Source organism: Lathyrus oleraceus, chromosome 5, assembly GCF_024323335.1.
Source record: "Lathyrus oleraceus cultivar Zhongwan6 chromosome 5, CAAS_Psat_ZW6_1.0, whole genome shotgun sequence".
NCBI classification, from domain to species: Eukaryota; Viridiplantae; Streptophyta; class Magnoliopsida; order Fabales; family Fabaceae; genus Lathyrus; species Lathyrus oleraceus.
Window position 1 is genome coordinate 74172523 of NC_066583.1, and position 72089 is coordinate 74244611.

The following is a 72089-nucleotide window of genomic DNA, read 5'->3' on the forward strand; positions in this document are numbered from 1 at the left end:
GACCCTACGATGACCCTTTTACATCCAAAGGATAAGACTACTTATTTCTCAATAATAAGGACAGTTTTACCCTCATAAGGATAGGAAATGCCCGTAAAGACCTTGGGTCGGTATAACTCTTAATTGCTGGCTCACAACTTAAAACATTTTTTTTGCACCTCACACCTTTCAAAATGCCTTTAGAAAATCACCACTTGGTATACATTCATACTAGAATCATTACCGAGTTATATTTTTCTAAACAATTTTCAAAACTAAAACGGGATAACCACTTTGTATACATTCATACAATAATCATTACAAAGTTAAATTCTCTTTTCAAAACAATTTTCCAAACAATTCACAAACACTTTTTTTCAGACAAAAATAATATAAGTGATCGAGCAATTAAGAGCCCATGGATAACCATGGATACAAAGGGTGCTAACACCTTCCCTTTGTATAATGTACCTCCCGAACCCAAAATCTAAATTAAGGTCTTTCCTGTTCTTTTCCACCTTTCCTTATTGGATAAAAGAAAAGTCGGTGGCGACTCTTGCTAACCGCGACATTGCGATTAAAACCACAAAAAAGTCCAGTTCACCGTATGACAGGAGTATAGTCATTATGAGCATGACCACGATAGATGCCGAGTCTGTTCTGTCAATCAAAGAGGTTGTCGCCAGGTGCGCAAAGATGTTCAAGAAATGCTTGATGAAGGAGTTATTGAGATCCTTCAAAATATGAATGTTGACGAAGATGCTGATGAGGTCAACGTAATTTCTCCAGTGTTTCAGATCCCCGAGCCCGTTATTATCAAGTATGATAGTAGCAAGCAAAAGGTTTCCCTTGCATTGACCAACAAGCCAGCCGGACCAGTACCATACTCTTTTGAGAAAGCAATTCCCTATCGCTACAATGTTGTTGCAGTAGAAAATGGGAAAGAAGTGTCCTTACCATCTTCCTCTTTTGTTAACATTGCAGATGTTAGTGGTTTGACCCGCATCGGTCGTGTGTTTTCAGCACCTCAAAGCCCTAAACTACTGCTGATTCTATTGAACGCCCAATCGGGAATACTGTGAGCACTCCGAATCTGGCACCTGTTGATAAGCCCTCCTCTATATTAATAACTCCTGCTTCTGTTGGCCCAAGCGGCAATATGAAAGAAGACTGTGATGAGATGTTGAGGCTCATCAAAGGGAGCGAGTACAATGTTGTAGACCGGCCTCTACAAACGCCATCCAAAATATCGGTATTATCATTGCTTTTGAGTTCAGAACCACACCGAGAGGCTCTGCAGAAGGTTTTGGATGTGGCATATGTAGATCATGATGTCACGATAGAACAATTCGACAGCATTGTTGCAAACATCACTGCTTGTAACAACCTAAGTTTCTGTGACTCTGATCTCCCTAGGGAGGGAAGAGACCATAACTTGGCATTACACATATCTATGGGTTGCAAAGACGACGCCATGTCCAATGTGCTGGTGGACACTGGGTCATCATTGAACGTATTGCCAAAAACCACTATTTCGAAACTGTCATATCAAGGGCCTCCCATGAGGCAAAGTGGAGTAGTTGTGAAGGCTTTCGATGGGTCTCGCAAAATTGTGATTGGGGAAGTTGATCTCCCAATCAAAATTGGACCAAGTGATTTCCAGATTACCTTCCAGGTTATGGATATTCACCCATCGTATAGTTGTCTCTTAGGCAGACCATGGATTCACGAGGCAGGTGCCGTGACATCCACCCTACACCAAAAACTGAAATTTGTGAAGAACAAGAAGCTGGTGGTGGTAGGGGGAGAAAAGGCTCTCCTGGTTAGCCATCTGTCTTCCTTCTCATATATAGATGCTAAGGATGAAATTGGAACTCCTTTCCAAGCTTTATCTACTGCTGAGCCTATTGAGAAGAGAACTCCTTCGTTTGCTTCCTATAAAGATGCAAAGTTGGTCATTGAGTGTGGAGCAACTGCTGGTTTAGGGAAGGTGATTGAGCTAGAAGACAACAAGTCTCGGGCTGGTATATGTTATTCTTTTGGGGTTTCCAATGCGCAAGGGTTGTTCAAGAGTGGAGGGTTCATCCACACCGGTCAAGGCGAGGAGGCTGCTGCCATTTTGGAAGAAGATACAGAGGATTCTGGCAACTTCGTCATCTCTGGGGGAATCTGCAATAATTGGGTCGCTGTGGATATTCCAACAGTCATCCATAAGTCGAAGTAATGTTCATTATGTTTAAAAACCCTCCTCCCATGCCAAAAGGAAAAGTGATGACATTGTTGGCGCATAAATACAATGATATTTTCATTCAATAGATTCATGTTAAATGTTTGTTTTTCCAATTATTTTCCCTTTTCGCTTTTTGCATGAAATTGGTGATCACATAAAACCTTAAAAATAAAATAAAATCAATCTTTTCATCTGCATAATGATTTGCCTTGTTTGAATTCTAAAGCTTTTCATATCCAAAATCATTATGCAGGTTAATCAAACCCATTGAACATAATGATCCAACACCATCTCCCAACTTTGAGTTCCCTGTATTTGAGGCAGAAGAAGATGATGTTGAAGAGATTCCTGACAATATTACCCGTCTACTTGAGCATGAAGAGAAAATCGTTCAGCCGCATCTTGAGAATCTGGAACCAGTCAACTTGGGGTCTGAGGATTATGTGCGAGAAGTAAAGATTGGGGCACTCCTTGAAGAGTCTGTTAAGAAGGGGTTGATTGAATTGCTACGAGAATATGTTGATGTCTTTGCCTGGTCATATGAAGACATGCCTGGTCTAGATACTGATATTGTGCAACATTTCTTGCCCTTGAAGCCTGAGTGCGTGCCTGTGAAGTAGAAGCTCAGAAGAACTCATCCTGATATGGCAGTGAAGATAAAAGAGGAGGTTCAGAAGAAAATTGATGCAGGGTGTCTGGTGACTTCTACATATCCTCAATGGGTGGCCAATATTGTGCCTGTGCCTAAGAAAGATGGAAAATTCCGGATATGTGTGGACTATAGAGACTTGAATAAAGCTAGTCCAAAAGATGATTTTCCTCTACCACACATTGATATGTTGGTAGACAATACAGCTAAATTCAATGTCTTTTCATTTATGGATGGATTTTCCGGATATAATCAGATCAAGATGGCACCCGAGGATATGGAGAAGACAACATTCATCACACCTTGGGGAACATTCTGTTATCGAGTGATGCCCTTCGATTTGAAGAACGCCGAAGCTACGTATCAACGAGCTATGACCACCTTGTTTCATGATATGATGCACAAGGAGATCGAGGTATATGTTGATGATATGATTGCCAAGTCAAGAACGGAAGTTGAACATGTAGAGCATTTGTTAAAGCTTTTTCAGCGTTTAAGAAAGTACAAGCTTCGTCTGAATCCCAACAAGTGTACATTTGGAGTCCGTTCCGGCAAGTTATTGGGCTTTATCGTCAGTGAAAGAGGTATTGAGGTTGATCCTGCAAAGGTCAAAGCAATACAAGAGATGTCTGCGCCCAAAACTGAGAAGCAAGTCCGAGGTTTTCTTGGCCGCTTGAATTATATTTCAAGATTCATATCCCACATGACTGCCACATGTGCGCCGATATTCAAGCTCCTCCGAAAAGATCAGTCCCATGATTGGACTGAGGATTGCCAAAAAGCTTTCGACAGTATTAAAGAATATCTGTCTGAACCTCCGATTCTATCTCCGCCCGTGGAAGGAAGACCTTTGATTATGTATCTGACTGTTCTTGAAGATTCAATGGGTTGTGTCCTTGGTCAGCAAGACGAATTAGGAAAGAAGGAATATGATATTTACTACCTGAGTAAGAAGTTCACCGATTGTGAGTCTCGATACTCAATGCTTGAGAAGACATGTTGTGCTTTGGCTTGGGCTGCTAAGCGCTTGTGCCAGTATATGATAAATCATACGACTTGGTTGATATCCAGAATGGATCCAATCAAGTATATCTTCGAGAAGCCTGCTTTAACAGGGAGGATTTCCCGTTGGCAGATGTTGTTATCTGAGTATGATATTGAGTATCGAGCTCAAAAGGCTATTAAAGGTAGTATCTTGGCTGACCACTTGGCACATCAGCCGATCGAGGATTATCAATCAGTTCAGTATGATTTTCCGGATGAGGAGATTCTGTATTTGAAAATGAAAGATTATGATGAGCCCACACTCGATGAAGGGCCAGAGCCTGGTTCCAGATGGAGTATGGTATTTGATGGCGTTGTAAATCAGTATGGAAATGGTATTGGGGGAATGATTATTACTCCTCAGGGCACACATATTCCTTTTACAGCAAGGCTAACTTTCAAATGCACGAATAACATGGCTGAGTATGAGGCCTGTATCATGGGATTGGAGGAATGCATTGATCTAAGGATCAAGCACCTTGACGTATATGGTGATTCGACCCTCGTTGTCAATCAGATTAAGGGTGAATGGGAAACGAATCAGCCTGGTCTCATTCCATATAGGGATTATACGAGGAGGATTTCAACATTCTTTACTGAGGTTGACTTCCATCATATTCCTCGAGATGAGAATCGGATGACAGACGCTCTTGCTACACTTGCTTCGATGATTGTGGTTAAACTTTGGAATGAAGTTCCCAATATCACTGTAATGCGCTTGGACAGACCAGCTCATGTATTTGCAGTAGAAGAGGTGAAAGATGATAAGCCGTGGTATTATGATATCAAGTGTTTCCTTCAGAACCAGGTTTACCCGCCAGGGGCATCCGTGAAAGACAGAAAGACTCTGAAGAGATTATCGGGAAGTTTCTACCTCAATGGCGATGTGCTGTATAAGAGAAATTTTGACATGGTGCTGCTCAGATGCATGGATAGACACGAAGTAGACCTGTTAATGACTGAGGTCCATGAGGGTTCGTTTGGTACTCATTCCAACAGACATGCCATGGCTAGAAAGATGTTGAGAGCAGGCTACTATTAGCTGACAATGGAGTCTGACTGCTGCAAATATGTGAAGAAATGCCATAAGTGTCAGATCTACACGGATAAGATTCATATTCCTCCGACACTTCTGAATGTGATTTCATCACCACGACCTTTCTCTATGTGGGGAATTGACATGATTGGTATGATAGAGCCAAAAGCGTCCAACGGACACAGATTCATTCTTGTGACAATTGATTACTTCACCAAGTGGGTTGAAGCGGCATCATATGCAAATGTGACCAGGCAGGTGGTCGTGAAGTTTATCAAGAATCAACTCATATGCCGTTATGGTGTGCCAGATAAGATCATTACTGATAATGGATCTAACTTGAACAACAAAATGATGAAAGAGTTGTGTAGTGAGTTCAAGATTGCACATCATAATTCTTCTCCTTACAGACCCAAGATGAATGGGGTTGTTGAAGCTGCTAATAAGAATATCAAGAAGATTATCCAAAAGATGGTTGTCACGTACAAAGATTGGCATGAGATGTTGCCATTTGCTTTGCATGGATATCGTACGTCTGTCCGCACTTCAACAGGGGCAACCCCTTTCTCTCTTGTTTATGGCATGGAGGTTGTACTCCCAATAGAGGTGGGGATCCCATCAATGAGAGTCTTGATGGAAGCCAAGTTGACTGATGCTGAATGGGTTCAAAGTCGTTATGACCAGCTGAATTTGATAGAAGAGAAGAGATTGACTGCCATGTGCCATGGTCAGTTATATCAACAAAGGATGAAGAAAGCTTTTGATAAGAAGGTTAAGCCTCGTGTGTTCCGAGAAGGTGACCTTGTGCTCAAGAAAGTCTTGTCTTTCGCACCCGATTCCAGGGGAAAGTGGACTCCAAACTATGAAGGTCCATATGTTGTTAAGAGAGCCTTTTTAGGCGGTGCTTTGATACTTACAACTATGGATGGGGAGGATTTCACTCGTCCTGTGAATTCAGATGCAGTCAAGAAATACTTCGCCTAAAAATAAAAACAGAATAGCTCGCTAAGTTGAAAACCCGAAAGGGCGGCTTAGGCAAAAAATGAGCGTCTCGGTGGATTGAAAACCCAAAAGGGCGATCCAGGCAAAAGTTAGAGACATGAAAAAACGAATATATGTATCCCGCTAGATTGAGTACCTCACCCCGGGGCAATCTAGGCAAAAATTAGGGATTTGGCAAGGAACTGCATCCTGATAAGACTTTGTTCTACAACTGTCATCCGTCAGAAATTCTCGCCCATTCGTCGTCAACCGAAGCTTCGAATACATCAAATTCAGAATTGGTGGAGAAATGGTCATTATGTTCAATGTAGCCCTTTTCCAATATATATCACCAATTTCAAATTTGTAAAGATCTATGGAGTCTTGCCATTTGCAGACTACCATTCCATCAAATAAATTTGAGCCTTTTATCCAATTATTTGCACTCTTATTTGTTCCCATTCAACAAATGTTTTGCATGTTTTAAATTGAGAAAATATCATTGTTTTGAAGAAACGAATTTTTCATAATTTGTTTTTAAACAAAGTGAACATTCACAATGACAAAAAGATACTTATGAGATCCTCAGTGCTCTCCCAAGGATGGTATGATCTCCAACAGGGTAAGACATTTGTTCATATTCCTGGTGTGACTATATCTTATTCCTCTGGAGCCTTTTGTGGTTTATCCTACTGAGTGGAATGCTTGTTGAGATATTCACCACTCTCCCCTTCAGCAGAGTAGTGACCTTTCCTCCTCAGCAGATGTGATCTCCTTGGTGGGTACAATACTTGGTGGTTGATCCCCAGAATCCCTTCACCTCCTCGGATAGATTCCCCAGTAGAGTTGCTTATGCGGCAGATTTTATCTGTGCAATAAACTCCTGTCCCCAGCTGGATTGACTGATGATCATTCCCCTGCAGAGATTTCGTTGCTTCCTGGTATCTCTGATCCCCGGCAGATTGGATACTCTCCGGTGAACCTGGCTTTCTTTCTTGAGATGTAGTACCGGATGTTTGTGTGCTTATTCTTTGAAACTGTTTGTGTTAGAAATGTCTGTTTGTCAGCATTCATCATACATAGACCACGCATGTGTGCATATAATTTTCAAACATGCAGATATTCATGATTGTATTCTTTGCCATATATCTATGTTTGTTATCCTCTGCTAGCTGGTAATGCATTTCCCAAGCAGATGTCGGCGTCTGATCCCTCAATGTAGAGTCAGCCCCTTAAGCAAAAAGTGTGTATCTTTCCTTCCGTATTCCCCACCGTGTTATATCCTCGTGGACGATGTTTGTTTTCTTTTCCTCCCAACACATATATTGGGATGGGTTCCCCTATTGAGTTATATCCTCACTAGGACGAGTCTTGATTCAGTTTGCCTCTTTGGTTTGATCCTAAATTGGCCCCTTGTGACTGTTTCCTTCGGTTCCCTGTGGTATAAATGAATAATTGCTCAGTAATCAGTAATCATTCATCTTAACCCCGACGGAGTTTGTGGTCTTCTACCCTTATATCGGTAGTTGTAAACCCTATTTCATCCCCTTGCAAAGATAACCTGATTGACGACGGTTACTCCTCTGTGGTTTTCTACCCAGTAATTGGTAGATGTAATCCCCTCCTTGACGGTTATCATTATCCAATATTCGGTATTGATATCCCTAATTCTGTTGGATAATTGCTATGATTAAGCAGTTTATCCCCAGCAGATCATCTCTCGTATACCGGTTGCCGGTAATGTCTGTTGCTCCCCTTGAATGGTCATCATTATATACCTAGTTTCGGTATCCCGATGCCTTTTTCTCTCAGTCGATCTATCCTTTATTAACCCAGTAACCGGTTGTGGATAATCTTCCATGCGAGTATATTATCTATGTTCTGACGGTAATAGATAATATATCTCATGCACTCTTTGGTCGAAGCCTTTTGTTCTTCCTCAGTTGAGTAAGATTCGTATCCCTGTTTTGGAATCGAATGTCCATCCCATAATCGAGTTTGCTTTTTACCCTCTTTTCGGATGATGAGTATTTTGGGAATATTCTCCAATTCACACTTTGGTTGGTCACCTATTATATGCCCAGTAACGGGCATCCCTGGTGTTCCTTCCTTCTGCTCCCTATTATGACTTTTTGTCCCTTGTGGAGTCAGATTTTCCTGAGTTGAGATATCCTTTTTAAGTCTTCCTCAGATGATTTGTTTGGTTGATATCTCTCACCCTTATATCGGTCTTAGATATTCATTCTTCCCGAGAAGGTTGTTCTCTCACCCTTATATCGATGTTCAGATCACACGTCTCTTTGAGATTATTACCCAGTAACCGGTAATACCTCATCCCGTTGCTTCCCCAGGAGAGTTCTGTTGGGATCTTCCTCAGCTGAGTCCTTGGCGGACATCCCCACCTGAGTCCAGATTTTTATCCGAGGTATCCGTTGTGGATAATTTTGTTGTGTTGGCATATTCCCTAACACATGCACTTTCGAGTCAGCTCGAGTCCTTCCATTGAGTTATCTTATGGATTCTCTCCGTGTCTCTCAGCAAGTCTCAAGTCGTGACTTGCTCACGCATTTTCAACCCTTTATTCCCCGGTAGAGTCTCTGTCCCATAGAATGACTTACTCATATGGATTGTCGGTTTCTCCAGATTTCTTTTCTTCGTTGTTATTATTTAAGCCCATTCTACCCCGTCAAGACGAAGATTTTAAACTTCACTTCTCCGGCTAGAATGACCTTAAATAGGGGCATTTGTAAGACCCCAATTTTGGCCCTAAGATCCCTCATGGAATCATAACATTGCATTCGCATTGCCTCAAGGATCATAAGCATCTTGGTTCCCCTTGCCTTTGGGTGGGATTCCTTGTGAGTGGTTTGAGATCACCAAGCATGTTTGAATTTTATATCATTTGATTTCTTTCTTAATTTTTGTTTACTAATCAAAAGCACAAAAATATGTCACTAACATCTTTTGTTTGTAGCTTGAGCAATCACAAGGTTCAAAGCTTCTAGGAGATCATCTGTGCAATGACATGGTCAAGAGAAGATGAAAGCAAGCATGGTAATGGTTCCCAAAGCTCTCATCCATCAAATATGCCTCCCTAGTATCTCAATTCATCATTTTGATCAAAGCAAGTCAAAGGGTTTGAGGTCTTGTTCTTCAAGAAATCCCAATTCATCTGTGTACAACAATGCCTTGCTCATGAAGCAACCTCAACCCATGATCAAATACAATCAAGGGAAGTTATTTAATTTACCATTTCATGCATATTTGAACTTATTTGAGTGTCCTCAATCATCAATTCATCAAGATATGGGTTGTGGACTTGAGAAGTTGATCAGTTAATTCATCTGACTATTTTGAAATGCATTGAGACCTAACTTCTTATGTGTTGGTCAAATGGAGATGGTTCCAAATGAAAAAATGTTCTTAAGGACAATATTAACAACTTTCATGTTCATCAAAATTATATTTGAACCTTGTAAGGCCATCTATCATTCCAATACATTATAGGTCATTTTGACTGAAACCCTAATTTTAGGTCAACTTCCCAAGGACATAACTCATTCATTTTTTATGATTTTGAGGTGGGATAAGATGCATCGGAAAGCTTAAGATGTTTACTTCAAATGTTATGTTTAGAAAAATTTCAAAATCTCAAAGGAAATACATGTGATAATGCAAAACATTATAGGTCCTTTTGGGACAAATGCATTAAAAGGCAAAAAAGCCCAACTTCAAGTGCCCATAACTCTTTCATAAAAAATCCAAATGATGCAAAATCTAAGTCAATTTTGATTGTCTTTAAAAGATATACAACTTTTATGTTGGAGGTGTTTTCATTTGAGGTATGAATCATCAAAGCAGAAGGGCTTGAACATTGGCCAAATTTAGAAACTTTGCCTTTACATGTTTTGCACCTTGCACTTTAAACTCCAATTTCACTAATTTCCACACTTCAAATGGATTTTTGCTCAACATAACAATTGTTCCTTACATCAAGACCTTTCTAACCATTACTCACATGATCATGTTTGGATTTAGCAAATGGCATTTTCGAAGAAGGGAATATTTTGGTGTATTTATGGAAACTTGATTCAAACTTCATGCATAATCCAATTGCATCATGTCTGCACGTCCAAAACCAATATGCTGATGTTAAGCTTGCCAAATCAACTAGATTTGGGCCCTCCATGCGCCTGTACAGGCCCATGCATGGAGGCCCTCTTCATCCATGCACATGAAATTTTCATGCATTGCCTTTGCCAATTGCTATATATAGAACTGTTCAGCCTCACTCTTCCTCAACCTGATGGCGCCAGAAATGCTGCACAACTGAAACCATAACCAATACCAAAGAAGCTATCTCACTTTCTTTCAAATTTTTCAGATCCAAAATTCAACTACATCTGGTTGAATCCTTGGATCTAAAGCTTCTAAGCCTTCATCCTTCAACTCATTGATCTTCTGTTTTGGCAAAGAAAGCAAGGAATCGAGCTTAAGTTTCCAGAAATCAAGTTTACTCTTCAACTGGTATTTTCTTCGAATCTCATCATCCATTGACCTATTTTCTTGGATCTTGTGTTGGCTGAAGTCCTCTCAATAGAGGCATCATGATTATGCATTTAATTTTTGAAATCCATTGAGTTCATGATGAACACCACAGAACTTCCATCTCTGATTTCTCTCAATATAGAGATCTAGAGTGGAATTGAGTGGCACAGAGATGCTGTACATCATCCCAGCTTTCTAAAGAGGTATGGATCGTGCATTTTGGTTGCCTTTTGGATCTCTGCAATTTTGGCCGGAAAATCGAAGCTCACCGGAGAAGAAGGTGGCTCCGGTGGCCGTCCCATTGCCAGATGCATTGTGGACCCTTGGATTCATTTTCCAGATTTGATCTTAGCCTTTGATTGTTATGACTTATTTTAATGTTGTGTGTTACGCATTGACCTGGACTCATGGGGAGCGCGCGCCTCTGTACCATTTGATGTGCCACGTCAATTAATGAAACACATCCAACGATCCCTGATTTTTCATATTATTTCAATTTCTGATTTTATTTTGTTTATTCCCTTTTATTTCAAAAATCAATATCTCTCTCATTTTTAATCCAAAAATTATGGGACCAGTTGCATTAGTCTCCAAATAATTTCTAGTTTCTATTTCTGATTTTTAATATTTTTTATTTTGTCATTTGATATTTTTTGTGAATTTTCTCTTTTCTGGTTATTTTTAATTCATTTTAATTAGTTTTTGATATTCAAAAAATACAAAAATATTTTCCTAACCTATTTGAATGATGATGAATCTATGAAAAATATTCTCATCAATTTTATAATTGATTTGAGATTTTAGTTCAATTAGGTTATTTTTATTCATTTTTAATTGATTAAAACTAGTTTCTGACTTTTAAAAATGCTGAAATTTTTTGTCAAACTTTGTTTGACCTTGTTGAACTTAGGATAAATTACTTGGACCTTTCAAGGTTGATTTGAAGTGATTTTGAAGTTTGACCTTTCCATTATTTTAATTCAAGTTTATTTTAATATTAAAAAATGCCAAAAATATTTTGTTAATTTCTTGACTTTTAATCTTCACCTCACTTCTATTTTTGATTGTTTGACTTTGACTTTCAATGTTATTGGTCAACATATGATGATTGGTACATTTTATTTCATCCAATGCATTTGTATTTTTGTCATTCTTATTTCCATTATCCATCTCCTTTTTCTTCCCCTTCTTATTTTCTTTTTGATCAATGAGTTGAAGGTTGATAAGTTAGCATTGATTAGGGAGACTTAATCTTCCTTGATCCAAACCTAATTCATCTTGATCAATTGATTAAGTGAATGGCTTTGCATTAAGAATAGGTTGTTTCTTAAATCATGCAAAAGGCTTAAACCAATACAAGATCAATTCTCTTTTTTCTTTTTGGCATGGCAAGTTGTTGGAACTTGGTTCACTAATCAAGACTTCTAACTTGTGTTGTTGCCTACATTATTATTTACCAGCCTCAGATAGTTATGACTTCTACATAAGTCCAATTACGATTGCTTAACATGGCGCTAAATTTGCCTTATGGCACACTAACTACTAACACTAACCACTAACCACTAACAATTAACATTTACTTTTTGCTCTTTACTTTTATGCAATTTACTATTCTTGCACATATTATCCATTTGATATTTCTCTTTGCTCACTTGAGCACATGTTTATGTTAATGCCATTTGCCTTTTGCTCACTTAAACACATAATTGTATATATATTATTATGCTTGTGTTTTGTTTTGATTGTTGTGAACCAAATGCAAAGAAATGGACTTAGTTTCTAGGACTTTCCCTATGCAAAAGAATGGAGAATTGGACTTAGATTCTAGGACCTTCCTTATGCAAAATTGGAGTAAATGGACCTTAATGATGAAGATGGATTAGAAGGACCAAATCTCTAAACTCACTCTTGTCCATTCTTGATTTACTTCATGGAGCTTTTGATGTGTTTGCTTTTGTGCTAGGGAATTCTATGAGAGCTCAAATTGGAATACCATTGCCATGCTCATCCAAAATGGAAGATACAAGACACATTTAGGATCTCTTAAGAGACTTGTTTGATTGCTTATGCTTTGTGATTGCTTATTCCAAAGGGTAGGAGCTACTTGGATCATCAATATGATCTTAAGAGAGGAACTCCATTGTGGTTTTGTTTCTTCTCCCCTTTCCTTTTTGTTTTACTTAGGACTTAGCCCTTTTTCTTCTTCTCTCCACTCTAACCCAAGCCAAAACTCTTTGTGCAAACATTTAACCTTTGTTTTCAAGCATTAGAAACCTAAGCCTTATGCTTTTGATTTTCAAGCTTTCTTTTCATAACAATTATTTTGAATTGAATCTTTAAGACAACTTTGACCATTTTTGTATGTACTTCTAATTGGTAAATATAATCCATTCAAATGTCTTTTGTGGTTCCATTGGCCACCTCCTTAATCAAGTTTTTCATAACCTTTAGCTATTAGGTTTGAGTTATCCTTGTGGTAGATGTAATACTCACCTATATCCTTAGTGATGGACAATGAGTCTTCCATGCTTATTATAGGGTTAACCCCTCACTAGCATGTTGAAGCTATCCTCACATGGTGGATTTGTGGTTTGGTTGAGTTTTCTCCCTTTGATAACAAAAGACCTTAAGGCTTTTGGACCAACCAATTCACCAACTTGTTTTTGAGATTTTTACCCCGAACTACGAGGTTTTGATCCTAATCTTTTATAAGATGGTACGTAGGCAATGGGTTTATCCATCCAAACACAAATTGTAAATAACTTCTACATTCTCTTCTCATCTCTTCAATCATGTTTGCACAAACAAATTTTTTCGCAAGACAACAACCTTTACAACAAGTATGAAAAGGGCTCCCTAGGAGTACCTATGATGTTTTGGGTGCCTAACACCTTCCCATTGCATAACCAACCCCCTTACCTAGATCTCTGTTTCTTTTACTAGTTTTTGTTAAAACTATTAGGTTTTTGTTCGCTTTCTAACCATTCCTTTGGATAAATAGAAGTGCGGTGGCGACTCGACTTGTATGATTTACCTTGGATTTAGTTAATATCTCTAATGGTAACGAATACCCCGCTACAGCTACGCTTTGGATCCACTCGCGTTCGCATCGACACCATCATGGTTGAGTTTTAAAGTCAAGCTTCAAAGGCACTGCACTCGTGGAATCGCCGTTGTTTTCGTCATCACTCTCTTCTAGATGGTTTGATGAGGACTACTGATGTTATAATTGCTGGGAAAGTGGGTGTTGTCTGTGGATGCGGAAATGTTAGAAAGGGTTGTGTTGTTGCCTTGAAGCAAGCTGGAGCTCGTGTGATTGTGACTGAAATTGATCCAATCTGTGCCCTTCAGGCTCTCATGGAAGGATTCCAGGTTCTGACTCTTGACGATGTTGTCTCTTATGCTGATATCTTTGTTACCACCACGGGTAACGAGGACATCATCATGGTTGGTGACATGAAGAAAATGAAGAACAATGCCATTGTTTGTAACAGTGGTCACTTTTCCAACTCAAAGGGGGGGGGGAGATGATTTTTTTTATTATTCTTTGAACCTCTCTCCTCTTCTCCTTCTCTGGTTTCGCTTTCTCTCTCGTTGATCCGAAATCCATCAAGAAAAGTTGGAAAAGATGGACCATGACCAGACGGGATGCGAAGCAGCCCCTGAAGGTCCTATGTTGTGCGTCAACAACTATGGATTTTTCGGAAGCGCGTCTACCATGAACATGTGCTCTAAGTGCCACAAAGACATGATGCTGAAACAGGAGCAGGGAACACTTGCAACATCTTCCATTGGGAACATTATGAATGGTTCATCAAGCAGCAGTGGAATTGAACCCGCTATTACCGCCAATGTGGAAATCTCTGTTGATTCAGTGGAGCCCGAAACCATCTTTGCACAACCGTTAGTTGCTTCTGACTCAGAGGAGAGTCTGGAGAAGAAGCCCAAGGATGGTCCTAAACTGTGCACCAACTGCAATAAGCGGGTTGGTTTGACACAATTTAATTGTCGATGTGGTAACCTTTTCTGTGCTGTACATCGCTACTCAGACAAGCATGACTGTCCATTTGACTACCGCACTGCCGGACGGGATGCGATAGCCAAAGCAAACCCGGTTGTCAAAGTTGAGAAGCTTGACAAGATATAGATTTGGTGTCTTAAAAGTTTCATGTCTCGAGCTGCTGTTATGCTTTTTGTCATCATGGGATGATCCGAGTTTCCTGCATATTTTGTTGATGTTGTTATTATATTTTTATATGTGATGGGGGACTTGGAGTATTATCTTTGCAGTTTGAGAGACTGCATATTTCATGTGATTGGCGAAAATATATGCCCTGGTGTTTTTTAAGTCTTTAAATCTCTGCTAGTTTGGTGGAAGTTGGTGGTGTAAGCATTATAAAGCTTTTACTTTGTTCCCTATCTATATCTCTGTAATAGTACATGTCAAAATGGTATGTGAAATTGACAGTTGATTTATGAAGGATCCATAAACATGAGTAGATTAAAAAAAACTTCATACCACCCCTATTTCCCAAAATCCTCCGCCCGCACATCTCTTTCTGATATCTGGTGATAGGGACTTTGCTGGCATATTGCACCGGTTAAGAATGAATACCTATAATATCTTGCTTGCAAGTCCTGGAAAGGCTCCTGATGTTCTCCGCAGTGCAGCAACTATAATGTGGCAGTGGGCATCTTTGCTCAAGGGAGAAGATCTAACTGGAAAACATTTCAACCGCCCTCCCGATGGTCAGTTTGGTTCTTGGTATGGAAACTCTAAAGTGCCTCTTGAACAGATATGGAGGAAAAGGCATTGAGAGGGTTAATTACTGTTGCGATAAACTCCAAGCATAACAGTAAACTTTTTTTCTTCTCCATAATACTTTATTTCATTATCTTATTTATTTATTATTTTGGGGTTAATTAATTAAATTTTGACTAGTTAAGTTATTTTGGGATTAATTAATTTTAATTAACTTAGTTATTTTATTCAATTCAATAATTTTGATAATTAATTTTAATTATTTTAATTAATCGATTTAACCAAATTTTAATTAATTAATTTTGTTAATTAAACATTGATCGATTTCTTCCACTATCATTTCACAATTATTTCTAAACTAGTTTCAATCCTTTTCAAATAAATAATTCCAACTTTCCACAACTTCAAAGTCCATTTCAAAATAAATTTTAAATAATTTCCAAACCCGATTAAATCATTCTCGGTGCGATTCAAGTACTTTCCCAATCAAACATAACTCAAAAATCTTTTCTTAAACAAACTCGAAAGAAAAGGACCCTTGGAATCTAGCATTACAGTGTAACCCTTGAACAATTGAGTCCAAAAGCACATGTCTTGTTCTTATTAAGTTTCATTAAACCATTTCAATTTCGACTTCAAATAATTTTTGTAACCAAGTCAAACTGTCTCAAATCATTTATGTGAATTCATCCTCGATCACATATTGAGAGATATTTCTTAAAATCAAATACAATATCCAAACTTTTTTCTAAATAAACTCGAAAGAAAAGGACCGTTGGGATCAAGCATTCTGGCGTAACCCTTTTAACATTTGATTCTCATCAAGTGTTCATTGTCTATTAAATAATTTTCTTAAATAATTCAAATGAAAAAGGACCATTGGAATCTAGCATTTCAGTGGAACCCCGAGCGATTGATCCCGAGGCTCATGTCTCGTTCTCATCAAATATTCGTCTTTCAAAACTCAAAAAAAATATACTTAACTCCTACCTTAACACTTTTTCAATAAAGATGGAAATGGAACATGGTGTATACCGTACACTCCTGAGATTAAGATTCAAAGTGGATGCCTTGCCTATCTTAGCTCTCGCCATCGTTTAAAATTGTCAATGCGGTTTCTTCAAACCCTTTCTCAATCAAACCTAAAAACGCTTAATCTTTATTAAACACTTTTGCCAATAAAGGTGGAAATGGAACATGGTGTATACCGTGCACTCCTGAGACTAGGATTCGAGATGGATATCTCGCTCATCCAAGTTCTCGCCATCACTCAAAATACATCCAACCAATCAAACTCTTTCTCGCCACCGTGCGATTAATCAAGAAAACCTTTTTCATAAATGAAAGATATATTGTCTTAAGGTGATGCAAAACAATGTTTCGGCCACGATTGTTGAGTTAAGATAAGTGACGCTTTTCCGAATGTAGATTTATAAATCCGTTCGATGTGTGGTGTACGTCCGCTCCTCATCTGTTTTGGGTAAAACAATGTTTTCGTCGATTAATACAATATAGCTTTCGCTAAAATCGACCAACAAACGAATATTTTTCTACCCAGAACTACGTAAGCCTTGATTTCTCTTTTGAGATACATAGGAGCAGGATTTGTAAATCTTGTCAGGCCCACTAATAAAAAACTTAGGTTTAGTCCTTCGTCAAAAAATCCAAAAATATTCTCCTCTCTTATATTCTTTCTCTCCCTCATTATAACTTGAGAAGACTAACATAAGCTAACATTCAAAACGAAACTAACTAAACGGTTCCCGTTGAATACAACGGACGTGAGGGATGCTAATACCTTCCCCTTGCGTAACCGACTCCCGAACCCTGATATTGGTTGCGACGACCATAATCATTGTCGTTTTGTCTTGGGTTTTATCGATATTTCCCCTTTCCTTTTTAGGAATAAATAAAGTTCGGTGGCGACTCTGTTCGGTCCATCATTGCGAGCGTGTGATCGCGCTTCGCTTTAAAGTCGTATCCCCATTTTTTCGAGGTGCGACAGAATTGAGTCGGTAGATTGAATTATTTCATAATCACTTATTTCATAACAACTTATTTCAAGAATTGCTTTTAATAATCATTTTTTCTTAATCGAACACCAAATCAAATAACCCCCCCCCCCCCTTAATTTGATTTACCTTTGGATAATAATAATCAAGAATCCATGTGAGAACGATATTCGAGTTAAAATTGTCGCCGTACTAATTATTTAAATTGAATTAATAGTATATTATTAATTTAATCAAATAATTGGGTTATTTTATTATTGGAATAAAATAAATTGGAAAATATATATATGTTGGAATTAAGGAAAAAGTCCCATTGGGAGTAAAAACATTTCACGTGAAAACAGAGAAAATCGTGAAAAGGGAAAAGGGCAGAGAAGAGGAGAAAGGAGCTGAAGAGCAAAGGTTGAAGAACGGAAAGGCTTGAAGCTCAAAGATTTGCCGGATTAACTCAGGTAAGGGGGGTTTATCGTCGATTAATGGGTATTTTGGGATAATATGTCATGGGTAGTGATAAGCCGTCAATTTGACCCTAATTGGGATTTGTAAATGTTGAAATGTTGTTGGATGAACTGTGCTGAAACTTGAAATTAAATTGGTATTTGTGTGAGTAATGTTTTCCCGATCGTATAGTTTTTTACGGGATCGGAATCGGAGGTCCGGAAGTCCTCCAACGGCGGAATTCTGCATTCTGCCGTGTGTTAGCGCAGGAATTGTTGTTTGGTCTGCGTTAACCGGTTAACCCAGGGTGTTAACCGGTTAACACTGTATTGAAATGTGAAAATATTGAGTTTTTGCCTGCGTTAACCGGTTAACCCAGGGCGTTAACCGGTTAACACTGTTGCAGAGTGAAAAATTATTGTTTTTAAATGTGGTGTACCTAATTGAGGGTTGGCCTATGTTGCCTGTGGTGTATTAGGGATAAATTCCCGCTGTTTTGAGCAGTATATGCAATATTGAAATGTACTAATATTGTGGTTGTTGTTTGGCATAATCTGACATGCTTATGTGATGAAAGATTGATGATGTATAATGATGTACATGATGCTGTGAATGTATGTATTGTGCATGTATGTGTGAATGGACTGTTGTATGGCTCAGAGTGTGAGCATATGTTTATTCTTGAATTATTGTTGATGTTTCATTGCTAGATGATTAGCATGCATGGCATAGCCTTCGGGGCTGTAGCTAATTCCCATGGTGAGGAATTAGTGAGTGAACCATTTTGGGTTGTTGTTGATGTTTGCATACTAGATGATTAGTGTGCATAGTCTAGCCTTCGGGGCTGTAGCTAATTCCCATGGTGAGGAATTAGTGAGTGAGTCACTAGGTCTCAAATGAGTGGGACTAGTGAGCTTAGTAGCCGTATCTGGAGGGATCGGTGAGCTTGAACTATATGTTCAAGAATAGTCGGTACCGCATGTGTAGAGTCTCATTGCATAAAAATATGTATGGCGTATAATATGAATGGATGTGTTCCAATATTATACGTGTGTTGTGTTGTGGTTAAGTATGATTTGAGATTATACTGGTATTGTATATTGATGTTGAGTATGATGTTTAAGCCAATGAGCTATTACTGAATGTGTATTGCAATTAGGGTGATTGATGTGTTAATTACTTGGCATTACATGTTGTTTTATAATGCTTATTATATTGATTGAGGAACTCACCCTTACAACTATCTTTCAGGTAACGAGAAATGAGTTGAGTAGAAGCAAATGCTTGGAGTTTAGTGTAGTCTCCCTAGTGGGTCATGCTCTGATAGATGTAACATCGGGCGGGAACACTTTGATTATTACTGTGGTTGTTGTTGAACTAAATTACATGTGATGTTACATGTTTTGCATGATTGAGTTGATCTCTATCCGCTGCGTAATTGTGCAAATACTTTATATTTAAATTAAATAAAAGAGCATGACTGTTATATTGTTTAAATGGTGTGGAATGTTGTGTGACACCCTTGGTGCACTATTACTCTGATATATGTTTAGTATTTTAATTGAATATTTGGGGTATTTTAGAAGGGTGTTACACTGTTGCCGGGGATTCTTGATTATATTAATCGTTTTTAGAGTCATAGGTTTAGTGTCTACGCGTCTAGGTTCTAGTTTCCTCGCGGTTCTGCCCAACTCGCGTTTTAGAGTCCAAAAAGTGAAAAAATTCGGTATTTGGGAAAATTGCATCCGATTGAAAATTTGTTCCGACAGTCTTGTGTAAAAAAATTATGTGATCATTTGTCCCTTACTACAAAGTAGTTACGGATCTTTGCTTTCAATTTCCCAAATTCCTCTTTTTTCTATTTTTTATGAATTTTTTACTATTTTCATAGAGTCGAAAAAAATCGAAAAAATTCTCAAAATTATATTTTTAAGTCATTAGATTAAATTCGGTGTCACTTTATTTTTCTGAATTTATTTTGATCAATTCCCTTCTTTGTGTTTGTTTTTGACTTTTAGGGACATTGTCGGCATTTTGAATATTGTTGTTGCATTGCTGTGCGTTAGTCCTGGCTACTAGGTCTCGTTGTTCTGAACTTGTTGCTTTTGATCCTGAAGTAGAGAGAACTTTGCACACACAACATAGAGCAGTCCAGGCTAGTTCATCACCCACGATTGAGTCTGATTCTGAGTCTGACTATTTACATAACTTGTTTGCTTCTGATTCTGAACTTGTTTTTGAAATGGCTGACAATAGAACCTTAAGGAAATTGGTTGCACCTGATGTGAATTATAATGGCTTGTGTATTGAAGATGATGTTGTTGCTATTCCTTTTGAATTAAAATCGGGTTTAATACACTTGTTGCCCAAGTTTAGTGGTCTTGCAGGTGAGGATCCGCACAAACATTTGAAAGAATTCCAGGTGGTGTGTTCTACACCATTGAAGCCTGAAGGGATCACTGAAGATCACATCAAACTTCGAGCTTTTTCTTTTTCATTGCAGGGTGCAACAAAGGATTGGATATATTATCTCGAGCCAAATTCAATTGCAAGCTGGAATGCCCTAAAAAAAGTGTTCTTAGAGAGATATTTTAGTGCCTCCATAGCTGCCTCGATAAGAAAGGAGATTTGTGGTATTAGACAGAGTAATAAGTCATTGATCGAGTATTGGGAGAGATTCAAACACTTGGTATCCAGCTGCCCTCAGCACCAAATCATCGAGCAATTACTCATCTAGTACTTTTATGAGGGTTTGATACCAATGGATAGGAACATTCTTGATGTTGCTAGTGGTGGAGCACTTGTTGATAAGACTCCAAATGTTGCCAAAGCCCTTATCGAAAATATGTCCCTTAATTTCCAACAGTTCACTACTAAAGACAATTCTGTGCAAAACAAAGGCGTGAATCAAATTTAGGTTTCTTCCAACAAAGATTTAGAGACCAGAATTGACGAGCTCACTGCCTTAATCAAACAGCTGGCAATAGCAAAACCTCAAACATCAATAATGTGTGGTATTTGTACTTCTCATGAGCACCCGACCGATACTTGTCCTATTCTGAGAGACGAGTCCATTACTGAGTTGCCTCAAGCTTATGCAGCCAACCTTTACAATCAAAATAGATACAATAATACTCCTGACATGTCCACCAACAAATACCATCCCAATTGGAGGAACCATCCCAACCTTCGATATGGAAACCCACAATAAAACCCACCTCAAGTGGCTGCCCCTGCACCTTCTGGACCATCCTTAGAAGATCTTGTCAAACAAATGGCCGCCAACAATCTCCAATTTCAATAAAGGACCGATTCTAGCATTCAGACCTTGAACATGCAAATGGGACAACTTGCTACTCAAATAAATAACATGCAAGGCCAAGGGTCGAACCAGCTTCCAACCCAAATAGTTGTCAATCCAAGGGATTCTAATGCTAATGTGAGTGCAATTTCGTTGAGATCTGGAAAGGTTACAGAAACAGCCCCTGAAAAAAATAAAAAAATTATTGAGGTAACATCCGAACCTGAACCTACTCCATCTGAACGTGTTTCATCTGAAAAAATTAATGAAAAGGAGTATGTGCCACCAGTCCCCTTCCAACACAGAGTTCTGAAAAATAAAAGAATTGAGGAGGGAGACAAGGAAAGAGAGATATTTGATGTTTTTAGAAAAGTTGTGGTAAATATTCTGCTTTTTGATGTAATTAAACAGGTTCCTAAGTATGCAAAGTTTTTGAAGGATTTGTGTACAAATAAGAGGAGAATTAAAGGAAGTGAGAAAGTTAACTTGGGAAGAAATATTTCTTATTTTATTCAGCCCAAGCCTTCATCTGAAAAAGTTACAGGCGAGAAAAATGTTTCAGCCATCACTCAGCCTTGCCACAAAAGCAGAAGGATCCAGGAACTTTTACTGTCCCCTGTACCATCGGGGATGGTAAATTCGAGAATTGCATGCTTGATTTGAGAGTGGGCATTAATGTTATGCCCACTTCTATTTATAATAACCTTAATCTTGGTCCTTTGCAGCATACAAGTTTGATCGTCCAACCTGCAGATTTTTACATTCTGGACATGGAAGGCAAGACTAAGACAAGCAAAGCTCCCATCATTTTAGGCAGACTGTTCATGAAAACGGAGAAGACAAAAATTGATGTTGACGATGGAACCATGTCCATGGAATTTGGTGACATTGTCGCAAAATTTAACATTTTCGATGCCATGAAACACCCCTTGGAAGAGCATTCCGTTTTTCATATGGAATTGATATCTGAGCTAGTTAAGGACACTTGTTCTGATTTATTTTCACTTGATTTTCCATCTTTATCTGGTTTTGATGATATTTACTCATGTGTTGATTGTACTAACACTAACCTTTGTGTTGTGTGTGCTAAGATTGATGCTGCCTTGCAGCCTGGTACATTTCCTACAGGTGAAGTTGTTGTCGATGAAGCTGTTTTTGCAGTTGATGCTCTTGACATCCCGGCTGCCCCAAGCATTCCCTCCATCGAGCAACCCCTGTCTTTAGAGCTGAAACAGCTCCCTGAAAACCTGAAATACGCTTATTTGGAGACTAATGAAAAACTCCCTGTTATTATTTCTTCTAACCTTGATTCCGATCAGGAAGACAAGCTTTTATAGGTTTTAAAGAAGCACAAGAAGGCAATCGGGTGGATATTAGCCGACCTCCCAGGTATTAGTCCGTCGATGTGCATGCACAGGATATTACTTGAGGATGGAGCGAAAACAATAAGACAACCCTACAGGAGGCTTAATCCTTTGATTCTTGATGTTGTGAAGAAGGAGGTAACCAAACTCTTGCAAGCATGTGTCATTTATCCTATCTCTGACAGTAAATGGGTGTCGCACCTCGAAAAAATGGGGATACGACTTCAAAGCAAAGCGCGATCGCACGCTCGCAATGATGGACTGAACAGAGTCGCCACCGAATTTTATTTATTCCTAAAAAGGAAAGGGGAAATATCGATAAAACCCAAGACAAAAGAAAGGATAAGATATGGTCATCGCAACCAATATCAGGGTTCGGGAGTCGATTACGCAAGGGGAAGGTATTAGCACCCCTCACGTCCGTTGTACTCAACGGGAACCATTAGGTCAGTTGTGTGCATTAATGTTAGTTTGAAGTGTTAGGCTTTTCAGTTATTAGGTGGGAAAGAAAGAGTAAAAGAGAGGAAAATGTTTTTTGATTTTTGACGAAGGACTAAACCTAAGTTTTTTTTATTAGTGGGCCTGACAAGATTTAAAAATCCTGCTCCTACGTATCTCAAAAGAGAAATCAAGGCTTACGTAGTTCTGGGTAGAAAAATGTTTGTTTGTTGGTTAATTTTTAGCGAAAGCTATATTGTCATACCCCGATTTTGATCCTAAAATTTTTCCATTTTTTCTTCTATTTTTGCATTTGCATACATTCATCAGTATAAAATGGATTTTAATATCTTGACTCTTTTTTATTTTTAATTTGATTTTAATTTCAAATTAAGTTTAATTCCAATTGTCAATTTAATCTTAATTGTTTATTTTTACTAATGATTAAAACTCTAATCGATTTTTATTTCCAAATGAATGTTAGAGTTGATGTCCAAGTAATTTTAAATGAATTATAGATTATTTTGTTTTTAATTTGGTTTTTTGCTGATTTGTTATTAGTAATTAAATTGATATTCAAACTAATATTGGATTATTCCTAAAAATCCACATCCATTTTTATAATCAAAATTCAAAATCCAAAATCCAAAATCCATTTTGTATCCATAATGCATTTCAAATCAAAACAATACATACATACATTTGATAATTTTTTTTTTAACATTCACAAACCCAATACTCCTGGAACCTTCTTGTTTCAACGTTTTCCAAATCTGGTGGCCTTCAACTGGCTCACTCTCTCTTCAACGCCATGCCTATGAAGAACCCCCTTGTCTGGAATTCCATCATTCATGTTTACTCTCGACACAGGCATCCAAGAAAAGCTCTTTTACTCTTTAAGGAGATGAATTTAGACCCTTCAGAAACGTTCAATTGTTAATTTTTATGGGAAATGTGGTGATTTGGATAGTGCTGCTCAGGTTGTGGGTTTTGTGAAGGAAGTAGATGACTTTTCTTTATCTGCTTTGGTATCAGATTATGCAAATGCCGGTAGAATGAGAGATGCGAGAAGGGTTTTTGATAGCATGGTTGATCCTTGTTCTGCGCTGTGGAATTCAATTATTTCGGGGTATGTGTCTAGTGGTGAGGAAATGGAGGCATTGGTTCTCTTCAACTCAATGCGTAGGAATGGTATTTGGGGAGACTTTTCTGCTATTGCAAACGTTTTGAATGCTGCTAGTAGCTTGCTAAATGTTGAACTTGTTAAGCAAATGCATGACCATGCTTTTAAAATTGGGGCAACTCGTGATATCGTGGTTTCTAGTGCTTTGCTAGATGCATACTCCAAATGTCAACACCCTCATGAAGCTTGCAAGTTGTTCGGTGAGTTCAAAGCTTATGATGCAATCTCACTTAATACCATGATTACTGTTTATTGTAATTGTGGAAGAATAGAAGATGCAAAATGGATTTTTAACACGATGCCTAATAAAACCCTGATTTCATGGAATTCAATCTTGGTTGGCCTCACTCAGAATGCGTGTCCAAGTGATGCGTTGGATACTTTCTGTAAGATGAATAAGCTGGATGTGAAAATGGACATGTTGTAGCTTTGCCTCGGGCCGGTTTGGTTCTGCTAGCAAAAGCCAAGAAAAACACGATATATGCTGTGCATACAGAATATTATTGTGTCCAAACACAAGTTGTCCAACAGTACGGACTCAAGTTGTCACAATGTTTGCCACCACCGTATGACAACACATTATCTGCTAGCCGGCACACCAAGAAACCAATCAGCCTACAACATTCCACTGCCAAACCTACCAAATCAACCAAAGAAATAAAATGTCAAAATGAAATGTTCAAACAAAAAGTTTGTCAAGGACACATTCCATAAAAGTGGAATAACAGATACATTTAATTTAAAGAAATCTGTAGTAGGAACATGCCAACTTTTGCAAGACAACCACAAATTCATCACTCTTCAAAAACAGAATGGACTTCAATATTAATGATAGTAACAGTTATCAATTGGTCTATGAGGAACAAAAACAAACTGCACTAGGAAACCTTGTGATGCTAAATATAAATACATATTCTACCTCAAAGACCGAAATCGTGCCTGACTAGAATAACTTGACCAACCAGCTCTTTTACACGAAATTGATGAAGGCTTTCATACATTTTCTTCCATTGAGTAACCATCTGCACAGACTTTGGGTAATCGCTTTTTAGTTTCTCTATCTCCATTTCGGAAGAGGCAGCTGAACCTTGATTCTGAAGTTCTTTACCGTAACTAGAAATCACGTGAGAACTAAGCACGTTTAAAGACACGGATGATGTTATGAGTCCTTGCGTTCCAAACTCAAACTCATGATGAGACTCCACCTAAGAGAAGGAGAAACCTTCCTGGCGATCCAGACCCGGAAGCTGAAGTTGTAGCTTTATCACCGAAGACACTGATGGCAATGAATAGATTCATATGTGAGGTCTGCAACAAAGGATTTCAAAGAGATCAGAATTTTCAACTTCATAAAAGAGGACACAATTTACCATGGAAGTTGAAGCAGAGAGACAGGCTTCAAGAATGAGAATGGAATACCTAAATTCAATCTTAAGGCAAGAAGTTGGTTTCTTTGACACGCAAACTGCCGGTTCTTCGCAACATACCAAATTGTCTCACTCATCTCCTCAGATGCAAACATAGCCCAATCTGCCTTGTGCGAGAAGATATCAGACTGCGTGACTTACCTGTCAACATTCTTTCATATCTTTGCGTTTGTACTTTCATGGAGACTAGCATTGGCAGCCATACCACTATCTGTCATGTTCATTGTTCCGGCGCTTGCGTTCGGGAGGATGATGAAAACAAAACACCTGAAATTGTTGTGGTATGCTTTTGAGTAAAACCTTGTCGATGATGTAAGGCATTGTTTTAAATCCCCAAACACTGAAGAGATAAGGAGTTAATCCCTAGTCAACCACTTTGAGCCTAGAAATTGGTGTTTATTTCGGATCTAAAACCCTTAATCTTAACCTGGGGCAGGGTAGTTGTGTTCAGATAGTTTGATCATGCATCCGATCTTTCAAAAAATTGTCCATATGAACACCCTCCAATTAGGTTCAACCACATGTCATCCTTCGTGCACATGTTGAAGTGTCGAAGAAGTTGAGAAAAGATAAAATTAGTGTTGGTTGATCCTCATCCACCAATAATGTGGCAGTCACACGCATAAAAAAAAAGAGGATAGAAAAAAGCCCACTAGGTCAAATACCACAAGATGACTTAGGCAAAAGTTAGGGCATCCCGATGGACCAAAAGCTTCAAAGAAGCGGTCCAGGCAAAATTAAGGCTAAAATAAAATCATAACCATTCAAGTGTTTCCAAATTATAACCTTTCACCAATTAGCCTCCATTTTCTCATGACCAAACTGCCAAGGGGAGTTAACCAACGGACCTGCACTGAGTTACAAAAGAAAATCACAAAATAGGTCAGCAACCACATCAAATAGCCTTCAGACTTGTAGTCCCAAATAAGCAAGCACTCTTTACCTTGCTGTAAATTTCATGGATTGGTTTCCCTCAGAAAAATTTCATCGAAAGATATAAATTTCAGTTGCTCGGCATCACTTGCATGCTAATAGCCTCAAGGTACGAAGAAATCAACGCTCCCCATGTTGAAGACTTCTGTTTCATCACAGACAACGCATACACAAAAGAGCAGGAGGTTTCTTCGAGTGGCACAAGCTTTTTACAAGAGACAAAAGGCTAACGAGATTGAAGGGATGGATGTCTACAAATTCCTTCACATGGTCAAAGGCGGTTAAAAATCAGTGCTCCATTTAAGTCACTGCAGTAAAGCACGGTTAATTATCTCAAACAGTAAGAATCCAAAATTTCCCAAATTGAGCATAAGGACAAATTCAAAGAGAAAGAAGGAGTTCATGGTACCAGTTCCGGATTATAGCGTAAAACAGGCTAAATTTGTTTCTGAGCACGCAAAAGCGCTTTTGGAGTTTTTCTCCATTGGAACCTTTGGAAGACTTTTGTAACCCTAACCTGTGAGGATAAATAGACGAAAAAATTGAGAGAGAGGAGGGGGGGGGGGAAACCTAAAATTGGAGGCGGCCGCGATTTCAAAGGGGATAAGCTTAGTTCCAAAATCAAAGTCGAACCAAGCTAGAAGAGACGAGAGAAGGGGATCCGAGGTTTACCTGAGTCACTGCCGTCGCCGGAAGTAAGTCTTCGGTTGGGATTTTTCCTTTTTACCTTTGATTTTAGCTTGCCGTTGAACGTGAGTTTGTGATTTGAGGGAGCATTGTGAGGTTGAGGGAGTTTGAGTTCGTGAGCAGTGAGAGAATGAGAGAGGAAGACGATTGAGTGGTTTTGCGTCCTCACTTCTTTTTCTTTTTCTTTAATATTCAATGCTTTATTCCTTTTTTTTTTTAAAAAGACTACTCCTTGCAATTAGCTTTTGTTTTGAAATTTAGATTTTTTTTTTAAGTATATAATAGGTTAATTAGGAATATTAGGTAATTTAGTTTAGAATATTAGATTTTTTAGGATATGATTAGAAATTAAAAATTAGATTTATGTCTAGAATAAAATAATTTTAGTTTAGAATATTAGATTTTTTTGGATATGATTAGAAATTTAAAATTAGATTTATGTTTAGAATAAAATAATTTTAGTTTAGAATATTAGATTTTTTAGGATATGATTAGAAATTTAAAATTAGATTTATGTTTAGAATAAAATAATATTAGTTTAGAATATTGGAATTTTTTAGGATCATAATTAGGAGTTAATCTGATTAATTAGGATTTTTAATTTTGATTAGTTTAATTAGGTTTAATTAGGGTAGTCCAACAGTTTCCTATTTATTAGTTTTTTTATTTTTATTTCTTTTTTTTATTATTTATTTTGATTTATATATTTAAATTAGTATTAAAATAACAATTAGTTTGTAAGTGATCTGGTGGAGATGAGTGATGTCTAGGTCTTTTGTGTAGTGGGTTCAATTCCCCTATGTGTAGTTTTTTTTTCTTTTAACATTTTCTTTTGTGTTTATGCTTTATTACTCATAGTTTTTATTATTTAATAACATAGATTTGTTTTTTCTTTTAATTGCATCATGCATTCGAAACCATTTTTTTTTAACTTATAAAAATCATATTTTCTCGATTTAATATCGAGCCCCTTTTTCACACCCTTGTAAGTCGATTGCTTTTTAAGCATCGCCATCAACCTCACATAGCTTACTCTTGGGCTTTCTTACAATGAGCCAGTTCTCTTGCACTTACACTCATACTTTACATTATTTGTTGTTTGGGCCCGATTTAATCATTCCAATATTTTGAATCCCCATTTGACAAAATGTACCCCACTCCCCCGATGTGTAATAATCTTGTACTATTTTATTTCTCTATTGCTTGGTTGTTTAGTTAGATACTAATATAAGAATAAAATCAACAATTTCAAAAAATACAAAAAATATGACTCGATCCAACGTCGAGTACTTTCTCAATAAACGAACCAACTCATTTCTCCCTCCTATTCCATCCCATTTCAAAACTTCATCAAATGCTTGATCCAACGTCAAGCCATTTTTCATAATAAAAACTCAAAAAATATTAATTCATATCCAAGACTTTTTTTCAATAAAGATGGAAATGGAACGTGGTGTATACCGCGCACTCCTGAGACTAGGATTCGAGATGTATATCTCGCCAATCCTAGCTCTCGCCATCATCCAGGTTTATCCACTTTGTTTTTCTCTCAAACACTTATCCAAATTTCTCTTAAACGTCCATCAACGCTTGATCTAGGGTCAAGTCATTTTCACAACAAAAACCAAAATACTTAATTCTTACTTAACACTTTTCAAATAAAGGTGGAAATGGAACATGGTGTATACCATGCACTCCTGAGGTTAAGATTCGAGACGTATGCCTCGCCAATCTTAACTCTCGCCATCTTCTAAAATTGTCAATGCGGTTTCGTCAAACCCTTTCTCAATCAAATCTAAGATACCTAAATCTTATTTAACACTTTTTCAATAAAGGTGGAAATGGAACATGGTGTATACCATGCACTCCTGAGGTTAAGATTCGAGACGTATGCCTCGCCAATCTTAACTCTCGCCATCTTCTAAAATTGTCAATGCGGTTTCGTCAAACCCTTTCTCAATCAAATCTAAGATACCTAAATCTTATTTAACACTTTTTCAATAAAGGTGGAAATGGAACATGGTGTATACCATGCACTCCTGAGGTTAAGATTCGAGACGTATGCCTCGCCAATCTTAACTCTCGCCATCTTCTAAAACTGTCAATGCGGTTTCTTCAAACCCTTTCTCGATCAAATTCCAAAAATACTTAATTCCTATCTTAACTTCTTTCAATAAAGATGGAAATGGAACATGGTGTATACCATGCACTCCTGAGGCTAGGATTCGAGATGTATATCTCGCTCATCCAAGTTCTCGTCATCACTTAAAATACATCCAACCGATCAAACTCTTTTCTCGCCGCCGTGCGACTAATCAAAAACCTTTTCATAAATGAAAGATATATTGTCTTAAGTGATACAAAACAATGTTTCAGCCACGATTGTTGAGTAGAGATAAATGACGCTTTTCCGAATGTAGATTTATAAATCCGTTCGATGTGTGGTATGCGTCCACTCCTCATCTGTTTTGGGTAAAACGGTGTTTTCGTCGATTAATACAATATAGCTTTCGCTAAAATCGACCAACAAACAAACATTTTTCTACCCAGAACTACGTAAGCCTTGACTTCTCTATTGAGATACGTAGGAGCAGGATTTATAAATCTTGTCAGGCCCACTAATAAAAAACTTAGGTTTAGTCCTCCGTCAAAAATCCAAAAACATTTTCCTTTCTTTTATTCTTTCTTTCCCACCTAATAATTCGAAAAGCCTAACATTTCAAACTAACATTAACGCACACAACTGACCTAATGGTTCCCGTTGAGTACAACGGACGTGAGGGGTGCTAATACCTTCCCCTTGCGTAATCGACTCCCGAACCCTGATATTGGTTGCGATGACCATATCTTATCCTTTCTTTTGTCCTGGGTTTTATCGATATTTCCCCTTTCCTTTTTAGGAATAAATAAAGTTCGGTGGCGACTCTGTTCAGTCCATCATTGCGAGCGTACGATCGCGCTTCGCTTTGAAGTCGTATCCCCATATTTTTTTCGAGGTGCGACAGATGGCGACTCTGCTGGGGACAGTTAAATCCTAAGTGAGTCAAACCTAGTATACGTCTGCTCACCTTTTTTCGAACTTAACAATGAACAGGACAACACACTTCTGAGCATCAAAAAGGCTTCTGGAAATTTTCTTCTTTGAGCTCTAGAGACCAAATTTGAAACCCTATCTGCGGAAGATAAATAGGCAGCAGAAATCAGTAAGAGGGGATTCGAAAACGAAGTGGAGGCGGAAAGGAATTGAAAAAACCCTAATTGAAGACGGAAAGAGCTACCGAACACACAAAAAACCTAAATCCCCTAATCAGACCTGGTTTTGAAGAGGCGGAGGAGTGAGTTCTTTAGGCTTCATCGTCTCCTTTTTGCTTTCGCCAAAGGTGAGCTTCGTTCTCCTCGTTTCTCCTTAAAAATCTTGAACCCTTGCATTTTAGAGTGAGAGGGATGGTGTGGTACGCGAGAGTTGGAGAGCGGCGGTGAAAGTGAGACGGAGAGGAGAATGATTAGGCATTGTGAGATTGAGAGAGAGAGCGGCGGATAAGAGATAGAGAGAACATTTGAGGTTGTGTTTTTGTTAGAACGAGTCTGTTACTTTTGCTTAATGTTTTTTTTAATTTATTCCATACAGAATAAGTTATTTTTAAAACTATTAAATTTATGATTAGGTTTCCTAGGTTGAGTCAATAAATATTTTCCATTCCCCATTTTATTCTCTTTTTGAAGAAACCAACGGCCAGGGGTTAGGATTAATTAGGGAACTCTACAGTTTTTTATTATTTAGTTTTTTCATTTTAATTCTTTTTTTAGTTTATCTTAGTTTATATATTTAAGTTAGTATTAAAATATCAGTTAGTTAGTAAGTGGTCTGGTGGAGGGGAGTGGCTTCTAGATCTTTAGTTTAGTGGGTTCGATACTCCTAGGTGTAGTTTTTCTTTCTTTTATTATTTTCTTTCATATTTATGCTTTATTATTTATATTTCTTTTTTTATTATTGTTTAATAATATAGATTTGTTTTTTCTTTTAATTGCATCATGCATTCGAAACCATTTTTTTAACTTATAAAAATCATATTTTCTCGATTAAATATCGAGTCCATTTTTCACACCCTTGTAAGTCGATTGCTTTTTTAAGCATCGCCGTCAAACTCACATAGCTTACTCTTGGGCTTTCTTACAATGAGCCGGTTCTCTTGCACTTACACTCATGCATTGCGTTATTTGTTGTTTGGGTCCGATTTAATTATTTCATGATTTTTTTAATCCCCATTTGACAAAATGTACCCCACTCCCCCGATGTGTAATAATTTTGTACTATTTTATTTCTTTATTGCTTGGTTGTTTAGTTAATACTAACACAAGAATAAAATCAACAATTTCAAAAAAAATACAAAAATATGACTCGATCCAACGTCGAGTATTTTCTCAATAAACAAATTAATTCCTTTCTCTCTCCTATTCTATTCCGTTTCTTTCAAACTCTCATCAAACGCTTGATCCAACGTCAAGCCATTTTTTATAATAAAAACTCAAAAAATATTAATTCATAATATTAAGACCTTTTCAATAAAGATGGAAGTGGAACGTGGTGTATGCCACGCCCTCCTGAGACTAGGATTCGAGATGTATATCTCGCCAATCCTAGCCCTCGCCATCATCCAAACTTATCCATTTTGTTTTTCCTCCAACACTCATCCAAATTTCTCTTAAACGTCCATCAATACTTGATCTATGGTCAAGTCATTTTCACAACAAAACTCAAAATACCTAATTCTTATTTAACACTTTTGCAAATAAAGGTGGAAATGGAACATGGTGTATACCATGCACTCCTGAGGCTAGGATTCGAGATGTATATCTCGCTCATCCAAGTTCTCGCCATCGTCTAAAATTGTCAATGCGGTTTCTTCAAACCCTTTCCCAATCAAATTCAAAAACACTTAATGCTTATTAAACATTTTTGCAAATAAAGGTGGAAATGGAACATGGTATATACCATGCACTCCTGAGGCTAGGATTCGAGATGTATATCTCGCTCATCCAAGTTCTCGCCATCGTCTAAAATTGTCAATGCGGTTTCTTCAAACCCTTTCTCAATCAAATTCCAAAATGCTTAATTCCTATCTTAACCTCTTTCAATAAAGATGGAAATGGAACATGGTGTACACCGTGCACTCCTGAGGCTGGGATTCGAGATGTATATCTCGCTCATCCAAGTTCTCGCCATCACTCAAAATACATCCAACCAATCAAACTCTTTTCTCGCCGTCGTGCGACTAATCAAAAACCTTTTTCATAAACGAAAGGTATCTTGTCTTAAGTGATACAAAACAATGTTTCGGCCACGATTGTTGAGTAGAGATAAATGACGCTTTTCCGAATGTAGATTTATAAATCCGTTCGATGTGTGGTATGCGTCCACTCCTCATCTGTTTTGGGTAAAACAATGTTTTCGTCGATTAATACAATATAGCTTTCGCTAAAAATTGACCAACAAACAAACATTTTTCTACCCAGAACTACGTAAGCCTTGATTTCTCTTTTGAGATACGTAGGAGCAGGATTTTTAAATCTTGTCAGGCCCACTAATAAAAAAAACTTAGGTTTAGTCCTTCGTCAAAAATCAAAAAACGTTTTCCTCTCTTTTACTCTTTCTTTCCCACCTAATAACTGAAAAGCCTAACACTTCAAACTAACATTAATGCACACAACTGACCTAATGGTTCCCGTTGAGTACAACGGACGTGAGGGGTGCTAATACCTTCCCCTTGCGTAATCGACTCCCGAACCCTGATATTGGTTGCGATGACCATATCTTATCCTTTCTTTTGTCTTGGGTTTTATCGATATTTCCCCTTTCCTTTTTAGAAATAAATAAAATTCGGTGGCGACTCTGTTCAGTCCATCATTGCGAGCGTGCGATCGCGCTTCGCTTTGAAGTCGTATCCCCATTTTTTCGAGGTGCGACAATGGGTAAGCCCAGTGCAAGTTGTACCTAAGAAATCAGGACTCACAGTGGTTAAAAATGAAAAGAATGAACTTATTCCTACTAGAGTTCAGAACAACTGGAGAGTTTGTATTGATTATAGGAGATTGAACCAGGCTACGAGAAAGGGTCACTTTCCTTTACCGTTCATTGACCAAATGCTTGAACAACTTACTGGTAAATCACATTACTGTTTTCTTGATGGGTTTTTCAGGTTACTTTCAGATTCATATTGCACCAGAAGATCAAGAGAAGACCACTTTTACTTGTCCCTTCGGTACTCTTGCTTATAGGAGGATGCCTTTTGGTCTTTGCAATGCTCCTGGAACTTTCCAGCGATGCATTATTAGCATTTTTTCTGATTTCATTGGAAATTGCATGGAAGTCTTTATGGACGATTTCACTGTCTATGGTTCCTCTTTTGATGCATGCTTGAGCAGTTTAAGCTTGATTTTAGAAAGATGCATCGAAACTGATCTCATTTTAAATTATGAAAAATGCCACTTTATGGTTGATCAGGGAATTGTATTGGGTCACATAATTTCAGAAAAAGGAATTTCTATTGACCCTGCTAAAATAGATGTGATTTTACACTGCCTTACCCTTCTTGGTTTCGCGAGATTCGTTCTTTTCTTAGTCATGCAGGTTTTTACAGGCGTTTCATCAAGGATTTTAGCAAGATAGCTTTTCCGCTGTCAAACTTGTTGAAAAATGATGTCACTTTCAACTTTGATGACAAATGCAAACAAGCGTTTGACTTCTTGAAGAAAGCATTGACCTTCGCTCCTATAATCCAACCACCAGACTAGACCCCCCCCCCCCCCCCCTTTTGAGATTATGTGTGATGCATTTAATTATGTTGTTAGGGTTGTCCTTGCACAAAGGGTTGACAGGGCTGCCCATGTTGTTTACTATGCTTCTAGAACTTTATATTCTGCACAATTAAATTACACTACCACTGAAAAAGAATTGCTAGCTATTGTTTTTGCTCTTGATAAGTTCAGATCATATTTGCTAGGTTCCAAGGTTGTTGTTTTTACTGACCATGCAACATTAAAGTACTTTTTGAAGAAGCCGGATGCAAAACCGAGATTGATTCGGTGGATGTTGTTGCTCCAAGAATTTAATGTGGAGATTAAAGACAAAAGTGGAGCTGAGAACTTAGTGGTTGACCACTTGAGCAGGATAGAGAGAGATGCAAATCCTTTTCCTATTCAGGATGACTTTCCTGATGAGCAACTTTTTCTTTTGCATGGGATTACACCTTGGGTTGCTGACATTGTTAATTTTCTTGTTGCTGGTGTTTTTCCTACAGGTGCATCTAGATCACAGATTCACAAACTCAAGAGTGATGCCAAATATTATGTTTGGGATGATCCATATCATTGGAAGTTTGGTAGTGATCAGGTAATTAGGAGATGTGTCCCCAACTATGAGATTGAATCCATTTTGAAAATTTCTCATGCATCTCAAGTCAGCTGACACTTTGGTCCATAAAGGACTGCAAGAAAAGTCCTTGATTCAGGTTTATATTGGCCAACTGTTTTTAATGATGCTTATGAGACTTACCGCACTTGTAAAGAGTGCCAGATAGCAGGTACAAACATCACTCGCAAGAGTGAAATGCCTTAACAACCTATGTTTTTATGTGAGGTATTTGATGTATGGGGAATCGACTTCATAGGTCCCTTTCCTGTATCATTTGGTTTCCTTTACATTTTGCATGCTGTTGGTTATGTTTCAAAGTGGGTGGAAGTTATCCCCACTAGGACTAATGATTCTAGAGTTGTTGCAGATTTTGTCAGGTCTAATATCTTTTGCAGGTTTGGAATACCACGAGCTATCATAAGTGACCAAGGCACTAATTTCTGTAACAACACCATGGAAGATTTGCTCCAGAAGTATGGAGTTGTGCACAGAGTCTCTACTGCATATCACCCACAAACTAATGGGCAAGATGAGATCTCAAACAGGGAGATCAAATAGTTTTTAGAGAAAATGGTGCAGCCGAACAGGAAGGAATGGAGTCGTCATCTAGAAGACGCACTTTTGGCCCAGAAAACAGCTTTTAAGACACCCATTGGGATGTCTCCTTATTGACTTATTTTTGGCAAGGCATGTCATCTTCCTGTTGAGATAGAACACCATGCTTATTGGGCGGTAAAAAGTTGTAATTTGGAGATGCAACAAGCAGGTATTGAAAGAAAACTCCAATTACAACAGTTGGAAGAGCTTAGACTAGAGACTTATGAAAGCTCTAGGATTTATAAAGATAAAACTAAGCACTTCCATGATAAAATGATTTATAGGAAGTAATTTTTTGTGGCCCAACAGGTTTTACTGTTTAACTCCCGCCTTAAGCTTATGGCTGGGAAACTTCATCCAAATGGATTGACCCTTTTGTTATTACTAATGTTTTCCCTTATGGTGCAGTAGAAATAAAAAGTGCAGGTACTAACAAGACTTTCAAAGTCAATGGGCAGCGCTTGAAGCTATTCCATGAAAGTTCAATGACTGAAGATGTCAGCATAGAGGAGCTTTCTTTGGAAGCACCTAACTACCCTGCAACTTGATCAGGGAGTCTTTCTTTCCTTCTCTCTACTTTATTAGTAATGTCTTTTCATTGAGGGCAATGCTTATTTTAAGTGTGGGGGAGGGAAATCGTTTGTTTCATTTGTTTTCCTTGTTTTTGTTAGTGTTTTGTTTGTTTTCAGTCATAAAAAATAAAAAAATACATCTTCTTGAAAGTTTTAGGCTATAGACTGACTAATTTGAGATTAGTTTGCGGAGACTTGGGAAAAATTCACAAGATCAGTATCGTCTTAACACCGTAAGTCTCCTGCATATGGAAATTGATTCGAATTCTTATTATATTTTAGCCTTAAATTCTCATTCTATGACAACTCTTAAGTAGTTTATTTCAGCAGTCAACACCATCTCACACACACTCTACGTAGGGAAGCCGATGAATATAAGTGAGTGTTCCGAAAAAAGAAAAAAAAAGAGAAAGAAAAGGGAATGCACATTCTAAGTTTGGTGACTCTCACCCGGCCACTTAACCCAACGGATGTAGAACCTTAAAAAAAATAGAAAATAAGACTCGTTGTCAGTTGGTTCAGCGGTTTCTGGTGCTGAACTTGGTAGAGCGGATTACGGTTCGATCCCCCACAACTACAACTGAGCAAGCAAAGGATTATGCCACGTAAGTACTAGAATCCCATGCAAAAAGGATCAGAGTCACTACCGGTCGCCTTGCTATGGGTGTGTGGAGATAACAGACTTAATGTGATTGCGCCTGAATGAAAAAGAGCAAAAAGAAGGATGAGTAAGTTAGGCTTTAACATAATAACATGATTCGAGTTGATTTCTGTATTCAGGAGGTTTATGACTGCACAATTATGGATTAGTGTTTGTACGATATCCTTAGTGTGCAAGATTAGTACCTATCGATGCAAACTTAACCGAAGAAGACTTGTAGCCTATGATGAGTAACTAATGATGTGTTTGTGTTTTCTTTGTTTTATTTTAAATTTTACTCGGAGTGCAAAAGTTCAAGTGTGGGAGAATCTGATCAGTGCATTTTGATGCACATTCTTCTATATTTATACTTATGCATTTCCATGTTTTAGTTTGATTATTTTTCCCTTTTAATGTGTTTTTATAATTTATCTTATTTTTACACTTATTTGTTTTTCGCAGTTTATTTTCAGCATTAGCAGTCTGCATGAATAAACTCATAACTAGAGCTAGGAGCATCGGATTGAGGCGTGCTACCAGTCGTTGGAAAGCTAAGAGAAAGAGCTACGACTTTCTTGAAGAAGTTAGAAGCTAATTTAGACTGTATCATGGTTGAAAATTCCGTTGAAGCCTTCATCACTAGATTTATATTTTGTGTTGGGTTATTTAGTTTGGGCTTGGGTTATGTTTTGACCAAATTAGGTTTATTCCACTTTTCCTATAACCTAAGCAGCCGAAAACAGTACACGTGATCACTATTCACGAAAATTTGAAAGCTTGTACGAATTCCATGGAGAACTAATCCCTCTGATTCGATTTGCCGTAATTCAGGTTCCAAAACTTGAGATTATTATAATGTTAATTTTAGTTTAATTCCTTTCAATGATATTTTGTGTTCTTGTATGCTTAATTCGATTGCATGAAATATATTGATTCAATTTGGTTGATTGTATGATCCTAACATAGGCACGTCACGTTTGCTTAATTCGTTTTTGTGTCTAATCAATCATGTTTGCTTAATCCATGAAAACTTATCCCGTTTGATTAATTTGGACAATAGGATCATACATCTCACAAACTTCACCGCACTTGTCATTGAGTTTGTATCCAAATAGGAATAGACAATCCGTTTAGGGTATTAAAATTATATTAATCGATGATAGTAGGAACTGAATCAGTAGATTTAATTATTTTATAACAGCTTATTTCAAGAATTGCTTTTAATAATCACTTTTTCTTAATCGAACACCAAACCAAACAACCCCCCCTTAATTCGATTTACCTTTGGATAATAATAATCAAGAATCCTTGTGAGAACGATATCCGAATTAAAGTTGTCGTCGTACTACGTTTTTGAAAAACACTCATTTTGACCCGCGCGCGACAGCGGATCAATATCCCAAACTGGTATTCTAGAAAGGTGAAAGTAGAAAATAAGAGGAGAAATTGGGGTTTCTTCGAGACAACATATCGGTTTCCTACGGAAACCCAATTGCACAATCCTTATATTTACCCAATAGTATAACTGCCACAAGAAATGAAAAAGTCTTAACACTTAAAAGACACATGTAAGTAAAATATGCTAAATTAGTTTTCCCAAGAAGGCTATCATGAGTTGCATTAAATACCATCCACATTTTTTTCCCACTAAACACTAAAGCTCCCACAATTGATTAATATTTTGATGTCTATGAGTTTAATCAAGATGAAATTTGATATATCCCACTACTACCTAGCTACCTAGGACACACTTGGCTAGAGAGGGACTTACCCTAAGCCGAGGGACTCGCCCGAGGCTGATGGACTCACCTCTCATTAAAAAAGACTGCCTTAAGCTGAGGAACTCATCCCAAGCTACTGGACTCGCTCGAGGTTGAGGAACTTGCCCCTCACTAAAAAAGGTCGTCTTCAGCTGAGGGTCTTGCCCCAAAGTCGGGGTATCTCATTCACAAAAGAATCCTTGAAACACTTATCCCTTTACAAAACCCCCACGATTGAGGGACTGCATAATATTATATTTGTGTGAGTCCCAAACAAAGGCGACACATGGGTCCACGTCTGGAGTGATGTCGCCCAATCGACATCCAGGAAGAACAGAGAGGGCTCGTCTTTAGGACAAATAACGCGTACAATACCACTGTCTCTCGTTAGTTACGAGAGAATGAGTCCCACCACGACTCACTGAGAAATAGGCAGTCAACAATCTCCCATAATTGATAGGGGGCCAGTTGCTGCCCTAAGGGTTTCTTGAACCATAAGCCCAAAAACCTCCATAAATACTTCTCCCATAGAGAGAAAGGGAGATCCCCAAACTCATACCTTATTCTTAAGCATAAAACACATACACAAAATCTCTCACTTAAGTGAGTTGACCCTCTAAACCGCTGTAAACACCACCACACATGCCTTTTCGTTGCCAAAAGCAAAACCTAACCACTATACTATGTAACATACCTACTAATGCCTATGAATATCCATACCCTTGCAAGAGATAACATGCATACATGTACTTTTTGACCAATACACACCTGTATCCAAAACCACGAGTTTGGTAAAAATTAGTATGATTTGTAATAATCAATGCCTATTCTTTCTATATAAATTTTAAAAACTAAACTGAAAATCACCACATTTTTAATTAAACAGAAGGATAATGAATAAATACATAAATTCAAAACATGATATTATTTAATTTAAATCCCACCACATAAACGAACACAAATTCAAAATTATATTTATTTTGGCTTTCCGTAATTTATATAGTATGTTCAGCCACTTAATTTAAGAAAATAACTCTCTATTTAATTAAACAATGAAATTACAAACACATCTCCATGACTTTATTATATTATAAATTAATTAACATTTGCCAACTTGAATTCACTACTTACTCGCACACAAAGGTATCATAATTGCTTTGGTCTCACCACATTAGCACATCCATCTCTACATACTTACCTATATATATATATATATATATATATATATATATATATATATATATATATATTTGGTTTAAAACTTTAAATTGACCGTAGATACAAAAAGAAAAACCCTGATAGTTTAAAGATCCAAAATGACCGCATTTTACTGCGGGAACAAACCGTAGCACAGCCAAATGTGCAACGAAACGATGCGTTTTAGTGTAAACAGAGGGGGGAACTGGAAATGGAAAAGGCGCGATCCTGAAATTATTAACCCTAGAAATTAACAGAGCAAACTGCAAACAATTCTCAACTCTCAAAACTAGTAACAACAATCACCTACTTGGGCGGGAAACTTCTCTCTCTCCCTCTCTCTCTCTCTCTCTCTCTCCGTGAAACCATACAGTTACGGTTGCGGAACAGGAAGGAACGATAGCAATGCAAACCGTGGAAGAAGGTAGTGGCAGCGAAGACCAAAACGCACGCGATGAAGAAACTCCTTTACAGATAGAGATTTCAAAGCTACGTCGACGTTGGGAACTCGCTTCCGTTCTCAACTTCCTTGACGTAACTTATTCATCTTACGTTACGATTCGTAATGATATGTTAGTAATGTTTTCGGTTATTCATTCTGTGATTTTATGATTCAGGTGTTTAGTCCAATACTCGGTAAGGATTTGAAGGTTTCTGCTGAAGAAATTGAGATCGGACTTGTTAAGCCTAATGCTGCACTTGCTCACCTTCATATTCAGCTTTTGAAGGTATCTTAGTTGTTTTTGTTTGAGGTATTTTATTACTCTTATGGTTCTTCATTCATTCAACTTCAAAAACTTGCTTTTTGTGCATTGCGTTTTAAAGAGGCGTAAATGTGATGCTTACGTTCCTAAAATGAAATATTTTAAAAGCTGTTCATTGAGATTTTTGAGACTGTGATATGATTTAAAACTATCAAAATGTATATGTTTTATGATTGCTCTGTCTGTAATATATGGCCTACCGGGGGTTACCAATATCATTGTTTTTCCTTTGTATCTAAAATTATTAAGAAAGCCCAAAATGTGAAAGGGAGTGCAATTTTAGCTTGGAGGTTTAAACATACCAAGTCTGTTAACTGGTTAACTTTGTGGTGGCTTCTTATCCATTATTATTTAGATGCTGGTCCGTTCTTAGTTTGTAAGTTTAAGTTTCATTTCATTTGATTCCTACCAGGGAACGCCACCAGTGAGCAAAATACTGAATGATTCTGATAAATGGGTGACCGTTCTCTCTAAGAAACTGGCTATGTGGTGGCCATGGGTGAGTTTACCGATGGATTGTTTATGTATTTTATTTTATTTTTCCTTCCCACTGCTGATAGGATTTATTGCTTTATTCTGTTGGCTGGTTCTTCGCTCTAGGTTGCCGAGGGCAAGAATCCACTTGTACCATCTAAAGGGTATGGAGACGAAATCATCATGTTCTACCAATACCAATTGTTATGTCATTCAAGGAACTTATGTCATTATGCTTATGCAGAGAGGAGATATCGAAGTACAAGGAGCTTGATCCATTGGATCGTTTACTACTGCTAAAAGCCATTTGTGAAGTTAGAGCCGATGTAAAGTGACCTCCTGTTTAGTTTTTTCAAATTTTTTGTTTCTTTGATTAATGCAATAGTATTTGTATACTCTCTGTTCTCTGACTAGATGTTGCCAATCTTTCTCTGTCCCTTTTAAATTTTGATGTTTCAATTTTTCACGTTACTGATTATTTTGATGGTTTCTTTGCTAATGTTCAGCAACATGATGTGGTATCATATGTTAATGATTCTCTAAAAGAAGGAACTGAAATTTCTTCTTTTCGTAAAAATGCCTTTGGAAGAGATGGAACTGGCACAACCTATTGGTAATTATTTGAATATGTTCTGATATCTTCATGATTACCGCTATCATGGAATCCTCACTATTAATCTGCCTGACTATTTTTATTGTAGGTACGATGTGAACACCAAAGCACAGAGTCACAGATTGTACAGGGAAACAATCACATCAGTCTCAACTCCAAACCGTAAGGTCAAAGGCTGTTTATCACTTCCCAACTTTCAATGGGAAACACTTGCCTCCAATCTTGAAGAATTTTCAGAAGTAGCTGTAAGAAAAAGCTAACTGTCTTTTGTCTTCCTTGATTTACCCATATTTGAAGCCTTAATTAAATGTCTTTGAATGTTTTTTGCAGGAAAAATTATCATCTAGCAAGTCTCCTGTGGAAGTTTTTATTGGCAAGAAGCTTCAAAGTGAAGCTATTCCTGTTCTTGAGAAACTTCAAAAGGTATACACATCCTATTGATTATTGTTAGATATGTGTCTGTTTTATATAGAACACCCTTTATTTGTTTTTGATATTTACATAATGTATGATACTTTCAAATTATGCAGAAGAAAGAAAAAGCAATGAAACAAAAACAGAGACAGGATCAGCTCTTAAAAGATTTTCAGATCTCTTATTCTTCTGGAACACGCTCTTGTCGCACTCGAAGGCCTGTTAATTACAGTTTTGGTAAGATATATGTTCAATTTTGTTGCATATGCCTGTTGTATTCCAACACCTACACATTCCAATGCACATGACAGTGTTCTCCTGCATATTAACGGAGTTGAATTTACTGTACTATGTTGTTTGTGTATTAGTTGCATTGTTAGGAGTATAAGTCATACTATAAATCAAGATGATGAGAATGTTTGAGCATGTGTGAGGTGCCTTTCATTTGGCATTATGATGCATAAGGATTGAATTGTGATTAGATATTTCCCTTGTGTGTATATATTTTTTCTGATAAAATAAATTCAACCTTGCTTTCATTGATTTTTTTAACTGTATCAGTTTAGTCTTGGTGATTAATGTGCGGTGTTTAGTGTTTACTTAAAAATAATTTTTATGTACTTAATGGTTATTTCAATTCAAAATGTTAAATTGTTTAGAAATATTTTCTCATTAATGCCAATCAGCATATGTCCAAATTAGATTTAGGTATTTAACACTGACTTGACACGATGGGTGTAAGTAACCACATTTGGTTTGATGCTTCTCACAACTAATCACATCTGTTTTGATTTCTTTCTTCTTCTCTCGGCCTCTTTCTGACATCCTTTGGGTTTTGACATTAATGAGTTCTCTTTGGGAAATCTTGCAGAAGCATATGATCGAACAATGAAGGAGGCTATACAGTTGACAAAGTATGTTTTTCCTGATACTACATCTCACTGGTTCATGTTCTATTTGCCTTGCCATGTTGCATTATCCTTGTAGAATGTTGATAGTTTTCTGTTATTATTAAATGGAGTTGTTGAACTCCCTCAAACAAAAAGAGCAAGCAAATAAAACTTTAAGCCTATTCTTTGCTTATTTTTACCATTGCTTTGAGATATACACTGAAGCACATAGAGTGTGAGATGAGTAATAATATCTTTGTGGCATAAGTATAATATGCTAATGTTGATAATTTCTATTCTCTGATACTAGTACATGTTTTGGATTCTGAATCTGAACTAACTTTTATAATCTCTACTATACTCTTTTGAACTGATGCTTAGCAAAAGGAAAAAGTCTCCTGCTGCCAACCAAGACAGAAACAGAGGATCTGAAGATGACTCCAACATGGATGTTTCGTCAGACAGTGATGATTCTAATAGAGATGCACCCCCTATATCTGAGAGTGATGAGTCTGGTTATGAAATTGAGAATCCCAGTAGTAGCGAGGAGAATGATGAACATGATAGGCAGGTGGATAATTCAGAAGCAAACTCAAGTGATGCGGTTTCTTATCCCAAGGGGGTTCGCGCTAGTAAGCGGTTAGCTGGAGTCCCTGGCCATACTGTTCCAGAAAGCATAGGCTTGGCTGCGAAGCAAAGAGTGAGACAGAGACCAACCCGAAATACTGCCATAGAATCTACTGTTATATCTGATTCAGAGGATGAACCTCATGATGGGAAGACAGATCTTTCTGAGTCCACCTAAGCCTAAATTTGACTTACATTTTGTGGAAGTATCTAGCAGCAGTGTAGAATGCTAGTCAGCAACGTTTGGGGTTATTTAAAAACTTCCCCCTTTTTAGGCTAATACATAATTTTTGGTTTGATATAATTTGCCTCGGAATCCAAGAAGGTAGGTAGTACCTCTCTCGGGTGTTATCATCTGAGAAATTTTTGAAATACTAGTATATATATAATATATAAATGAATGTAATTCGATTCATTGATGTATCAGCTATGTTCAGGCAACTCTTGTGGTGTACGTGACCAGTTATGAATCTAACATAAACACAAGTGTTAACAGCTTGAAGTTATGTGATTGAAAGTAAACGTATAATTATTAATTAGTGTGAATATAGTTAAACCTCGTGAAAAAATAGAAATACAAGACCACGAAAAAAAAAGTTTTGCTTAATTGTTTCTTATGTAACATTTGAGCAGTATTTGATTCCTCAACATCCAATTTGAAACATTTGGTACCACCACAACTGAAGTTATTATATAAAATTGAAACAAATTTAAAAACAGAAATTAACATTACTAACATCGCCTTTTAAAAATGAATTTCCTTATCAAAAGAACGCTTTCATGAACATTATGCACTGTAGGCAAAATGCACAAAGAAATAATGACAAGAGGGTTAGATTTACATTACATATGCTTTGAGACAAAAATGAACTTAATAGAGTGAATAGATAATATGATTGCGTGTTAAAAATCAAATTTCAGAAAAAAGAACGGGCTTGAGTAAATGTGTTGATGAAGTTTAAAGAAGTTATATGTTTTAGCAGCCTTGAATAAATGTGTTGATGAAGTTTAAAGAGTTTAAAAAACGAGTAGTGCGAAACAAGAAGAAAGATAAGAATGCACACATGTTATTATTTTAGAGGATAATTTTTAATTTATTATAAATTTAATGTCTTTTTTAATAGGAATGCGAATGATTGATATTTATTATTATTTTTTGTCTCCATACAAATAAACATTTTCTTTAAAACATACGGGTTGTTCTTCGTAGCCTTAGTGTTAAACAAATCCTAAAATATCCTTTGCGCAATCCAATTTTAAAATTTAGACAAGTCTATTACACACCAAATCACATCATCAGTGAGTCACCACCATTTTGTCAAAAATATGTTCGGAGTTCAAGGTCTAGATCCAATTCAAATATTGAAATCCGAAAAAATCAAGTGAGAAATTGAATATAGCACCACCTTGCATGCATTCTTCCTTTTTCCTTTAATGATCATATCACCATATGTTTATAATTGGGGATAATCCTCATCTTACAAACTGGTTTTGTAAGGTTGAGTTAGCCTCAACCACAATTATAAGATGTTATAAAAATCAGATTTAAGAATCAAACTTTGTTGGATCACTTGCTATTTGGTTTTTGTTAATGTGAATTCCGCTATTGTACAACCCACCATTTATATCCACGCTCCATATATCTAGTCTTGGGAAATTTCGTAATTAGGCGACTAGGGCGAACATTAATGAAGGGAGAATTTCGAACACCCCATCCTGCTTGAGTCTCAATGAGCCGAATTGTAGACGATGCGGGAAGCCTAACAACATAATTAGGATAGGCCTTGATACCACCCATCCCTACAAATCCAACACAATGTAAGTGTTGAAGATTACAATGAAGACAAGTCAAATGCCATTATTAAGTGACTAGGAGCATACCACAACGAAAGTTGAATTTTCAAGTGTAGACGTATTAAAAGAGTCTCATATCGAATAAGAATATATGTTTATAAATAGGAAAAATCTCCATCTTATAAATCTGTTTTAAAAAAAATAGTATTTTGTTGGATTAATTTTTGTTTCTATTGTTGGATTAATTTGAGAACTAATACCCTATGATCAACTTAAAAGATTGTTGTTAATACATCTTTTACATTTTTCGAACTATCTTAGTATGAGCAGGGAGAATCACTTGGGGAATACTATTAATGATGTATCTTGTAAAATAGTGGATATTTAATATATTTGATTACTTGAGTGGTAGTTTAATTTATTTATGCTATAGGTTAATCATTAAGAAACCTTAAATGAAGCAAATCAACAAGAGTAAACTTTCGGACTAGTAATAATAGATACCGAGGAGAATAATGTACATGAATATAATATTTTATTTCAGTTATATTAATAATTACTTCATGTATTAACACTTATAAACTAAATCATCAATTACAATCTTTATAATTATATATGAATACAATATTTTATTCTAGTTATACTAATAATAATTTCATGTATTAACACTTATAAACTAAAACATCAATTACAATCTTTATAATTATACAGAAATACAATATTTTATTCAAGTTATACTAACAATAACGCCATGCATTAACACTTATAAACTAAAACATCAATTTTAATTATTATAATAATACATGAATACAATATTTTATTCCAATTATACTAATAATAACTTCATGCATTAACATTTATAAACTAAAACATCAATTACAATGTTTATAATTATACATGAATACAATATTTTAATCCAATTATACTAATAATAACATCATTTATTAACACTTATAAACTAAAACATCAATTATAATCTTTATAATCATACACGAATACAAAATTTTAGTCCAGTTATACTAATAATAACATCATGTATTAACACTAATAAACCAAAACATCAATTACAATCTTAATAATTATACATGAATATAATATTTTATTCTAGTTATACTAATAATAATTTCATGCATTAACACTTATAAACTAAAACATCAATTACAATCTTTATAATTATACATGAATACAATATTTTATTCTAGTCATACTAATAATAACTTTATGCATTAACAATTATAAACTAAAACATCAATTACAATCTTTATAATTATACATGAATACAATATTTTATTCTAGTTATACTAATAGTAACTTCATGCATTAACAATTATAAACTAAAACATCAATTACAATCTTTATAATTATACATGAATACAATATTTTAATCCAATTATACTAATAATAACATCATGTATTAACACTTATAAACTAAAACATCAATTACAATCTTTATAATTATACATGAATACAATATTTTACTTCAGTTATACTAATAATAACTTCATGCATTAAAACTTATAAACTAAAACATCAACTACAATCTTTATAATTATACATTAGTACAATATTTTATTATAGTTATACTAATAATAACATCATGCATTAACACTTATAAACTAAAACATCAATTACAATCTTTATAATTATACATGAATATAATATTTTATTTCAGTTATACTAATAATAACTTCATGGATTAACACTTATAAAATAAAACATCAACTACAATCTTTATAATTATACATTAATACAATATTTTATTACAGTTATACTAATAATATATAACTTCATGCATTAACACTTATAAACTAAAACATCAATTACAATCTTTATAATTATACATGAATACAATATTTTAATCCAATTATACTAATAATAACATCATGTATTAACACTTATAAACTAAAACATCAATTTAAATCTTTATAATAATACATGAATACAATATTTTATTAGATTTATACTAATAATAACTTCATGCATTAACACTTATAAACTAAAACATCAATTACAATCTTTATCATTATACATGAATACAATATTTTATTCCAGTTATACTAATAATAACGTCATGCATTAACACTTATAAACTAAAACATCAATTACAATCTTTATAATTATACATGGATTTTATTCCAGTTATACTAATAATAACTTTATGCATTAACACTTATAAACTAAAACATCAATTACAATCTTTATAATTATACATGAATATAATATTTTATTACAGTTATACTAATAATAACTTCATGCATTAACACTTATAAACTAAAACATCAATTACAATCTTTATAGTTATACATGAATTTTATTCAAATTATACTAATAATAACTTCATGCATTAACATTTATAAACTAAAACATCAATTACAATCTTTATAATTATACATGAATACAATATTTTATTACAGTTATACTAATAATAACTTCAAGCATTAACACTTATAAACTAAAACATCAATTATAATCTTTATAATTATACATGAATTTTGTTCTAGTTATACTAATAATAATTTCATGCATTAACACTTATAAACTAAAACATCAATTACAATCTTTATAATTATACATGAATACAATATTTTATTCCAGTTATACTAATAATAACTTTATGCATTAAGACTTATAAACTAAAACATCTATTACAATCTTTATAATTATACATGAATATAATATTTTATTCCAGTTATACTAATAATAACTTCATGCATTAATACTTATAAACTAAAACATCAATTATTAAACATCAGTTACAGTCTTTATAATCAACTGTACGATTAATTACAACCAGTATAATTAAAGAGCATGTACTTTCCCAAACCAAATCAATCAAATAACATATTGAATGAAACTTTTTCATTCTTTATTATACTTAAATACATTACGTTTAATTATATAATTTATACATAATTTATTGAATTTTGAGTCTATGCCTAACATATACATTAATAATTGTAGGTATACTAACAAATAAGTTATCTCTCGCATGTTTATTGGCTTGAGTTTTCATTCGGTTCCGATCTTTTGCTAAATTGGAATGAATGTCATGCAGAATGATGTTTCATTCTTGAGTCAACATGTTAACTTCCTCCACTGTTGAAGAAACGGCGGTACCCTTAACCAAATATGGTGGATCACTGCCGCACAAAGCTTTGAACGGAGTGGTTTTAGTTGTGTTGTTGTACTTGGAATTGAACCATAATTCTTCCCAACCTAAACATTTCAAATAGACCTCAAAACACCTATTTGTTACTTAAGTTTGGTCATGTGTTTGAGGGTGATAAGCTTTACAAAAACAGAACCTGTACTGAAATGGAGAAATCTTCTGGAAACCTAAACATGTATTGAAATCTTTAAAAACTTATATATTAGACATCATTAATATTAATACAAGATTAATATAAAATATGTCTGAATAAAAACTAAAATGAATTGAAACAAGTGTCACGGGTTAAATCTATATCTATGGGTGGCACCGACTTTAACTTTTATATATTTGATTCTATTTCGATCTCGCTCAACTTGATGAATTATTACATCCTTTCCAAAATATGATATGGCCAAGTCTCGACTTTCTTTGATGAATGAGTTTTTCACTCTAATGATGTCAGGGGTATATGAATCCTAGTTCCAAATAAATTTGAACAAAGTGCCACATTTTTTAAAGCCACCCAATCCTCATAACACAACTAGTTGGATTTGGAAGTGTGCTAGTGTGCAGTGCAAAAATGTTTCCAAGAAACCGTTTGTCAGATCAATATACACTCTTTCATAAACACTTGCTATAAAATGACCCATTTTAGGAAAGCACATCTATGTTTCCTATGGTGCCAGTCCACTAATGCAAGAAACAAGAGATTCATGAATTTCACCATTTTTTTTCATATAAACAGAATGCAAACAAATGGATGATCATCATCTCCTTTACCAAGCAAAGCAGAAAAAGCTCGAAAATCGCAGTTACCGTCACAATCAACATTGACGACCCGTTCAATATATTTGTGCACAAAAACCAGAATCTCATTGATGAATTGGATTTTTGGTAGAGGTGATGAAAGAGGTGGTTCGATAATCCGAGCTCCTTTGGAAACACCTTTTTGAGCCTTTGGAGTTAGAGAATTCGTAAAAAAATTGTCAACATATTCAAAATAGGAAGAGACTGCATTATTGAATTGTCACTCGGTATTGGTTTGACCTTCTTAGGAGCACCTTTTGTTTTTACCAGTTGAGACAATGATTTCTGGATAAGAAATCTTACCTAATTTCTCTTTGTTGTGGAGTTTCATATTGTCATCGACTTTCAAAAATCTATCTTGTATCACTTTCCATTCGGTCAAGATAAAGATATTTAATTTATCGTCCTTCATTACACCATCACCATTAGGGGTGTTCGCGGTTTGGTTTGGATCGGTTTTGAGACAAAAAATCATCCGATCCAAAGATACAAAGAGCATACGGTTTGGTTCGGTTATTGGATGACAATAAAAAAAATCCAATCCGATCCGATCCAATTTATACGGTTTACTTCAGTTCGGTTTTATTCGGTTTTTAAACAAACACTACTTCTAAATCTAAAATAATTTTAATTTTAATTTTTTTTAAATTCTGACAAAAACATTTTCTATATGACATTATATATATATATATATATATATATATATATATATATATATATATATATATATATATATATAAGAAACCAATTTAATTTTTACATGTCCGTGGAATCCGTGGATGGTGAATTTTCCAATATGACACTTCAAATATTAAATTGAATTTTCTTGCAACAATTTAATATTTTTTACATGCCTTGGTGAATTTTTTGAACAATCAATTTGCATGACAGGAAAACAATTCAATTTAATTTTCCGTCAACAATTGGATTTGAACAAAAGAACAACAATAATTTCAATATAATTTCAATAAAGAATTTAATTTAATTGAATTTAATATACTTTAGAATCTTGCAACAATTCAATTTTCCTGTATGTAACAGAACAACAATCATCATCATTGTATAAAAGCAAATCAAGAACAATTATTGAATTGCAAATTCAAGAACAATTCAATTTTCCAGTAGAAATTTAATTTTTCTGCAACAGAACAAAAATCAACAACATTGCAGGAACAACAACAGTTTTTAGAAAATTATTACAGGAATCAACAGAACAATAACATAACTGTAGAAAATCATAATAAAAGCATGTGTATTTCCTGATAATCAAAATCACCATTCTTTCTAATTAGCCTACAACAATTCCAGCTTGTTAATAAGAATATCCATTCTTTCTAATTGGTCTGGTCTGCAAAAACAAAAACAAAAAAACTAACATATCAATAGAGTGAATCATTTGCAGCAACTAAACAAACAATATGATCATATTAGTATAAGCAATACAGTCATACCATATCAAGACTAGCTCAAAGTACCACAGCTAATCAGAATCAATATCAGATACATCTTCATTCAATTGTGGAATTGGAACAAGTTCTACAAAAGTAAACCATATTCAAGATAAAAACAAGATAAATATTAATATGAATGGATAAGAATGTTAAACAAAAAAATAATACAAGTTATAATTAATTTACCTAATTCCAGATTTTCTAATTCATCCACAAGCTCTTCAATATCAACTGACACTAGGGATGCTTTAGACCAATTTTGTGTGCAAATTAATGCCTTAAATGTCTTTGGTGTAAGAGAGCTTCTATAACAAGTAAGCACTCTACCTCCGGTAGAGAAAGCGGACTCCGAAGCAACAGTTGACACATGCATTGCCAATACATCTCTAGCTATTTGACCAAGAATAGGATACTTGTTGGAATTCACCTTCCACCAATTCAAGATATCAAAACCAGGACTTTTCTTCTCGAATTTCTCCATGAGATACAAATCCACCTCATTTTTCTGCATGCTCTCATTTAGATTCATGTCCATCTCAACTTCCAAAGCAAATGCATCCTCTGGTGCTTTAAGTTCTACCAATTCTACTTCATGAGAGGAATGTGTAGGAACTTCAGATTGACCTTGACCAACAAAAATCCTATAACTATCAAATATTTTGTATAATGTCTCCTCTGTTTTCTTATACAAAGATTCAGCAACATTCTTCTCATATACCTTGTTCAAGCCCCACCTAACAAACTGCATCTTATGTCGAGGATCAAGCACAACAGCAACAAAGAGCAGAATGTTCATTTTTTTAACATCACCCCAATAGTTCTCATATTTAGCTTTCATATTTTCAGCCATCTTTCCAAGCAAGTTGTCTGAACTTGTTAATCCTATCCACCCCTTGAATGTAGTCAAGATCATAATGTGTTCATTGAAATATTGAGAAGAGGTTACAAAAGTAGAACCTGAAACCTTCTTTGTGATATCAAAAAATATTTTCAAAAAATTAACAAAACATTTTGCATTATCCCAATCCTCATTATTTGGAATACCACCTTGAATCAACACAAAATCAACACACTTCTCACTCAATCTCTTAAACGCCTTCTGAAACTTCAACGCACTTTCAAGCATAATATATGTGGAGTTCCATCTAGTGGAAACATCCAACTGAACAATCGAATTTTCTTGTAACCTAGCTTCCTTAATACAAGTTTTAAACCTATCCAAACGACCCAGAGAGACACGAACATATCTAACAGCATTCCTAATCTTACTAATTGAAGAATGATAGTCTTTTAATCCATCTTGGACCACAAGGTTCAAAATATGTGCACAACAACGAACATGCATATATTCCCCTTTCAATGGATGTGAATTCCAATCATCCATTGTATTTTTCAAGTAAGTGATAGCAACATCATTGGAACTAGCATTATCAACCGTAATGGTGAAAACTTTACCTATTAGCCATTCCTCCAAACATTTTTCAATTTTTTTTCCTATGGTCACTCCTTTGTGATTTACAATTGGACAAAAATTAAGAATCCTTTTATGGATTTTCCAATCATGATCAATGAAATGTGCAGTAAGACAAAGATAACTCAAATTTTGCACAGATGTCCAACAATCAGTTGTAAGACAGACACATTGATTTGATTTACTTAACACAGTTTTTAACTTATGTTTCTCACTCGTGTACAAATTCCAACAATCTCTAGCAATTTTAATCCTTGAAGGAATTGAGATTTTAGGTTGCACAACACTCATAAAATGAAGAAATCCCCCTCCCTCAACAAACTTAAAAGGCAACTCATCAATAATTATCATCCTAGCTAAAGCTTTCCTACATGTCTCGGCATCAAAATGGACACTAGTGAGAACACTACCATATCCGTTTCCATCTTCTTTTTTCAATTGTTGAAGAACAAGAGTCTTTTGAGTGGGATCAAGAGACTCTTTGGGAAACTTCTTACATTGGTGCAACAAATGGTGTTTCAAATTACTTGTGCCATTTTTTTGTGAATCAGCAGCATATGATACATCACACCATTTACACTTAGCTCTTGATCCTATTTTTGTAAAATGTTCCCAAGTCCAAGATCTAGGTTTAATAGGTTTTCTATTACCTGAGTCTCCAGATGCAACATTAGGATCGTTGGATATGGTTAATGTTGAAGCTTCTCCAACTTTCCTTTTCTTATTAGCATTTTCTTCATCATTGTTTACTTCATTACTTTGTACCAATGGAGGTGGAGGTTGAACTGTTTCACCCTGCAAAATATGCAAAATAGGAAACAGATGAAAAATAAATTGTAGAACATCAACGGTTCAACATTACACCATTGTAGAACATTAACCAACATTTCCTAAGGTAAAACAAACTAATTCGAATTAAATTTTTATACCTGGCTGGTGCTGCTAATAAGATCAGATTGAGTAGATGAAGCAATAGGATCAGAGGATTTTGCTTGGCTCATTCCTTTAAAACAGACAATATTTTTTTTATTAAAACGGGAAAAATTAGAAAATACAATCTAAATTCAAAAACAGAAAAATTATAAATTAGAACATATAAAAGATACAAACTTACTTAATAGTGAATGAGGGTTCCGAATAGGAAAATAGATTGAGATGAAATGAGAGAGAGAATTGTGAATAATAAAAATTATAATGGTTTGTGGGAGATGAATTGAAATAGGAGAGAGCTTAAATTGGAACTTGAGGAATTGTCTAAAGCTAAACGTGCTTTTCCAAGAAATAATTATATTTATTATTTTTAATTTTGGGGATGATTGAGATTGGGTAGATATTATTGAAAATCTGAGATTGAGATTGAGGAGAGATTATGGACGATTGAGTTCTGAGTTTTATGGACTAAAAAGACAATGTTTGGCGGCGGAATCCCACAAAATATTTAATATAATACTATTTTTTAGGGGTAGGAAATCATCACCGAAACGTTTGGCTTTTCATTGTCATATAATATTTAATTAGTATGCATTCTAGTAAATTTAATAGTATTTATTTGCAGAAAATCATATTTTTTAAAGCATGACCGAAACGTTTTTTAGGGGTAGGAAATCATATTTAACTATAACTATTAACTAGTATGCATTCTAGTAATAGTATGTGTTTAAACAATTGTATTTATTAGTATTTAATTGTATTTAAATTGTAATATTTAAATAATATTATTAATTAGTGCATGATGTGCTGTAAAGGTGCATTGTATTTAATTTGTAATGGTGCATTGTATTTAATTAATTAGAGTTAATGAGAATACTATATGAATAAATATCGGTTCGGTTTGGATTGGTTCGGTTTTCATGCAGCCAACCGAAAACCGAACCGAACCGGTCGGTTATTCTACAAGGTGGTCCAAACATATCCAAAAAAATTCGTTTTTTTTTATTTTCGGTTTTTTCGGTTCGATTTTCGGTTTTTTTTTGATTGGATTGGATTTGAACACCCCTAATCACCATTAAACCTGTGTCTTTTTCAGTGAGTGAAAACCTCATCCATTCGTACCAGGCTATCAAAATTCATCTTTTTTGAAGTTAGACAAGCACATGAGAGTCCATATGTTTTTCTAAGTGTGCAACCCCACTTTGAGCTATTAGAGCCTACATTCTTAGCTCATCTGACTTCGTGAAAAATAAAATTCACTCATGCTCGAGATATATTGCCGGCCAACTGAGAATATAGATTATTGTCTTTGAATCTGTGTTCCAACATTGTGATGATGCGACCAAATGATGTATGTATCTTATCATACTGATTTTGGATCATTTGGTTCACATAGTCTCAATCTCTACACAAATCACCTATACTCTTTCCCAACCAATTACGCTGAGTAGCATGAGCATATTCTACTCAATTAGTTGTTGTATTTCCAAGGTGTCTAACCTGATCGTCCAATCACAAACAATCTTCTCCTTTACTTGGTCTAAAATTGAACTTTAAATGTATTTCAACAAATATGGATATTTCTCACAAACCTTAATAAAATGTATAACAACATTAACATATAATTCTTTTGTAGAAGAGTTTATTATAACATTCCTTGCATCCATTATTCTTTCCATTATCACGCTAACTTTGACAATTATTCTGTCTTTGCCCTTAATTTTTTTCCGTCCTTACCGTGGGATTAACCCGACTTCTCACATTCTTCGTGATGTGATACCTACAAAGTAATGCATAAGAAGTATGAAAGAATTTTGCAACCAAATTCATCAAAGCGGTATCATGGCCGTTGGCAATTACTTTCAACATGTTTTCTTTGTCCTTCAACATTGCTCAACGCACTTCTAAAGGTCAAGTAACATTTTCCTCCTTTTCGTTCTCCAGAAATACAAGCCTGACATAATAAGTCTCTCTCAGTAGAGATAACACCAACGATTTCAATTAGTGGAAGCATGTACTTGTTGGTCTTATACGTTGAGATATATCTCTGGATACACCCAAACAATATACGAAAATGCATATCCGGACCATAACTTTTTATAATTGGGGTAAAACTCAGATAAGAAAAGGTTGACATGATTTTGAGTGCGTTTAAAAATGCCTCTGCAAACATATAAATAACAATTCCGATTTTTCAAGGATGTTATATATATATATATATATATATATATATATATATATATATATATATATATATATATATATATATATATATATATATATATATATATATATATATATATAAAAGAATTTTGAAATAAAGAAGTTTTTCGGAATTCAGAAAATATAATTTCAATCTATTTTTTATTTACGAAATAAAATTTAATTCATTACGCGTGTATTTGGTGAGGAGCATGCAAAGATGCATCTCTAGAATCTAAGTTTCGAACTTTTGTAATCATTTTCCACCACATAAGATGGGATTAGAAATCCCCTTAAAGTTTTGGTCTCAATCTATATTTTAGCCTCAAAATGGTACATTTACCATTTTGACACCAAAGGGTAGGTTTTGGATCAAATATTGAACTTTGAATAGAAAATAGCATTAACAATCACAATTAAAGTCAAAAATCACAAATTTGGAGCTAACAATCTAATTTTAGACCAAAATTACTACAATGTGAAGATGGAGTGACCAAAAATCCAAATTTTGAAAAGAAAGACATGATATAAGTGGTGGGTTCTATGAGCCAAAATACATTGTTGGCCATTTATCGGCAAAAATCAAATTCAAAATCCCGGGATTTTCGACATTTACACAGCACAAGTGTTCAACAACACGTTTGTAAATAAATTACTTCACCAACTTACACAAAATTATTGCCTAAAATCTAGAGACAACATGCTGTTTACTAATCAAAATCTTCTAAGCCATTGATCATGTCTGATTGTTATGTAGCACTGTTAATAAGCATATGTTTGGCACCTCATATGCACAACGGTTTTATCTTTCTCCTAACGGAAACAAACAAAATACAACCAACTTTTAGTTCACTCTGTTTTCGTCTTCGTTCACTTCATATTCTTCATCGTCTTCATCCTCATCATCGTCGTCATCAGGTTTATTTATTTGAGAGAATCTGCTTGGCTCTAATCTACCTTCATCTCCCATGAACTCAAGCCCAAACTTTGTGTCACGCTGCTTAACCAGAAGCCAACGCAGTAGTTTGTCTTCCTTGTTTAGGTAATGCAGCTCTTTGTTGATTTCTGGTGTAGCCATCATGCTCACTTGCATCAGTTGACCCTGCATTCGTTCAAAATAGAAAATGCAACGCGTTAATTAACAACTGCATAATTTCTATTCAAACTTAGAGAAGAACATGCCATTCCTGTTTCACCAAAGACAGACTTTCAAATAAAAAGATCTGCAAGTTTGTGTTAATAGTAGGCCTGGGCAGCAGTTTCAACTCGTTGCAGCCGCCATGGTACCGCAATGCAAAATCTGCAGCGCCACAGCTTTTCCATGGCGCTATGTTGAATTTCCGCAACCGCAATCCACCGTGTCACAGACATGGCCGCAATTTGACAACACTGTCTCAAACACCACTATAAAATACGTACGATTTTGATATCCAGTAAACCGACTTCTACCTCAAACCCTATGTTGTTAATCTCGGAAAGGGTTGCGTAGTGCCGACCCTCTAAAATGTTATAGCGGATAGCAAGATAACTGATATTGCAAATACTAAAACCTAGTGTACAAAGTAAATAAAAACACTCAGAAACAGACTAATACACAATATTAAAGAAATCATCATACTTAATAGTTAAAGAACTTAAATATATAATAATTAAACTTAAGCAGAGAAGAAGAAAAAAACAGAACTTAATAAAAAGTAAGAAGAAGAAGAGCAAAACGATTAATTGTGAGCAAGAATGTAACATTACTCTTCAAAGGGTTCAGATTGAAATTTATACCCTTAAAATAAAGACAACAATTTAAAACAAAGAAAATGAGGAATTTATCCCTAAATTTCTAATAGTGGGCGCAATTGCGGCTGCATAGCAGTTTGGAGCCACAATTAGCGGCCGCTACAACCGCTATTGCTGACGGCGGCTCGCAGATCAATAGCGTCGCGCCAAAACTACCACCACTGCACTATTCCGCTACAGCGGTGCTATTGACAAAATAGAGCTATATGAAACATCTTTCCTATGCATCACATTAATTTGTTTATTTTTTGTAGCAATGTAGGATAGCTTTGTCCATTAACAATATTAACCCAAATAACAAAAACAGTAAAGCACTAATGTTTCATTAGAGCAGAAAAAGGAGATTATGAATAAAAGAAAATGAAAAGAAGAAAAAAAAAGAATAAACAGTGAACTGCAGCATGAGGAACCTGAAAAAATCTGCCATCAAGCTTTTTGACACCATAGCCCAACTGAATTGTTCCAAAACTCTTAACCTCAGTGACAACCCCATTTCTTCTACATATGTGTTTTCCAATCCTTGCAACTAAACCAATTAGGGCTTCTTTTTTAACATGTGGCTTGAATAGAAGCATGCAATCATAAGGAGGCATTTTTTGGCTTCTTCCTCCTACCTATCTGCATCATCATCATCATCATCATCATCATGTACCAAATTAATCAACAAATTTAAAGAAATATTTGTAATTAACAATCATCATTATCGGACAATAAGAGATTCATTTCACTGCAGAATGTGTGCATCAAATCAATATGCAGAAAACAAGTGAAATCAATTGATTCAGTCCGAAAACTGCATTTAATCGTTTCAGGAGCTCATCAAGAACAAATTGTGACTAATTCACACCACGAAGACAACAGTCACTGTTACAACACTTGTACCGACTGAAATCGAGCAGATTATTGGAAAATGAGAGATATTTCTACTCTATGAAGACAAAGTAAACAACAGAATCATTATAGTTAGAAGAATCGCATTCATCGTTGAACCCCTAAATCGTACTTTGCGAGTTGTGAAGCTAAAATTGGAAAACTAATTATGGATAAAATCGATGACGGAGAAAAGGAGCAAGAACCTGTGGCGGTGACAACGGAAGAAGAGAAATATGATGATGGACAATGGCAGCGGCGACGGCGGCGTTGTTGATCTGAAACTTCTGCAATTGCACCGTTCGCTCTTCTTTCGTAGTTACTCAAAATTTTAAATAATTTTTTATTTTTCAATGCAGTGAAATAAACCAAAAGTAATGATTATAATTGATAATTAATTTCTTTACTGATTGTAAAAAATAATTTTAATAATGTAAAAAAATCAGTTAATAAATTAAAAATTAGTTATTAATGTTTTTTAGAAAAAGTAAAAATTATTTTTATGTTATTGTAATTAAAAGAATTTAATAAGTAGGTGACACTCTGTTCAATTAAAATTTATCAAATCGTTTAATTCATATATTTGATTTTTTTAAAATAACTATTTTTTTAAAATTAGGTATTAAAATAAGGTTTTTTTTACCCAAATAACCCACTTTTTCAAGAAAATTCCCAAAATATCTCAAGTTTCAAAAAAATTCTCAAAATACCCCACTTTTAGGAGGAGTCTCCAATTGGATTGGCTAGGGCAGGTGCCCTAGCCAATCCAATTGGCGCCCATGTGTAGGTTTTAAGAGGAGTCGCCAATTCAATTGGAGACTCCTCCTAAAAGCATCAAATGACAAAACCTCCGACATAAAAGTTGTAGATCTTTTCAAGGCACTCAATTTGGACCTAAATTTTGCATTATTTGGATTTTTTATGAAGAAGTTATGGGTACTTGAAGTTAGACTTTTTCACATTTCAATGCATTTGGTCCAAAGTGACCTATAATGTTTTGTATTATCACATGTGTTTATGTTAAGATTATGGAATTTTGTCCAACATAACAATTGAAGTAGGTATCTCAAACTTTCTAATGCATTTGATCCCACCTCAAAATCATGAAAAATGAAGGAGTTAGGTCCTTGGGAAGTTGACCCAAAATTAGGGTTTCAGTCAAAATGACCTATAATATTTTGAAATGAATGATGACTTTCCAAGTTTCAAATGGATTTTTGATGAACATGAAAGTTGTTCATATGGTTCTTAAGAACATTTTTTATCTTGGGGTTATCTTCATTTTACAAACACATCACAAGTGGGGTCATCTTCAATTGGAGATTCCTCCTAAAATGCATTTTTTTTGTGTTTTATGGTATAAGTGAAAGATAAATTTGATATAATACGACTTGATATTAATAAAGCTTGGAGTTTACACAAAGAAACCTAATGGTGATGACCAGGATCACCTAACCGACCTCCGGTCCCACATCCTCTAGCTACCCTAACCCTTGGCCCTAACCCACGTTGACGATTCTGCACCGGTGTTTGATCATCTGAGGGCCAGGAGTGTCACTACCAACTACAGGAGAAGGTCCGTTGAGGTATTCAGACAACTCAAAATAGTCTTCAGTATGCAATGATGGTGTACCGCGGTAGCTGAGCTCATGACCCATGCCAGAGAAGTTGGGATGTGGTTGACTCATGGATGGTCGACCGGGACGGTTGAAGGGAGACATGGGTGTGAATGATGCGTCGAGGAAAGGTTGGTGTCATACCCCAAAATTTTCCCGTTAATCTTGCAAGACATTTTTCAAGGCACTCCAACTCATTTTTCAAGACATTGATCTTAAAGGAACAAAGACCCATCATACAGGTGGCCAAATCCAGTAAATAACTTAAAATGGCTTGCTCGCTAGGCGAGCAAAATCCTTCGCCTAGCGACCTCTTCGCTGCACCACTCGCCTAGCGAAGCTTGCGAATACCAGAAATTTTGGGCTTCATTCTGAGCCTATTAGGTCACAAACACTATTATAAATACCAAGACCTCATTCAGAAAAGAGGGGACAGAGGACAGACGGACAGAAACCCTAGCAAGGAAACACAAACATAGACAGCAAACCCTGGAGGCTAACCAAGAGAATTCAGAGCAACCCTAAAGGAAACCCTGAAGGAAACTCATCTGCACAAAGGTTACCTCCGCCCAACTCAACCCGACACCAACCCTAAGAGTGATCTGCCAATTCAACGTTGCAATTCAATTGCAAACAGGTTTGCACCACCACTACCGCTTCATGCTCCCCAATTTACATGTGATATTATGGTCGAATTTATAAATATATCTTAGGTTTTGCATGTGGATTTAAGTATGCATGGATGTCTTGAATGTTTAACCATGTAATTTCTGTAAGGGATGCCATAGGGTTTGGAGCTTGCTGAAATCGTACTGTTATTAGACTCAAAACCCGCAGCCGTTCGCTAGCACATCGCTAAGCGAACATGTAGCGAGCGTTCGCCAAGCCTTCGCTAGGCGAGGCAGTAGCGAACATGACAGTCGCTGATTTTTTGGTTCTGTTCTGTTCTGTGCTTATCTGACATGTTCTATCATAGCTGTGTATTATTTGCCTGACATTATTACTGCTGCGATTCCTTTGTTCGGTGCAACTATTGACCGCACCCCATTTGGTATTCTGACCTGTTTGCTAAATTTTGTGAGGGCTCACATACTCCCGAAGAAGGTAGCTTGCTAGGTATTCCACTTTATTTGTGGGATACCCTTGTGGAGATTCATCCTAATTACCTAACTGATTATAAATTGTTGCCTTTGAATATATGATCTTGGCCCTCTCTTTGTTGCCTTACGGTATTACGGTCATGTCCCGCGAATGTGGGGATACACTTAGCAAAGACCCTTCGGTTAAATCATCATGTCCCTATAAGATAAATCATAGTCCCTCGGATGTCGCCTGCGAATATATGATTTTGTCCCTCGGTGACCATTCGTTGTAGCCTACGAGTTAATGATGATTGTCCCTTCGAATGCTAAGGTATCCTTACAAATGTTGCCTCCAATGACCAATCGATGACCCTACGATGTCCCTTTACATCCAAAGGATAAGACTACTTATTTCTCAATAGTAAGGACAGTCTTACCCTCATAAGGATAGGAAATACCCGTAAAGACCTTGGGTAGGTATAACTCTTAAATGCTGACTCACAACTTAAAATACTTTTCACACCTCACACTTTGCAAAGCATCTATTAGAAAATCACCACTTGGTATACATTCATACTAGAGTCATTGCCAAGTTATATTTTTCTAAACAACTTTCAAAATTAAACGAGATAAATACTTTGTATACATTCATACAAGAATCATTACAAAGTTAAACTCTCTTTTCAAAACATTTTCTAAACAGTTCTCAAACACTTTTTCGGACAAGAAAAACATAAGTGATCAAGCAATTAAGAGCCTATGGATAACCATGGATACAAAGGGTGCTAACACCTTCCCTTTGTATAATGTACCTCCCGAACCCAAAATCTAATCAAGGTCTTTCCTGTTCTTTTCCGCCTTTCCTTATTAGATAAAAGAAAAGTCGGTGGCGACTCTTGCTATCCGCGACATTTGCTTTCCAAAGCAAAAACACAAAAGTCAGTTCACCGTATAACAGAACTGGCGACTCTGCTGGGGACTTAAAAAGAGAGGTTGCCTTAAAAAAAAAGAGATCACTTATTTGAATTGTCTGATTTCCTTTTAAGGGATTGCGTGGGTATTTTATGCTTGAGTGAAAGATCCTACACCCGGATCTAGTGTACCTTAGGTAAGTAGCACGAGATCATCGCGACTATCCGGCGTATACTGGAATGGTTAAAATGATGGCGACGGTTAATGTGACACTTTGGATGTCCTGATGTTCCTCATGTTTACTTGAGGAAAAAATTTGGCGTCTGCGTGGTGTCATTAAAGCATTAACCAGACCTTTAGAACCCTAATTGACTTATCTTAGCCATTAGAAAGTAGTGAGATAACTGACTTCGGTTCCGACTGGGGTTGGTTGAGACTCGATACTACACTCTTTGAGATTGGACTTTAGGGAAGCTTTGGTCAACCACTTGGTGTTGCACTGAAGTGGACTTAAGGAAAGGTCGATGATTTGAGATCCTTTTAGAACCCGGTTACTATTCTAGGACAGGTTGAACCAACCAAACTTCAGTGGGGAGGGTACTTACCTATGGAACTCATGCAAGCCTTAAAACTTAGGAATGATTGTTGTGTGACTTGCTTGTGCTTGTTATTTACTTAACATCATAACATCATAACATCATAACATCATAACATCATAACATCATAACATCATGGCATTGTACTAACCATTTCAAGGACTTAGGGATTTAACTTTGCTCTGTTAAACAGGCTATGGCTTCCAGGAAGACTATCCGGATCAATTTCGTAGCGACCTCTCCTCAACTCAAGGATTTAGTGTCAGAACTTCCCGATCATGCTCAGTTCATCAAGAAGCATGGTTCCCTCCTCAATTTGGTTACTACTGGTTTCAAAGAAGATATGATGAGAGTTCTATTCCAGTTCTTCGATCTTAAACATCATTGCTTCACCTTCCCAGATTATCAGTTGGTACCCGCATTAGAAGAGTTTTCTAGGATGCTTGGGATACCTATCCTTGATCAAACACCTTTCAGTGGTTTAGAAAAGATTCCGAAGTCTGAAGAAGTTGCCGCGACTTTACACATGACGAAGTCCGACATTGAAACTAATTGGGTAACAAGAAGTGGAGTTAAGGGTTTACTTGCCAAATTTCTGATAAATAAGGCCCGAGAATTCTTAAAGGGTATGGATGCCCATGCTTTCGAAGATGTCCTAGCATTACTAATCTATGGTTTGGTGTTATTTCCTAATCCAGACCAATTCATAGACATGAGTGCTATTAAGATATTTCTCACTCATAATCCAGTGCCCACCTTGCTTGGAGACATTTTGCATTCCCTTCACACTCGTACTATGAGAAGGCAAGGGACTCTCATGTGCTGCATACCTTTATTATCTAGGTGGTTTATTTCGCACCTTCCTCAATCAGTCTTGAAGAATGAGCAAAATTTGAAATGGTCTCAAAGGATAATGTCGTTCTCTCATTCAGACATCCATTGGTGTCCCCAACCCAAAGAAAAGGTTATCATCATTGACCGTTGTGGAGAATTCTCTAACGTACCACTCCTGGGGATAAGAGGAGGTATTACTTATAACCCAGCTTTAGCCCTACGTCAGTTTGGTTATGCTAGAAGAGATGGTCCACATGAAATAATTATTCAAGGCACTGTGTTTGACTATGACAACGACTCTCAAGGTCTCCGTCAAAGGTTTGTACGAGCTTGGGGCATGGTGAAAAGAAGTACGTTAGGACAGAAAAACTCTATTCCTATGGAACCTTATCTCAGATGGGTACGCGCCAGAGCTCGTGAGCTTACCATGTCATATCTTGCGGTCGGACCGCTGATTGTTGAACCAGGAGTTGAAGGAGGTACTCCTCAGATCATTCCTTATCCATATATGCCTACCAATGTTGAAGAATTGAAGAGATCCTAGATCCAGTTGAGAGAGGAAAGGGATACTTTTGAAGCCCAGTTCTGTGCTGAAAGGAAGAAAGTGTTAGAGCTCACCAACCAGCTTAATGAGGAACGAAGACTCAATGCATATCTCCGCCCCAAGAGAAGCCGTCCCTGGAAGACTTGAGCTTTCATTGTATTTTTATTATTTCCTTTTTGTAATGAACATTGATTAAAGAAATTATTAATAAAAGTTTCCCTCTTTTTGGTGGTTTACACAAAGTTAAATTCCAAAAGTCCTTGAAATCATTTCATACATTGCATAGCATAACATAACATTGCATAACAGGTATTCTAAGAGATCAATGTTCTCACGGTCTTCCTTCTAAACAGAACAGATGGCTCTCGAACAAACTGTCAAAGATCTCCAGGCTCAGAATGCACAGTTCCAGGAGATGACCTTGAACTTATCCAAGGGGCAGGAGGAGCTGAAGGCTCTCTTGCTCGAGAAGAAGAAAGACAAGAAAGCTGTGAGTTACATCAACCCGGGAAGAAGGCTTAAAGGACAGGCCGCAGGAGTCAAGATTAGAATTCTGAAGGATCAAGAAGAGGAGACAGAGAATGATTCAGAAGAGGAAAATGTTGATCCCTTCAACCCTGAGGACGACGATGAAGATTATGAAAATGAACAGTACTCTCCAAAAGATGATAAATATAAGTTGCTGGAAGAACGCATGCTAGCTATGGAGGGTCAGAAGGCGCCCGGTCTGGATTTCGAAGGCTTAGGTCTGGTCTCTGACGTGGTCATTCCCCGCAAATTCAAGGTCCCCGCTTTCACTAAGTATGATGGTGCGTCTTGTCCTCAGATGCATATGAGAGCTTATGTGAGAAAAATTCATCCGTATACCACTGATAGGAAGCTATGGATCCATTTCTTCCAAGAGAGCCTGTCTGGCACACAGTTAGAGTGGTACTATCAGCTCGAGAGCTCTAACATCCGCACCTGGACTGATTTAGCGACAACTTTCTACAAGCACTACCAGTACAATTCTGAATTGGCGCCTACTCGGCTACAGTTGCAGAATATGACTATGGGATCTAAAGAAAGCTTCAAAGAATATGCTCAAAAATGGAGAGATTTGGCTGGCAGAGTCAAACCCCCTATGACTGATCGAGAATTAGTGGACATGTTCATGGGTACACTGACTGGCCCATTCTACAGCCATCTATTGGGAAGTTCCTCATCGGGTTTCACTGAACTTATATTAACCGGTGAACATGTTGAAAGCGGCATCCGAAGTGGAAAGATACAGGTGGCTACCTCTACGAGCACCAAAAAGTCCTATCAGGGAAGAACGAATCAAATGCTGTGTACGGTCAAAGGGGTCATAACAAGAAAAATCGTGACCATACTATTGGAGCAGTTACGATTGCAGCACCGCCATCTCAAAACTTCCAGCACAGACAAGACAGGCCAAGAAGGCAGTTTACCAAGATCAATATGACTTTAGCACAAGCACTGCAGGGTATGCTAAAGGCAAATTTAATTACCCTCAGAGGCCCCCCTGTAAATCTCAACACTACTTCTCCTCGTTATAATCCCAATGCCAGGTGTGCATATCACTCCGATAGTCCCGGGCATGATACAAATGATTGTTGGTTGTTAAAGAATAAGATTCAGGATATGATCGATGCTGGAGAAATTGAATTTGATCCTCCGGAGACCCCTAATGTCATCACTGCTCCTATGCCTAATCATGACAAGATTGTTAATGTTGTGGATGACAATTCTCACATTACTAATGTAGCTGACTTAGCATCTCCTCTCCTAATCATCAAGGAGAAGTTATTGCAAGCTGGTTTATTTCCAGGTTGTGCTGAAAATTGCGATCTCTGTATACTCCGACCCAATGATTGCTTAAAGTTGAGGAATGGTATTCAACAGCTAATGGATGATTGTACAATTTTCTTTGAAAAGATTCCTAAGGTGGAAAACCCTATTGAAGAAATATCTGTGATTGCTAGGTCCAAAGTTCCAGTGAAGATTACCGCTACTAGAGTGCCTGTGAAGATTACTGCTGAGCCCAAGATAGCTCCCCTAATTATTACTGCACCTGGCCCAGTACCGTACTCCTCAAGCAAAGCCATTCCGTGGAATTATGGGGGTGATGTTTACATCCACGGCATAAAGCAAGATGATAATTCTGCTAATCCTAATGACGTTGACATTGTTGGGACTAGTAAAATTACTCGAAGCGGAAGGATCTTTTCTCCAGAAATCTCACCTCCCGTCCCTGAAACTCGAGGAAAGGAACCAGTAACCAATCCTTCTCAGTCAAGGACACCAGTCGAAGGTACTACCAAAGATGTTGCCAAACAGGAAATGGAAGAAATGTTGAAAATCATCCGCAAGAGTGATTTTGATGTGGTAGAACAGTTGGGGCATACTCCGTCTAAAATTTCGATGTTATCCTTGTTGTTATCTTCTGAATCTCATGCCAATGCATTGATAAAGTTCTTGAAGACCGCTCATGTACCTCAGGAGACATCTGTCGATCAGTTCGAAAATTATGTTGCTAACTTGACTGTTGACAATGGCCTAGGCTTTTCCGATGCTGACCTGACACCAGCAGGAAAGAATCACAATAAAGCTCTGCATATCTCCATTGAGTGTAGGGGGATCACCTTGTCTCATGTGTTGATCGATAATGGCTCTTCTTTGAATGTGCTACCGAAAGCTGTGCTCGATAAACTTGACTGTAAAAGCATTGAGCTGAAGCCTAGTGACGTTGTGGTGCGTGCTTATGATGGTGCGAAGAGTGTTGTCCATGGTGAAGTGGTTCTCCCTATCAAGATAGGACCTTAAGTCTTCAACACTACCTTTCACGTAATGACCATTCGTCCTGCCTATTCCTGCTTGCTGGGACGCCCTTGGATTCATGGGGCAAGTGCTGTAGCTTCGTCTCTCCATCAAAAGCTGAGGTATCCAATAGAGGGTAAGATTGTCACTGTGTGTGGAGAAGAAGAGTATATTGTCAGTAGTGTGCATACCTCCAGATACGTCGAGATGGATGGTGAATTCTTTGAGACTCCTTCTCAGTCATTTGAAGTAGTTCCTCCGACCAGCCCTGTCCTTAAGCCAACTTCCCATGTGCCCGAGGTTATTCGTGCTCCTCCTACTATGATTTCTCTGAAAGACGCTCAAGCCGTGGTCGAAGATGGTGGTCGTACTGGCTGGGGTCAACTGATCGATGTACCGTACAAGTCTGATAGATTTGGCCTAGGATTTAGCTCTGAAAAGGTAGTCAAAGATCATATTAATACTGTAGAAGATGCTGATAGCGATTGCGACTTGGATAGCTGGATTTTCCCAACAATTGGTGACGGACTCAATAATTGGAAGGCTGAAGACACTATCCCGATTTCCTTTAGTCAGGAGTAATTGTTGTTGCCTATTTTAGTGTTGCAAATTTTTAATTTTTACAATTGAACTTCTTAAAGCATTGTGTCCATGCCCGGGGCATAAATAGCTAATTTGTTAAGGATTTTGTCATTTTCATAAGCATATCCGCATTCAATAAATCAATGGACTTTTTGCATTCAAATATTGCGCTCTTTATCTTTCCTGTCATCTTTTAAACAAGCTATGCTTTCTTACACACACTCACGTAACAAATTGCAGATCCATATCCACTCTGGATCCTGTTGATTATAATTCTGCTACTGTTCATTATGACTTTGAAAATCCGATCTACCAAGCCGAGGATGGAAGTGAGGAAGATTGTGAAGTACCTGGAGAGCTTGCCAGACTGTTACTGCAAGAAGAAAAGACTATACAGCCGCATGAGGAATCAATCGAAATTGTAAATCTGGGTACTGAAGTAGACAAGAAAGAAGTCAAAATAGGAGCAGGCTTGGAAAACAGTGTCAAAGAAAGATTGATTCAGATGTTACATGACTATATAGAGATTTTTGCTTGGTCTTATGAAGACATGCCAGGATTGGATACTGATATAGTAGTGCATCGTTTGCCAATGAAGGAAGATTGTCATCCTGTTAAGAAAAAGGTTCGCCGCATGCGTCCTGAAATGTCTGAGAAAATCAAAGCCGAGGTTATGAAACAATTTGATGCAGGTTTTCTGGCTGTTACTTCTTATCCTCAATGGGTTGCTAATGTGGTACGAGTGCCAAAAAATGATGGTAAGGTGCGAATGTGTGTAGATTACAGAGATTTAAATAAAGCGAGTCCCAAATATGACTTTCCACTTCCGCACATTGATGTTCTGGTAGATAACACCGCTCAACACAAGGTATTCTCATTCATGGATGGATTCTCAGGTTATAACCAGATTAAGATGGCACCTGAAGACATGGAGAAAACTACGTTTGTAACGCAATGGGGCACTTTCTGTTACAAAGTAATGCCATTCGGTTTAAAGAATGCAGGGGCAACATACCAGCGTGCTATGGTGGTTTTGTTCCATGATATGATCCATCATGAAATAGAGGTATATGTGGATGACATGATAGCCAGATCTCATACTGAAGAAGAACATCTCGATCATTTATACAAACTGTTTAAGAGGTTGAAGAAATACAAGTTGAGATTGAACCCGAACAAATGCACCTTTGGAGTAAGGTCCGGTAAACTCTTGGGCTTTATTGTCAGTGATAAAGGAATTGAGGTTGACCCGGCTAAGGTGAGAGCTATTCAAGAAATGCCAGTTCCCCGTACAGATAAAGAAGTCAGAGGTTTCTTGGGACGCTTGAATTACGTTGCCCGATTTATCTCCCATTTGACTGCTACCTGCAAACCCATCTTCAAATTACTGAGGAAAAATCAAGAGATGATATGGAATGATGAATGTCAAGAAGCTTTTGACAAAATCAAGAAGTATCTCCAAGAACCTCCGATTTTGATGCCACCAGTTGAAGGAAGACCTCTAATCATGTATTTGACCGTGTTAGAAAGTTCAATGGGGTGTGTGTTGGGGCAACATGACGAGTCTGGTCGAAAAGAGCACGCCATATACTACCTTAGCAAAAAGTTTACCGACTGTGAAACAAGATACTCACTGCTCGAGAAAACTTGCCGTGCTTTGGCTTGGGCTGCTCGCCGACTAAAACAGTATATGTTGAATCATACCACTTTATTGATTTCTAAGATGGATCCTATCAAATATATATTTGAGAAACCTGCCCTCTCCGGAAGAATAGCAAGGTGGCAGATGATTTTAACAGAGTATGATATCCAATACACTACTCAGAAAGCAATCAAAGGAAGCGTGTTAGTCGATCATTTGGCTCATCAAGCAGTTGATGATTACCAATCTATGAATTTTGAGTTCCCAGATGAGGATGTCATGCTTGTTACTGATTATGAAGAACCTGGACCGGATGAAGGACCCGAACTGGGATCCCAATGGACTATGGTTTTTGATGGATCTTCTAATGCATTGGGCAATGGTGTTGGTGTTGTAATCATTTCCCCCAAGGGTTGCCATACGCCTTTCACTGCTAGACTATGTTTTGATTGTACCAATAATATGGCTGAGTATGAAGCATGTATTTTGGGACTCAGAGCTGCTTTAGACCTAAGAATCAAGTTTTTGAGTGTGTACGGAGACTCAGCATTAGTAATCAGTCAGATCAAAGGAGAATGGGACATTAAACATCCGAATCTCATCCCTTATCGAGAGCGGGTGTTGACATTAATCCCATACTTTGAAGAGATTACGTTCGAACATATTCCACGAGAAGAGAATCAGTTGGCAGACGCACTGGCTACCATGTCATCTATGTTCAGAGTCAGATAGGATGATGAAGCTCCCATGATCACCATTGAACGATTAGATGAGCCAGCATATTGTTATGAACTGAATACTGATGAAGTAGAAGAGAAACCTTGGTTCCACGAAGTGAAAAGATATTTAGAAACTCAGGAGTACCCTGGAGGGGCATCCATCAATGACAAAAAATTTCTGAGGAAGTTCTCCGCTAAATTCTTTTTGAGTAATGGAGTATTATACAAACGCAATCATGATTCGACTTTGCTTCGCTGTGTGGATAAAAGGGAAGCAGAAAAGATTATGGAAGACATACACGACGGTATTTTTGGGACTCATTCTAGTGGACATACGATGGCCAAGAAGATTCTGAGATCAGGGTATTATTGGTCTACCATGGAAGCTGATTGCCACCATCACTCCAGAACTTGTCACAAATGCCAGGTCTATGCGGACAAAGTACATGTACCTCCTACTCCATTGAACGTGTTGACAGCACCTTGGCCCTTTGCAATGTGGGGCATTGATATGATTGGAGAGATTAAACCTACTGCTTCTAATGGACATCGTTTCATTCTTGTTGCTATTGATTACTTTAGAAAGTGGGTAGAGGCGGCCTCATTAGCTTCTGTCACCAAGAATGTGGTGGCACAGTTCATCAAGAATAGTCTTATTTGTCGGCATGGCATCCCTGAAAGAGTTATCACTGATAATGGTACTAATTTGAACAACAAGATGATTACTGAACTCTGCACGCAGTTCAAAATAAGGCACCATAACTCTTCTCCGTACCGGCCAAAGATGAATGGCGCCGTGGAAGCTGCTAATAAGAATATTAAGAAGATCATACAAAAAATGACAGTAACATACAAAGACTGGCATGAGATGTTACCCTTTGCCCTTCATGGTTATCACACTTCAGTACGCACTTCGACAGGGGCAACTCCTTTCTCTTTGGTCTACGGAATGGAAGTTGTTTTACCAGTGGAAGTTCAGATTCCCTCTCTAAGAATTATGAAAGAGGCAGGTTTAGACGAGGATGAATGGGTTCAGACTCGACTCGATCAGATAAATTTGATTGATGAAAAGAGACTCGCGGCTGTTTGTCATGGGCAGGTATATCAGAAGCGCATGATCCAGGCATTTAATAAAAAAGTCAAGAGACAAGTGTATCAAATTGGCGACTTGGTGATAAAGCGTATCATTCTACCACAAGGTGATCCTAGAGGCAAATGGACTCCCACATACGAAGGGCCATTTGTAGTTAAGAAGGTATTCTCTGGTGGAGCCATGATACTTGCTACAATGGATGGCGAAGACTTCCCACATCCCGTGAACACAGACATAGTTAAAAAATACTACGCATAAAAGAGACCCGCTAGGTCGATGTATCTAGGCAAAAGTGAGGGCATCCCGGCGAACCAAAAGGGTTCGGGCAAAAATTAGGGATAAACATATAAAAATGTACACCCGGCAAGTTGAAAACCTGAAAAGGCGGCTTGGGCAGAAAAGGGTATCCTGGTGGACTGAAAACCTGAAAAGGCGGTCCGGGCAAAAATTAGGGATTAAAGCGTATGACTATGTCCCGTTCTCAGCCAGCTTCACCCAAATCAAAGGGACTGAACAAGCCAATCACTTTTATCCGACAGCAGGAGATGAGAGGCTTGAAGACATAATGACAGTAGTGGAATTAAAAATCGATGGGACTTTTTCTTCATAGCTTTTCTTTGTTTTCTTGACAATTTCCTCTTACTAGGATTTCTGTCTCCCTGTACACAAATTGCCTGTTTATAGGCCCTCTGTCAAAATCGATACAATTTTATTTCCAAAAAGATGCTTTTGTTTTACTTTTTCTGTTTTGTTTGCATAAAACGTCCATTGATTTGATTCGAATGAGTATATGCGTCTGAACATGATTGATGTTTACCAAAAATACATGCATAAAATAGAAATAGCAGTTACCAAAAGACTTTAGGGTCGAGGATAAGGTCTAACTATGCTTTCCGATGAATCCAGTTGCTAATCCTATTCCCCAGCAAAACCAGTTATTTCCCAGAAGAAATTGGCATTACTGGACAGACTGGTCATCTCTTTTATCCCCCAGCCAGGTCCTGTTGAATATTTCTACCATCACACAAGAAATCAAATATCCCCAGCTAAGAAAGGGTCATCAATACAAATATCTCCAACCAGAATATGGGGATTTATTTTCCCCTGGCAAAAATTCTCAGACGCATAATTCATTCATGCATCATTTCACATCATATACATGCATGCAATGTTCGCATTTGTTTTCATAAGCATAAAACATCTCATGCATCATGACATGGCATGAGGCTAACTTTTTTTCAGGTTAATTATCCTCCCGATACAGTCAAAATAAAGGTTCATTCAGACGGACACCCTCATCAGTTACATTTGAGATTCAGAGGCATCTTCCAGATATAATCCATATGAATATTCATTCTGACAAGCATTCGGATATCCTCCTAATGATGGCATCTTTAAGCCCATCCCAAACATTTATTGCAAGTACAGCATATACCAATATTATCAGATATAGCCTAATGTACGGTTCATTCTGATTCAGCCCAACATATGATTCCTTCAACTGTTCCAATACGGTCTAGCGTACGACCCATTTGGATGTTCATTTCCTCAGATACTACCTAGCGTATGGTACATTCCGAGGTGTAGTCTAGCGTACAACTACTTTTTGTCAGATACAGCCTAACGTACGGCTCATTCTGCAACTCAGATTCGATCTAACGTACGATCCATTCTGATTTGCATTCCTCAGATACTACCTAGCGTACGGTACATTCCAAGGTGTAGTCTAGCGTACGACTACTTTTTGTCAGATACAGCCTAACGTACGGCTCATTCTGCAACTCAGATACGATCTAGCGTACGATCCATTCTGATTCTTACTTCGTCAGATACAGCCTAACGTACGGCTCATTCTGCAACTCAGATACGATCTAGCGCACGATCCATTCTGATTCTTACTTCGTCAGATACAGCCTAACGTACGGCTCAGTCTGCAACTCAGATATGATCTAGCGTATGATCCATGCTGATCCTTTATACCCAGCGAAATCGACAACCTAATGGATGACTCACCCTACAGTCTAGCGTACGACCCGGTGTGACACCCATGCCTTCAAATTGGTCTGATGTACGATGCACTCTGAAGCTCTCAGCATCAAACTTCCTGGATGGCATCTTTAAGCCCATCTCCATCAAGATTAACTTTTAATTAACAAGTGCAAATTTTTGGGGCATTCTAAGTGTTCAATAATCTTCCACCTCCAGACCACG

General features: G+C 36.7%; 5 protein-coding genes across 5 annotated transcripts; 3 read left to right on the plus strand and 2 right to left on the minus strand.

Moving 5' to 3' along the window:
* The first annotated feature begins 14095 nt into the window (after nucleotides 1-14095).
* LOC127084660 (zinc finger A20 and AN1 domain-containing stress-associated protein 8-like) lies at nucleotides 14096-14614 on the plus strand. The gene has a single exon (XM_051025155.1). The coding sequence runs from the start codon at nucleotides 14096-14098 to the stop codon at nucleotides 14612-14614; it is 519 nt and encodes a 172-aa protein (XP_050881112.1).
* A 5826-nt stretch (nucleotides 14615-20440) lies between these two features.
* LOC127078811 (putative pentatricopeptide repeat-containing protein At1g77010, mitochondrial) lies at nucleotides 20441-24392 on the plus strand. The gene is made up of 5 exons (XM_051019236.1): nucleotides 20441-20581; nucleotides 21392-21613; nucleotides 21706-21757; nucleotides 22300-22369; nucleotides 23753-24392. The coding sequence occupies exons 1-5, from the start codon at nucleotides 20441-20443 to the stop codon at nucleotides 24390-24392; spliced, it is 1125 nt and encodes a 374-aa protein (XP_050875193.1).
* Nucleotides 24393-39287: 14895 nt separating this feature from the next.
* LOC127085776 (DDT domain-containing protein DDR4) lies at nucleotides 39288-43394 on the plus strand. The gene is made up of 11 exons (XM_051026314.1): nucleotides 39288-39723; nucleotides 39807-39917; nucleotides 40366-40452; nucleotides 40554-40591; nucleotides 40672-40753; nucleotides 40934-41040; nucleotides 41129-41285; nucleotides 41371-41463; nucleotides 41571-41691; nucleotides 42326-42368; nucleotides 42726-43394. The coding sequence occupies exons 1-11, from the start codon at nucleotides 39595-39597 to the stop codon at nucleotides 43147-43149; spliced, it is 1392 nt and encodes a 463-aa protein (XP_050882271.1). The 5' UTR covers nucleotides 39288-39594; the 3' UTR covers nucleotides 43150-43394.
* A 6809-nt stretch (nucleotides 43395-50203) lies between these two features.
* Nucleotides 50204-54254, minus strand: LOC127078812 (zinc finger BED domain-containing protein RICESLEEPER 2-like). The gene is made up of 4 exons (XM_051019237.1): nucleotides 54168-54254; nucleotides 52575-52703; nucleotides 50361-52440; nucleotides 50204-50259 (listed from the first exon to the last, which is right to left on the minus strand). The coding sequence occupies exons 1-4, from the start codon at nucleotides 54252-54254 to the stop codon at nucleotides 50204-50206; spliced, it is 2352 nt and encodes a 783-aa protein (XP_050875194.1).
* A 1013-nt stretch (nucleotides 54255-55267) lies between these two features.
* LOC127085777 (uncharacterized) lies at nucleotides 55268-57795 on the minus strand. The gene is made up of 3 exons (XM_051026315.1): nucleotides 57645-57795; nucleotides 56979-57186; nucleotides 55268-55879 (listed from the first exon to the last, which is right to left on the minus strand). Exons 2-3 carry the CDS (start codon nucleotides 57159-57161, stop codon nucleotides 55622-55624), a joined length of 441 nt encoding a protein of 146 aa, XP_050882272.1. The 5' UTR covers nucleotides 57162-57186; nucleotides 57645-57795; the 3' UTR covers nucleotides 55268-55621.
* Nucleotides 57796-72089: the final 14294 nt, after the last annotated feature.

Excerpts from the sequence above, each read along its gene's own strand:
- LOC127084660 (XM_051025155.1), top strand. The coding sequence starts at position 14,096 with ATGGACCATGACCAGACGGGATGCGAAGCAGCCCCTGAAGGTCCTATG.
- LOC127085777 (XM_051026315.1), bottom strand. The coding sequence starts at position 57,161 with ATGCCTCCTTATGATTGCATGCTTCTATTCAAGCCACATGTTAAAAAA. Across the intron at positions 55,880-56,978 it reads TTGATGGCAGATTTTTTCAG|GGTCAACTGATGCAAGTGAG; the intron begins GTTCCTCATGCT and ends GAACGAATGCAG.
- LOC127085776 (XM_051026314.1), top strand. The coding sequence starts at position 39,595 with ATGCAAACCGTGGAAGAAGGTAGTGGCAGCGAAGACCAAAACGCACGC. Across the intron at positions 41,041-41,128 it reads GGAACTGGCACAACCTATTG|GTACGATGTGAACACCAAAG; the intron begins GTAATTATTTGA and ends TTTTTATTGTAG. Across the intron at positions 42,369-42,725 it reads GAGGCTATACAGTTGACAAA|CAAAAGGAAAAAGTCTCCTG; the intron begins GTATGTTTTTCC and ends ACTGATGCTTAG.
- LOC127078811 (XM_051019236.1), top strand. The coding sequence starts at position 20,441 with ATGGATAGGAACATTCTTGATGTTGCTAGTGGTGGAGCACTTGTTGAT. Across the intron at positions 20,582-21,391 it reads ATTCTGTGCAAAACAAAGGC|GTTCCTAAGTATGCAAAGTT; the intron begins GTGAATCAAATT and ends GTAATTAAACAG. Across the intron at positions 22,370-23,752 it reads GATATTAGCCGACCTCCCAG|TGCTGCTCAGGTTGTGGGTT; the intron begins GTATTAGTCCGT and ends TGATTTGGATAG.
- LOC127078812 (XM_051019237.1), bottom strand. The coding sequence starts at position 54,254 with ATGGAAAGAATAATGGATGCAAGGAATGTTATAATAAACTCTTCTACA. Across the intron at positions 52,704-54,167 it reads TTGTTATACATTTTATTAAG|ATTGTATTTTCTAATTTTTC; the intron begins GTTTGTGAGAAA and ends TTTTGAATTTAG. Across the intron at positions 52,441-52,574 it reads TTATTAGCAGCACCAGCCAG|GGTGAAACAGTTCAACCTCC; the intron begins GTATAAAAATTT and ends CATATTTTGCAG.